At 55.6% G+C, this 70,377-nt stretch overlaps 1 protein-coding gene across 8 annotated transcripts; it reads right to left on the bottom strand.

Annotated features, from left to right (window-relative positions):
• Window positions 1–11,224: 11,224 nt before the first annotated feature.
• On the bottom strand, window positions 11,225–59,907 carry LOC120499183 (protocadherin gamma-A4-like). 8 transcript variants are annotated; one of them, XM_039702717.1, is made up of 6 exons: window positions 58,751–59,907; window positions 55,480–55,487; window positions 52,468–53,735; window positions 32,173–32,231; window positions 18,319–18,407; window positions 11,225–13,616 (listed from the first exon to the last, which is right to left on the bottom strand). In XM_039702717.1, the coding sequence occupies exons 1-6, from the start codon at window positions 59,905–59,907 to the stop codon at window positions 13,390–13,392; spliced, it is 2,808 nt and encodes a 935-aa protein (XP_039558651.1). In that variant the 3' UTR covers window positions 11,225–13,389. The 8 variants fall into 8 exon arrangements, with proteins under 8 accessions (XP_039558651.1, XP_039558645.1, XP_039558649.1 ...); XM_039702711.1 differs by lacking the exons at window positions 52,468–53,735; window positions 55,480–55,487; window positions 58,751–59,907 and adding an exon at window positions 46,638–51,098; XM_039702715.1 differs by lacking the exons at window positions 52,468–53,735; window positions 55,480–55,487; window positions 58,751–59,907 and adding an exon at window positions 49,026–49,287.
• Window positions 59,908–70,377: the final 10,470 nt, after the last annotated feature.

The raw sequence follows: 70,377 nt of genomic DNA on the forward strand, positions 1-70,377 counted from the left end.
GAGAGCCTGGGGCAGCAAACTCGGCACAGCGCCGGCCTGAACCGGGCAGGCACAGCGAATGCACGGGATGAACGGGGGAGGCACAGGGAATGCACGGGAGAGGATTGTCAGGGATGCTCCAGTGATGCCTTGGGAAGGCTGGCCTGGAACAGAGGCTGGACAGAGCTAAAGAATAAAGCAGGGATTTATTAGGAGGGCACAAGAGATCCACCCTGGGCAGCACAAGAGCCCAGCCAGGGCTGCACCCAAGGTGAACCCAAAATGGTCACAAAATGGACAATGGGTCACAGGATCTCACACTTTGATCAGTTCTGGTCCATTTGTGCATAGGAAATGCACAGGGGAGGCACAGAAAATGCATGGGGAATGCACAGAGAATGAACGGGAGGCATAGGGAATGCATGGGATGCGCCGGGAATGCACGGGAGACATAGGGAATGCACAGGGGAGGCACAGAAAATGCATGGGGAATGCACAGAGAATGAACGGGAGACATAGGGAATGCACAGGGGATGCACAGGGGATGCACGGGAGGCACGGTCTGCTAAGGAGGTTTTCTGGAGCTCTGCAGTCCCGTTTGGGTCACAGTGCTGCCCATCGAGAGCTCTGGGCCTCTCTGGGATTGGGGTGTGTCCTGGTTTAGGGTGGATTTGGGAGAGAACCTCCAAAGGGGTTCCTCTGGAAAGCAGATTCAAGTGGCCCCTGCCCCAGCCAGTTCAGGAAAGTATTTCCTTGGAGAAAAGTGGGAAAAAACCCTGTTTATTTAACAGTCAAAGCACTCACCGGCACAAAAAATGAACAAAATAAACAATAAAACCTCTGGCCACTCCAAAAGAGATTACAAACTCAAAGTTTTTTTCCGTGAGCTGCAGCTCAGCTCACTCAGTCTCTTATCAGTCCCTCTGGCCCAGGCCCGGCCCAGTGGCCAAGGTGGAGCTGCCGGTGCTCCTCTGGGTGTTTAGTGGTTTCTCTGGGTCTGGATTGAAGGCACTTGAGACAGTAGCTCATGTTTGGAAACCCTGTGCCCTCCATCCACAACACACTAAAAATCCCAGAACCTAGATTTCTCACCAAGTGACACACCCACACTATTCTCTATAATCCATTTCACACTTTTGTGGATTCCAGTCTGTCTTGAAGTGTAGGAAACTTTCTCTGTGAATGAGGGTCAGAATCACTGCTTCCCTGGGGGTCAGGGCACCCCAGAGCAGACAGAGAAATATTCCCTGTGCCCTGGGTTTCCACAGGTGATCAGTCCAGAGCAGGTTTAAACAGTTTCAAGAAAAAGAAAAAACCACAGTCCTGGGAAATCCTCTGCCTCAGCGAGGTCAGACTAACTAAAAGCCAAGGAGAGCTCTGTCCCACAGTCTGTCCATCCACAGACAGCACAGTCCAGGAGCAGGAATGTGGAGGAGTGAGTGCAGTGTCTGATAACAAACTGTGGCTTCTTCTTCCCCCCTGCACTCTCAGACTAGCCTTAAAGGTGCAAAACTTATTTCTGGGCTAAACAGCCCAATGGGGGTACGAGCATCATAAATTCAGCCCAGGACGGGTGAAAGAGGGGCTGCCTGAGCCCTGAACGTGGGGCACTGACCCCGGGGGCAATGTCTGCACTGCCCGTGTCCCCAGGCCTGGTGGCCCCTGGGGAAGGTCTGTGCCAGGGCTGGTCTGGACAGCTCCTTCCCCTGTTTTTACCTTCACCTTGCTTTCAGAGCCAGCAAAGCCACTGAGGTGACCAGAAATGGAGCATCCCTGAGAGCGCCAGCTGCTCCAGGAAAAATTGATCCTGGAAAAGGCAGAAAGCTGCTGGCAAAAAGGCAGAAATCTGCTGGACCCAAACGAGCCTTCAGCAAGTAAAATAAAGGTTCATTCTGGGACCTGGGCATGGCTGTGAAGGGTAGCTAGTTCTCCCTCTGGCTCCTGGGGCTGTTTGTGGCAGGGTTTGTGATGTTTTAGCTCTCCTGTCCCATTGGGGTCTGTCCCTGCTGACAGTGAAGGGTCAAAGGGGAGGAACATCATCGGAGCTCCTGCTGGTGGAGCAGGCTGGGCACAAAGGCAGGGACAGAGCAAAGCCACAGCCATCCCTGCACATCGCTCTGAGCTGGGGTCCACCCCAAGTTTGGTCCTGCAGGGTTCTGGCTCCTGGCGGAGTTACCAGTGGGAACAGCTCTGCCCCACCTTGTGCCTTACGTGTTTTGAGTTCTTTTCTTGTTCTAATTTAACATATTTATAGCATTGAGGAAATGGAGGGATCCAGAACAGCCCAGCACCATCTGGGGCTGGCACAGAGCTTGGCTGCTGTCACATCCCTGCAGGAGGCAGCAGGCTGATCCCAGCCCGGGTAAGAGCTGGGCTCTTGGGAAGGTGGAGAAGGAAATAGGGCGACAGGAATGCCCATGGGGAGAAGGCATTGGCACCCTCTGCTCTGGGAGAGCCCCCCAGGGGGGCTGAGCCAGCACAGGGGTGGCAGCAGGGTCTGGAGACGTGGCTGGGGTCACCATTCCTGCAGGAACCTCTGCACACCAGAGCGCTGCTGGGAGCACTGGGCCCTCCTGGGGTCACACAGAACCTTTGAAGTTTTAATTTTAATGCACTTCTCATAGAATCACAGAAAGGTTTGGGCTGGGGGGGACCTCACAGCTCCCTTTGTCCCAACTCCACCACGGGCAGGGACACTTCCACTGGAGCAGATTGCTCCGAGCTTGAGTAAGAGCTCCACAGCAATAATAATTCAATTTTTCCATAGCATTTGGGGCATTCCCGGGGCTCGCTATCACACCGCGGGTCGGAAGCTCTAACAAAAAGCCGAGCGAGCCGAGGACAGCGTGTCCCGTGCCAGGGCAGCCCGCGGCCCCTGCCGGCAGGTGGCAGGGCCAGCGGTCCCCTCCCGGTCCCCTCCGGGTCCCCTCCCGCTGGATCTCTGTGCGGGGCACAGCGCACACTGCCCGCCCCCGCTCCGCGGTCCCTGCATCCCAGAGGGAAAAACACGGCCACCCTCCCTGGTGGAGCATGTACAAAGTTTAATACAGGACAAGAGGGACAAGGACCACAGGGCAAAGGTTGTTACAGCCGGGTGCATCTTAGCACTCAGCCAAGTCACCTTCGGGGATAGCCCTTAAATGCCATTTAATTAGATCAGCCATTTGCATGTTCATAGACCCTTATGCATAGTAAACTTTACATCACACACATAAAATCCATTGTAATGTTTGCAAAAAGCCAATATTATATGTATCTACACCAGGAGCTGAGGATCCAGCAGAGCATGAAGGAGGATGGGCCCTCGGGAGGAGGTGGGGGCATTCCTGCACAGGAGCTCTGTGCTGGAAAGGGGAAAGGGAGAGAAATGCTGGGTTTGGAGGGCAGGATTTGCTCTGGCTCAGCCTCTGGCCACAGCCCAGGGACTCCCCACTCAAACGTGGGTGAAGCCCAGCTCCCCTGGTGCTGCAGGGGTGTGGGATGGAGCCCTGGACACAGGGTCTGACCCCTGCCCATCCCTTCAGGAAGGGTGAGGGACTCAAGAAGGGTGGGTAGGACAATTGAGGCACTCGTCCTGTGTAGGAAATGAGTTTGTAGAAAATTCTCGAAGCTTGACAGAAAGTTTATGTGCACTGATTGTTATAATAACAATGTTAGTGATAGTGCCTTGTGTACTTCACTGTACTCAACAATCGATGGAAAAAGCCATCAAAGAAGTTTTTTTCTGTTCAAGAGAGGGGGGAAATGTGGGAAATAAATTTGTAGAAAATTCTGAAAGCTTGACATAATGTGTATCTGTATGCAAACCTTGAGATAAGAAATGCTGACTTAGAAATGCCATGGAATAGGACAGACATTGTTGAGAGAGAAATGGAACTAGAAACAAGTTTCAAAAGGTGGCCTTGCAAATAAGACTGGATATTTTAGAGAAATAGAATTATGAAAGATACACTGCAATAGGACCAAAAAGAGGTAATTTTAGATTGGGTTTAAGGCATTTATAATATGGTGTAGCTAAAGCTGATAGGCCAAGAAATGTTTACAATATATTGTAATTAGGATATAGTTAACTTCTGATTGTAATGGCATAATTATAACATCTGTATTGTTTCATCCTTCACATGAGACTAAAACCAGAAGTTTTTTAAATGCCTCTCAGTTGCCCCATCTCTAAGTCAAAAAAGAGCTTAACCCAACAGTCCTTCCCAGCACCTGGGCTGTGAGAGGGCTCCTTGTGGGCCAGGAGCTGTGCCACCCTCCTGCCAGGGTGCCAGGGACAGAAGTTTTTTAAATTCCTCTCAGTTGCTCCATCTCTAAGTCAAAAAAGAGCTTAACCCAACAGTCCTTCCCAGCACCTGGGCTGTGAGAGGGCTCCTTGTGGGCCAGGAGCTGTGCCACCCTCCTGCCAGGGTGCCAGGGCAGCCAGGAGCTGCCAAATGCCCTGGCAAGCTTCAAAATGAGAGAGAAACTGGGGCATGTGAGCTGAATCCAGGCCAGCCTGGAGCCCTGCCTGGGAGTTTGTATTTCCTTGTACCAGCTCCCTTTTTTCCATGGCTTTGCAGCTGTGGGAAAGGGATGCTCTGAGAGCACGGTGTTATCATGACAGCTTTTCTGTACAAAAAATGGAGCAAAAAACATGATTTTTGGTACAAAAATGTGATTTTTGTCTCCACGGTGCAGAGCTGAAGCCAGAGCCTGGTGGCACTGAGCTGCAGGGAGCTCATCCAAGCTGGAGGGGGCAGCTGAGGAGCTGGAGCAGCATCACAGCTGTGTGGCTGGGCAGTGCCACCACATCCCTGGAGAAGCTGGAAATCCTGTTCCCTGCCCCCAAAATCCACCTTGGCACACCAGGGGTGGTGTCTCAGAGCCCAGACACAGGCTCTGGGGGATTGTCCCCTGTCCAAATGTCCCCAGGGCTGAAGGCCAGGTGGGTGGGAGGTGGGGAGGACAGGAGCCAGGCTCCCTGTCCAGCCACTTGTCACAATGGATACCCCCAGGGACAAGCCAGCCCTGGTCACTCCACTGGAGCCTTTTTGTCCCCGAGGGTGTGCACACCCGTGTGACAGCCCTGTGACAGCAGTGTCCCTCCTGGTGATCCCAGAGGGTCCCCCTGCCCCTGCAGCCACACGAGGAGCCCCAGCCCAGGCACCAGCTGAGTTTAGAGGGCAAAGCAGCCAGAACTGGGCCAGGCTGCAGCTCCCTGCTGCCCTGCTGGCAACAAGGACACCTTCTCCCAGATGGCCACTTGGGCAGGACAAATGTTCCCCCACGTGGCCCTGCCTTGGTGGCACGGGGGTTTGTCCTTGGAGCCCAGGGCAGCACAGGGACCCCCAGCCCGGCTGAGCTCCTGCCCTGGCTGAGCTCCTCCCTGCTTTGCTGTCCCCGTGGGTGCTCCAAGGGGGGCCCAGTCCCTCCTTGGGGTCAACCCTGCTGGAGCTCTGGATGCTGAGAATTTCAGACTTTCTGTGCTGACACACTCTGACCCCCAAGAGAACACCACATTTGACCTGAGGCCGTGGAAAAAGCCTCCAAAACTGATTAACAGCACTGGGATTGTGGGTGTGAGTTTGATCAGAAGTGTGTGATGCCACAAGGTAGAAAACCAACACAACCCAACCCCTCCCACCCAGGCAGGGCTCCTTCACCCCCTGCCCGAGGTGGGGAGCAGCCCTGTCCCCCCCCCGGCCACCAGGGCGGCCACCAGCGTGGTCTGTGTCCCAAAATGTCCCTGCCTGTTCCCCAGCCCCCTCTGCCACCCTGCTGCTGCAGAGGTGTGAGGGGGAGCCTGGCTCCACGAGGCTTTCAGGAGCGGGTCCCCACAGGCATGGACTGCTGGGATAATTTAAAATCCAGGACAGAGACCTCATTATTGCCCTAGTTTGCATCAAATCTCAGTTTGGGTTTTTTTAGCAGCCCTTTGATGAGCTTGTCAATGACAAGTTGCTAATTGAGGAGTGGGAGGCCCACAGTGTCCTGTGAAAACGGGGGAGAAAAAAAGCCAGGATAAAAAAAAAAAAACAAACTGTTTAAAGTTGGCACTGGGCCTGACTGCAGAGACCAGGGGGATGGAGGGAAGCCAGGCTGGGAGAGACCACGGGGGTCCTGCTCCCTCAGGGCTGGGGACACCCAAATCTCTGCCGGGGCTGGGAGAGCTCCAGCAGGGACATGCCCCATCACCCCAGGGTGCTGCAGCGGGGAGGACTCTGGTCTCTCACAACATCAGCCCCCTCCAGTGCTGAGTAGAGCTCCAGGCTCCACATCTTTTTATTCCACACCCCCCTCAATATATTCATTGATTTATAAATTCCCTACACGTACTGCTGGGCTAACAAGTACACTTTAAAGCACAAGCTAAAACACGAGGTAAAAAAGGATGGGGGAGAGATGAAAAAAAACCACTGGTTTAAAATATTTTTGAACTTATTAATGGTACAAAACACATTTTCTTCCTGCACCCCTGTGGATTGTCTCTTGCACCCCACTGTGGGGACGGTGGGGTTGTCTGGCACCCATTCCCCTCTTTCCCTGCACAAAGCAGCTTTGTCTCCCTCTTCCTGTCCCTCTGCTCCTGCCTGGCCGTCCCTCCCTGGCGCCCGTCCCATCTCTGTCACCCTGCAGCACCAGGACCCTGCTCCTCCCGTTTTCTGGGGGAGCCCCAGCCCCCCGTGCAGCTCTCAGGGCCCCCAGTCTGGAGGTGGTGGGGAGGCTGGCAGGGTGCCCACCCCGGCAGCCCCCACACGCTGGGAGCAGCAGTGCAGGTGGCACTGAGCGAGGGTGGGCACTGCCCCCCAAAGCCCTCCGCAGCTGGGGGGTCCCGGGGGGCTCTTCTCCTCCTGCACCCCCTGCCTTAGGCAGCTGCTGTCCCTTCCCTGGAGCTCACCCAGGAGGGTCAAACCCCAAATCCAGCCCCGCTGTCTGAGCCCTGTGGGGGCCCAGGACGTGTCTCTGCTCCCGAAGCTTGGCCAGCAGGGTGTGCTGGGCTCTGTGTCACCCACATCTGTCCCCGCGGGAGGAACACACCCCAGCACGGCTGGATCTGTTCCCTTTCCTGCTCCCAGAGGCCCCAGGAAAGTTTGGGGTGGTTTGGCTCAGCATTCATGGGGAGAGGGGGCCCAAAACCCCCTCCCCAGACTGGGCCTGGCTGTTTGTGCCAAAGGAGAAGGGGCAGGCAGGCAGCACTGGGCACAGGCAGCCCCTGCACCGTGCCAGAGGAGCATTTTGGCTTTTCTTGGCCTTTTTTTGGGTGGGGGTTTTGCAAAGCTCTGCCTTTGCCCCACTCCCTGTGGCTAACGGGGGCTGCAGGTGTCCCTGGGGGAATGAACACAGCCTGGCTCGCTGCTCCCAGGGATGGCTGGGGGGCAGCCCTGCGTTCTGGGGAGCAGAGGGATGTTCCTGCCTGCAGGGGCAGCAGCAGACCCTGGGACCAGGCACAAGGGCTGGCTCTGCCACCAGCAGCTCGGTGACACGGGCAAGTCCCACCCACAGCGAGCTCCAGCAGGGTCGGGGGGCTCGGGAGAGGGGACACACACAGGGACATCCCCTTGGAGCTGAGCCCTGCCAGCCACTCTGTGTGCTGACAGCAGCGCCCAGAACCCTTGTCTGCTTTGCCCTCATCCCTCTCGGCGCTGCTCTCCTGCCCTCCCTGCTCCATGACCTCAGGCTCTGGCTGCTGCCCTGGGGCTGATCTCCTCGGGCACGGCTGGGACAAGGGCTCTGTCCCACAGGGAGGACAGACAGACAGAGTGTTCTCCCAGCAGCCCGTGGAGAGGCCACCCCAAGGTCACACAGGCTGCAAAGGAGCAAAATCCCACCACATCCAACTTTCTCCGGAGCGGGGCTGAGGGCTGCTCCTGCTCCTGCACGTGATGGATGAGCCTTTGGCAGCCCCCGAGCCCCAAAGGGGGCGGCCAGGGGCCAGCAGGGCCCTCCCTCCGCCCTCTCCTTCCCCGCGGTCACAAGGCTTCAGGCAGCAAAAGGAAAATTTTATTCCATCTACGCACGCTTTATTATTGTTATAAATAATAATAAATCACGGCGGCGGGAAGGGGATGTAGGGAGCAGGAGGGGATGTGGAGGATGGTGAAACACCTCTCACTTCGCCCCCCGGGGATGTGGGGTGCGAGAGGAGCCAGCTGTGTCAGGGGAAATAAAACCCCAGGGAATGTCCTGGGGGGCTGGGGGGGCTTTCCCACCACACCCCCTGCTATGGATATCCCCTCTCCTCACCTGGCCTTTTGCACCCACCGCCTCATGGATCCCTTTCGGATGTTTTTTATCCCAAATACTTGGATTTCCAAGTGCTTTTGGATGGCATTGGCTGCCCTCCTTCTGAGGCATTCATGGGAGGAGAAGCCCCTGCTGCCACCAGCTCCCGGGGGTGTCTTCTGCTCTGAGCAGGCTCCAGCCCCCAGTGTCAGTGTCACACCCAGAGTGACGTCCCCAGGGCCTTTGGGGACCCCAAAGGAAGGGGTGAGAGAAAGCTGCATGAAAACTCGGCTTTTTTGGTGAATTCCACCCCCCCCTGCTTTGCTGGGTGAAGTCATGACTGGAGGAGCTGCTGATGGGACTCAGCCCATGACCACAGCCTGATGGAGAGTCCAGCTCCACGCCCAGCCCTCCCTGGGGCCGAGTGACAGCTCAGCTCAGATCCAGTGGAAAACTGCCTCTTTTCTTTTCTTTTTTAATTTTTAATTTTCTGTTGTGTTTCGGTTTCAAGGTCAGTCGGAAAAATAAAACCAAAAAACACAAAACAAAACAAAACTGGTGCAAACAAGGGTTTGGTGACATGGGACCAGCACTACCTGTGGCACTGAGAGCTCCAGCTCTGCCAGGAGCAGGGGGTGAGCTGGGCACAGTCCCCAGAGGGGAACAAAGGGGTCTCCACCACTGTGTGACCTGTTCCTGCACCACCGAGAGCTCCCAGCCCTGCTGCCTGCGGGGTGTGGAGGTTCCCTGGTCCCACGCCATGGCTGTACCTGGGACAGTGACAGGGAGGGGAGGGACAGTGCTGAGCTAATCCCAGTGGTGGGGAAAGGAGATGGAGAAGGGGGAGAAGCAGCAGCGGGAGGGCTGGAAGGAAGGTGAGGTGCCTGCAGCAGGGTGGAGGAAGATCTGAGCCCCTCCCGGCAGTGGAAGGATGCTCAGGGCAGCCCAGCATGGATACCCCGGCACAGGGTCCCATCTGCAACTCGCTGGTGAGCCCCCCTGGTCTGAGGGGACACAGCCACTCCCCCCCACAGCCAGCAGCGGGCTCCGAGGCTGTGACCCCCAGCCCCACCCCGGCATGGCTGCAGTGAAACACCTCCCGCACCCAGGAGCCCCTTCCCCAGGCCCAGCCGCCCTTCCCGGGAGCAGTGCCACGGTCCCCGCGGTGTCCCTGGTCCCGGGCTCCTCCCGGGGGCTCTGTCTTGCCTCGCTCGTTGTGTCCCTTTGTCAGGCTGTGACTCCAGCTCTGTTTCTGTCGCCTCCCCCGTGCCACCGCCTGCGCTCGGGAGTTCCCCCGGCTCGCCACGCTGCGCTGAGCACGCTCCTGCCTGTCCCCGGTAATTAGCGCGGCTGACCGGCTTTCCTTCATCAGCGCTAATTGGCCAGGTCTGTGTTTGCGGCTCCCCCTCCCTGGCTCTCGCCGTGCCCTGCGGTGATTCCAGCGAGAGAGAAGAGAAATAAAATGGAATTCGAGGTGCCCCTCAGCGCACACATCCTGACCCCGAGACCCCAGCGGGGACACGGGGACACCACGGGGCTCCGGGCACCGAGGGGGCTCCTCAAGCCAAACCCAGCCCTGGAGCTCTGCAAATCTTTGCTCCCCGTGGGTGGCTGTCACCCAGCTGGGGCCCCGCTGGACCGTCCCCTCTCCCCTCACCACCGGCCCTCAGCACTCAGCTCCGGGCACCGGCGGCACCCGCAGCCGAGCGGGCAGCGGTGCCTGGTCCCTGGCACGAAGCCACCCGGCTGGGACAGGTGCTGGGGACAGCCCGCGGGTGGCACCTGGAGGTGCTCAGCCCTGCTCCCCGTGAGCTGCAGGTCCATGGGATTGATGTCCCCGGAGCTGTGCCCGATGCAGCCCAGGTGACCCAGCACGGAGGGACGGACAGCAGCTCGGGGCTGGGGGCAGAGCACACGGTGTCACAGGAGCCCCAGCGCAGCAAATCCTACCCTGGCACTGCCCTGGCCCCGTGGCCTCCCCTGCGGTCTGGGACCGCCTGTCCCAAAGGAGGACACCCCTCATGTGTGTGACCAGGGCTGTCCCCGCGGCACGGGGGAGCCAGGAGAGCTGGATCTGTGGGTGCAGGGGAATTTGGGGAGAGGGGTGTCCCTCTGAGAGCTGCATGGGGATTCTCAGGGGTCTGTGTGCAGCTGGATGGGGGTTTGGTGTCTCTGTGGGGCACTGGGGGAGCTCGCTGTGGGAAAGGCCAGAACTGGGGGGATTCGGGGGGCAGAGCCTGGAGGCCACAGGACAGACACAGACAGAGACACAGGGTGGGGACGGATGGGAATACAGGGATGGGGACTGTGTCCTGCACACCTGGAGCCTCCTGTTAGCGCTGCTAACAGGGGACCAACAAACCAACCCCCAATCCTGGGCTCTGTCTGTCTGTCTGTCTCCTGGGACTGCTCTGCCCCCGCTTCCTCCACCCTCCCCCTCACATCTGGCCAGCAGCAGCTTATTTTTTCCTCCAGGGTTGCGACATCCTGAGCCACGGGATGTTTTTCCTGAGCCTGTGCTGGCCCGCAGGGGGAGGGTGGGAGGATTGTCTTGGCCAGGGAGCTCCGGTGACAATATCTGAATGCCCTCCCACCCACTGCCCCGAAGGGCAGAGAGGGGGGATCAGGACAGCAAATCAGAGCAGGGCTGGAGAAGGGAGAGTGGATTCCTGCTGGTGATGGGGAAGGGTGATGGAATCCCAGCTGGGCCTGGTTCTCCAGATCCTCCAGGACTGGGCAACAGTGACCAGATGCCTGCCAGTGATGGAGAGGGGCAGCTGGAGCCTCTTGGGGCTGTAGCTACCGACCCCATCGTGTCCTCAGCCACAATCCATGGCCAGGCCACCCTCCACTCACAGGCCTGGGTGACCAGAGGATGGGGGTGCCACCAGAACAGGCCTGGGGGCACAAGACTGGGGGTACCCCTAGAGCATCCCCACTGCTGGAGCCAGGCAGGGGCTGAACCACCCCCTGTCAGCAGCACTGGGATGGCCAGACCCCACCTGTGCCTCCCTTTTCCCACCACAATAAATACCATTCATTCAGAAGAAACCATTTTATTATTTTTTTTTCCCAAAGAAAAAAAGCAATATAAATATTAGAGTATAAAACTTGCGTGTAACACATCGACATTGGTCTATATGGGTATAAGAAGGATATAAGCATATATATAATATATAAGTATAATTCAATATTAGACACATTGAAAGGGCAAACGTGTTTCATTTCACGCACACTCGGAGCACAGACCACGTGGAAAGAAGATACAGAGAAAATTGAAAATACTGATGTCCACAAGTTAGTTACTGCAATTAAAAATAACACGCCACTAAATACACGACACTCACTACGCTACCTCAGATTGCAGATTAAAAAGAAAATATAAAGACTACAATTCAGCTACAGCATTTTTGGGGAGGGGAGGGGCAGGTGGCAGCTGCAGGGGACAGGGTGGGAGCCGCTCCCAGTGCAGCCAGCAACGGAGGTGGCTGGATCCCGATGAAACACGAGGGATGCTCCTGCTGCCCTGGTGTGGGGAGGGGGCAGGGGTGGGGAGAGCCTGGCTGAAAGGGCTGGATCTGCTCGGGTGAGTTACGTGTTAGTGATTAAAAAAGGAAAAAAACAACACACACCCCCCTGGGAAACTCGGTGTGTCCCCTCCCGGGCCACCCCACAGCTCCTCTCCTGGCTCTGGCTACACAAAGCCCCCACCTGCCTCTCCCGGGGGCTCAGAGCTGCTTTGCTATGGGAAGCTGGCCTGGTGCTTTGGTGATGGGCACATGGAGAAACTCTAATCCTCATCCTTCCATTCTCCCCGCAGGGTACAAAGCCCAAAGCCAGCGGGAGCATCGCCTCCCCCTCCGGGCTGGCCCCGTGTGTCACGCCCCCAATCACCGCCCCCCATTTCGCAGCGTCACCCCCTGCTCTTGGGTCCCTTGTCTGGATCTGGTCCCCCAACGCCACCGAAACAACCATCACTTACTCAGCCACCAACTCTGCACCAAAGCCATGCAGCGGCAGCCCCGCGGATCCACCTTTGGGCGAGACCCCCGGAACCGCCCGACCACCCCAAACAACCTTTGGGGCCCGAACTAGAAGCAATAATGAGTTTCCCCAGCCCGCCTGAGCCATCCCACCCCCTCCCACCCCTCCCAGGGCAGCCCGGGCGGCTGCCGGCGTGCCCACCCCACGCGGGCATGCGGGGCTGTGCGGGTCCGTGGGGCTGCTGGCCAGTGCAGCTGTGAGGTGAGGGACGTGCATGCAGACACCGTGTGCAGACAGTGAAGTTGTCCCCGTGTCACCCGGCCAGGCCTGGCCGCGGGGAGCGAGGCTCTCTTAGCCTTAATTCCATAAGAACATCGACTGTACATATAAATATTTACTGCAAAGAAGGACTGAGATGTGTCTGCTCTTCGGAGACCCCTAGAACTGCCGGGGCAGCTGCCGCACACCTCGGCGTGCTCCTCATGGAATTCCCTGACTCTCACACAGCTGGAGGGCTTTTTCCTTATCATATTTCAGGCCATTAGTGGTTACACTTAAAAAAAATAATTAAAAATGCTTAGGATGCAGCTTTGCCATATTCCCTTTGACTCATGCAATATAAACACTTTTTTTTTGTTTTGTTTTTTCAGATGACAGGTAAGCAGGAACTGAAGCACTCCCTACCAACTTCCAAATTCCAAAATCCATCGCTATCATTGGCTGGGGGTGAATTTTACGAATGGAAAATTTAACAGCAAAGAACTGGAGCATGGGCTCTAAGCTAAGAACTTCCTTTTCCTTTCCAAAAAACAGCCGAAGGGCTATAAATTAAAAGATCCACATTAAAATTATTTACACTGGGCGAAGCCGAGCACAAGCCTTGTGCCTTTCTTGGACTACCTGCGAGCAAATTGGATCCAAAGACATGGCAAAAGACCTTCTGCCCTTGCATATTCGAATACCCGAGGGATTGTACAAAACATTATTCACAGGGCACTTGTTTGCGTTCGGTTTAGATTCCGGATTGGTTTTCATCACGAGACCTGAGAGCAGCGAGCCCCTGCTCTCAGCTCTGATGATGACGAGATACATTCGCAGCATTTCCTGCTTTTGCACCACAAAAAAAATAAATTCACATTCGTCCTCCGGCCTGGGCTGTGGTTTTGGGGGAGTGCTGGAGCCGGCTGCCCTGTAGCTCTAAGGTCTCCTTTTTCTTCTTCACTACTTCTTCTCCTTCTTCCCGGATTTCTTCTTGTTGCCCCCGGCGGGGGCGGCGCTCTTGGCGTCGCGCTTGCCGGCGGCGTTGGTGAGGGTGGCATTGCTGCCCGGGATGTAGACGTTCTGCCGGTAGTCGGGGACGTGCTGCAGGGTGAACTGGGGGCCGTAGCGAGCGCTCAGCCCCATCGTGCCATTGCCGCCGCCCAGGGTCGAGTTACCATCGGCACCTTCTGTGGGGAACGCCGGGGAAGGGGGGAAAGAGAAGGGCAGGATGTTAAAGCCAGCTGGAGACCCCCACCCCAAGCCCCAGCAGCCCCACAGGGTGTCAGACCCAAAACAACATCACCCTTCAGCTCCCCACAGGGCGACCTGGCACAGGACTCCCCCCGAAACTGCCCATTACAAACACATTGTGCAGTCACACCATTAGGGGTGCATTAAAGGAAATTCAATATTTATTTATTTTTCCGCCGCATTTAAAACCCTGCCCGCGGTATTTTTCTCCAGCCAGGTTTATTCAGGGAGCAGGACACGGGAGATGAGAAAGAAAACCCCTCCCCTGCAATACCACAAAATGGCTCTAGGAAGCCGAGCACGAAGGAAATCAATGCCAGAGCGTGTCTGATGGTCCAGATCCGGGAGCAGGGGGAGGGGAAGGCGAATTCATTCCTGTCGCTATGCAAAGCTCCAGCACGGAGCGAGGAGTGGGGAGGGGCGCAGGGCCCCCCGGGATGCTGGAGACCAGATGGAGATGGGGGATGCACGGAGGCAGGGGGAGAACGGGCAGGGGGGATGGCAGGGCTCGAGTGATGCTGTTGCCATGAGCTGCTGCACGATCTGCTCCAGTGCAGCTGCCTGTGCACGGCTCAGGGGGCGATCCTTGCACAGCCAGGCTCAGAAATGGTCTGCTGAAATTCAGCCTTTGTCTGAGACACTGTGTCTCCCATCTTTAGCGCCTCATGCCCATGGCTGGGGCCAGGCTCGCCTGAAGGGTGGAGACACCCAGCAAGGGCACCCAGAGAGCCCAAGGCAGAGCCCAGGGGTGCTGCTCCCTCCTTCCAGAGGCAGAGAGATTGTGGGAACAAAGAAAAATAACAGGCAGAGGTGGTGGGCTGGGTCCCCTCGTGTTTCTCCTCACTCCAGACCAGCTCTGTGCACGCCTCTGTGCTGCCTTTGCTTTCCCCTAAGCAGATGGAGGTGGCTAAGGCAGCCAGAAAGCTGGACAAAAAGCTGGATCGCATCCCACCATCCCCTGAAATATGGCTGTGTACACATTCCCTTTGCAGGGGTCGGAAGGATGAAGCAACTGCAGTTTGAGAAGTTGCAGCTGCTCGGCTGGAGCGGGCAGGGAGGAAAACACAGCGAGGCTGAAAACAAGCATGATATTGTGTCCCAGGGCAGGGCTGTGGGGTGCAAACAGGGAAATGCCTTTCACTTCCTGCTCTGGAAGCATTCCCTGCAGGAGAATTCTTCCAAAGTCCCCAGGAAACGGGTTCCAGACCCAACAGGGCTTACAGGACCTTGTGCTGGGGAGATGTGTCTGTAATTAGTGATATTTATTGCTAAGGCTCACTCGCCTGAGCAGCAGCTCATTTCATTAGTGACCAACTCAAGGCCACACCCAGGGAGGTGTCAGAAATGACCCCCATGGGATGGGATGACTGGAGATGTGCAGGGACCATCTCACAGGTGGACTACTGTGGAAGAGGTTTCACAGCAACTTCTGTGGGCCAGAGAGAAGTCTGATAAGAGGATCCATGTTTACCCCTGAAAGAATTTTCTACCAAGGTCATTGACATAGAAACCAAGAAAGAAAGAAGGAGAAATAAGAGAAACCTGCAACTGCCTGTTCCAATGAGCACTTTGTCCGTCTCTTGTGACCAATGAGTAAAGTGTAAGCTTATGAGGTTTGTAAGAATGTATAAAAAGCATGCAGGCTATTTAAAAAAAAAATGTTTTGAAGCCTTCTGAAAAAGGAGTGTGTTGCTTTGTATTGTCTCCGTCTCAACTATGACAGATTACAGCCTCCAGGCAGGGTTCCAATGAGCACTTTGTCCGTCTCTTGTGACCAATGAGTAAAGTGTAAACTTAGGAGGTTTGTAAGAATGTATAAAAAGCATGCAGGCTATATTAAAAAAAAATGTTTTGAAGCCTTCTGAAAAAGGAGTGTGTTGCTTTGTATTGTCTCCGTCTCAACTATGACAGATTACAGCCTCCAGGCAGGGGAGAATTAATTATTTTTTCTGGCCTGTCCCAGCCGGAGTCAGCCCAGCGAGAGGCTGGGTGGACTCGGGCACCTTCCCTTCCCTTCCCCGGGTACTGCTGCCCTGTGTCCCCCGGGGCACCCCAGGGCTCTGAGCAGTGAAGGGCTGCGGGTGCCAGCACCACCCAAGTCCCCATGAGTTAATTTGCAGTCTCAGCACAGCTTCCAGCAGGGAGAACGGGCACTGTGAAGTTCCCAGCCTGCCAGGCGGTCCCGGGTAAGGGCGACCGGCTGTTTCTAGGTAACACTGACATTAAGGCTGAAAAGAAGAGAGAACAGCAACAACAGGGGGTTATAAATGGGCACCGAGGTGCTCTTGCCAAGCAAAGCACTTGAGCTCTTGTCGCTGGAAAGGTCACACTCAGCCTCTACCAGCAGCCTGTGATTATCCCAAACCGTCCTGAGGAGGAAAACAAGAATGTGGGCTCTGGCAAAAATAACCAGCGAGCGGCTCCATCACCCCCGCGGGCAGAGGAGGCAGCCCCAGAGCAGGTGTCGCTGCAGCTGCTGGTGGGGCTTTCAGGGCACCCAATATAGCGTGTCTGCCCCTGCCCGGGGGGACAAGGACCTGCCCGGGCTGCCTGTCCGTCTGCTCTCCCACCATCCATGGCACCTCTCTAAATTCTCCCTGGAGCCAGAGTATTTTAAGGACAGGATGTCTGTGCTTGAGGGTCTGGTGTCCTGGAGCATCTGTGCTCCTTGGGCTGTCCCGGCAGCTGCCTCTGCCCATCCAGATTGCTCCAAACACTGGTTTTTCATATTGTTCCCAGCTGCAAGGCAGGAAGATCCAGAGGAAGGACGGCTGGGAAGGGAGGCAGAACCCTACAGCAAGGTCACAGCCCTGGGGGAAATCAGGTCCCCAGATACTCTGCCTTGTGATGGTAATGGAACCATTGGGGAAGGGATTTAATCCTCAAAGGACTGGATAGTGCACCTTGGCCTGCCAGAGCTGCCTCCTGCTGAAGCCAAGGAAAACCCCTGGCCCAGGGTAAGGATGCATCCAAGGCATTGCTGTGAGCCGCTCGTCACCCCGGAGCTCAAACACAGCTCAGCGGGTGACACTGAAAGATAAGGATTATTTAAATGGCCAGGAAATCACACCCAGGGATGGGTAGCACAAAGCTTAATGGGCAATTAGCGCTGCCCCTAATCAAAGCCCACTCCAATCAACACTATTGGCTTAAAGAGAGAGCAGAGAAGGGGACAGAGAGCAAGGGGGACACGAACACACTGTGCTGGAGGGAAAAACTGCTGCTGGGTCCCCATCCACACACCCAGCACAGAAAGAGCCCGAGCAGGACGGATCAGGGAAGGCCATTATCTGCAGCAGGGATTTGATGGCACCAACCCCCGGAGCCGGGGGAGAGGCTGGGACAGTTCGAGCCTTGTGGATTGGGGGAGATTTGCTGCAATAGGGCCCGGGGCTCCACCAAAGTCGCTGCTTAACCTGGAAGGGACCCGCTTAGCTCTGATCCGGGGGATTGCTGGAGCAGCAGCCAGAAAAACAGCTTTATTTACCAGCACGGAGACCGGATCTGGAGACACCGGGTGATGGTAACCACATGCAACCCCAAGGGCTGTTTTTCCATGGTCGTTTTTCAGAGCAAAGACACATTTTCACATGGTTTCTTTCTCTTGAGTGTAAACAACTCCCTTGCCCCAGACCTTGTCCCCCTCCCCAGCCAGGGCAGCTGTCTCCTGGTGTCTGCAGGGCAGCAGAGTTCAGCTGCAGCAGCTTTCCAAGAAAGCAACACTAAAGCCATTCCTCCTCCCTCAGATTCCTTCCCTCCGAACAGCTCAAAGGAAACATCCTAAGCATTTTGCACAGGGTTTTATGGCTGTGCTTCTATTTTTAAATCAAGGGGGGAAAGACTTGAAGGTATTTATAAATAAAGGCTCTATGAAAACCAGGCTCTTTATCCATAGTGCTGCACAGAATGATAATTGTCCTCGTTTCACACAAAGCCATGGAGACTGTGGGAACATCCCTCCCTGCCCCAGGCTTCTGCACAGCCATAAACCAGAACAAACCAACCCAAAACGACTCCAAACCACCCCCCTGTACATACAACTGCAAGGAGGCAGCAGCAGCCAGTGGGGGAAACCTTGGTGAGCCCATGGCTCAGCAGAGGGGCTCGGGGAGCCTTGTGCACACAAGGTTTGTTGGGAATACTGAGTCAGGCATTCACTGGTTCCCTTGGTCCAGCCACACACAACTCCCAGCCTTCCTTCCCCCTCACCTCACAGCAAGATTAATTTACTGCGACTTTCTGGAACCAAGTAGTCCATAAAACATCAACTCCAGACTGGCTCTTCCATGTAGCACAACCCCAGCACAGCCAGGTGGAGTTGTTTCAGTACAAAGCAGAGTTTGGGTGGAAGAAGTGTCCCTGTCTACAGGAACCAGGTATCTCCTCTACCTGGATCCCTCCTGACCCCTCTCTCTGCAGGGACAGCAGTCATTTATTTCCCCCCTGGATCCTCCTGACCCCTCTCTCTGCAGGGACAACAGGGCTTTTCCACCAGCTTTGGGATCTGTTGAGGCAGATCCTTTGCAGCCAGCCCAGCTAACCCAGATAAATCAGTCCCACAGCATCTTATCTGTCAGCATGAACCCGGGGGCCCCCCAGAGCAGGAGTCAGGGTTTTCCCATGCTGATGGACACCAACCATTGGCTGAAGCCAGGATCATGGCTTGGAGCACCTCCGTGTCAAACTGGTTGTTGGGCCAGGCTCCAGCTTCCTCTCCATTCTGGGAGCTGTGGGAAAAGAAAACAAACAATAAGTTACTCCACTTCAGTCAGGAGGAGTGGGCTGGAGCAGTGCATGCTTTAAATCCTCATAAACAGCACTCAGGGGCCAAGACCCTTTCAGAGGTGGCCATCCCTATGCAGGCTCTTGAAGAATAACCACCAAAAGCACTTGGGAGCTCGATGGTGCATCCAGCAACACCTCCCTGACTCCTGCTGCCTTCAGAGGCCACAGCCAAGCATCTTCTCTCCCCAAAACCCCACCAATATGGAATCACAGAACGGTTTGGGTCAGAAGAGAATGTGAAGATGATCTATTTCCAACACCCTGCCATGGGATATAATGTCATCCACTGCCAAAATTACAGTGTCATGTCACAAAAACTGCAGTCCTAAAGCCCCAGAGGTGCATATCCACCCTTGCATGCCCAGGGCCTCTGCCCTTCTGCAGGCTGTGAGTGGATGCACCTCTCAAGCTCTTTCAGGTTACAACTCCATCCTGCAGCTTCATTCATGTGAGGGAGGGAGAGAAAACCCCACAGTGTGGTGGGAATTTGGGTCATCACAGAGCAGCTGCCTGGCACCACAGAATCTGCTCTGAAAAGAGTCCAAGCTCAGTCCTGGGGGGGCTGGAGCTGCAGGGGGAGGAGAGCAGGCAGCATCTGGGCCTTGTTCCCCTTGGCTGCTGGGGGTGCTGAGCGCCACAGATCAGCCTGGCAGAACTCAGGGGGTGATGACAGACTTTGGCTGAGGAGGTTTTGTGGCCAAGGCTACAATCAGCACTCTGTGTGCAGGCTAACAAGCCGGGCTTTCATGTCTGCCAGGTGTCAGCTGTGCTCAGGCACCGCTCACTGCTCAGGGCTGTGCTCCCAGAGCCCCTCCAGAGCCTCCACACTTCCTAAGCACCTCACCAGCTTCCTGGGGTCCCCTCTGCTCTGTCCCTAAACGACCCCACCACTCGGATCACCACTGTCTCCTCTCCCAGTCCCTGCTCTGACCACCCACAGCCCTTTCCATCTGTTGGAATTCCAGGATTTACCCCTTGGCTCCCTTGGGAGCTCTGCTGAAGTGAGGTAGGGGAGGATGTGGGGTTGGAAAGCCCTTGCCATGAAAGAACCTTACTCCATTTCCCAGGAAAATGTTCAAACAATCAGGCTACAAGGCATGGAGGCTCCCCCAGCACTGTGGTCCCAGCTCAGGAGCTGCCAGACCCCAGCACTGCTCAGACCCCAACACTGCTCAGATCCTGAAGCCCTGCTGAGATCTCAGCATCCTGCTCAGCCACCAGATTCCTGCTCCGGCCCTGAATTCCTGCCCAGCCCCTGAATTCCTGCCCAGCCATGCTCCGGGGTGTCCCCCGGCAGCCCCAGGCCTGAGCACTCAGCACCCTGCAGGGCCGGTGCCAGCTCAGTGCCACGTGCTGGGCACCAGATGGGCTCCTCACGCCCTGCTGAGCATCCCCCTGCCTGAGTGCCCCCTCCACACACGGAGCAGGCTCAGAATGGGCATTCTGGAATTGGGACGGACCCGCAGGCGCTGTTCTTGAAGGTTGTACCTGCCACAGTGACCTCGTAGCTGCATCCAAGCTCTGCAAGGAGAGAAGCCTTGAAAGCACGTGAGCTTTCAGCATCCCTGTGAAATCCTGCCCCATGCACAGGGTGCCCAGAGAAGCTGGGGCTGCTCCTGGATCCCTGGCAGTGCCCAGGGCCAGGCTGGACAGGGCTTGGAGCAGCCTGGGACAGTGGGAGGTGCCCCTGCCATGGCAGGGGTGGGATGGGATGGTCTGTGAGGTCCTTTCCAACCCAAACCATTCTGGAATTCTGAATATTGGCTCCAACTACCTTAGAAACACAGTATCTGTCTGCAAGGATGCTGTGCAGACACTCCCAGGTGCTCTGCACAAAATCCAGTCTTAAGCAACTTGTCCAAAGATGTGCAGGACCCGAGCCAGGACCACAGGACCATCCCTCCCCTTCCATACCCCGTGCCTGAGCCATCCCCAGCCGGGCACAGGGCGCTGCTCCCACACCACTTAATCTTTAGGGGATGCAAATAAGCACCAGTGGGGCAGAGGCTGCCCCTGCACGACCCCGCAGCATCCTGAAATCCCTGCTGCCTGCCCTCCCGGGGCACCCGGGCACGATCCACAGCCCTGCTGCACGCCCTGGCTGGTGGCACGGTTCCAAAAGCCAGACGCGAGGCGTGCTCCCCTCCCAGGTGATTCCTCCGTGGTGAGATCCTCGGTCCCCTGCCCCCCGAGCGCCGTGCCGGGACAAGGTGGGGACAGCCCCGGGGCTGCAGTGACCTGCTAATGTCACAAACAGGGCTGGGAATAGAGCCCCGGGCGAGATCCAATAAAGGACTTAGGAACCTGAGCTCCACTGCAAACCACAGCCCATCCAGCCACCCGTTAACCCCAGCAGCTCCTGCCCCAACCCCAGCGGGAATATGAGATTCCCAGGGTTTTCAGGGCTTCAGGAAAGCTGCTCAGAAACATCCCTGAGCCTCCCAGGCGCTGATCCTGTCTCTGGGAGCTGCCTTGACATGATGGTGGCACCCAGAGATGGGGGAGAGAAAGCACAAGGAAGTATCACATGCATTTTGTTTGGTTGGGTTTTTTTTTTGTTGTTGGTGGTGTTTTGTTGTTTTTTTTTTTTTGTTTGGGTGGGTTTTTTTTGTTTGTTTGGTTGGTTTTGGGTATTTTTTTTTGTTTGTTTGTTTGATTTTTTTTTTGTTTTGGTTTTTTTTTTTTTTTTTTTTCCTCTTTAATTCAAAAGTATTGACAACATTTCAAGCATTTTATCTCCTAGTTCAGCTCAAGTCAAATCAAAACCAGAATATTTATCATGTGTTTAATCACTCTTTTTTTTTTTTTTTTTTTTTTTTTGTTTTTTTTTTTTTTGGTTTTTTTTTTTTTTTTTTTTTCTCCTTTAAATGTAATACTCCGGTGGTTTGAACTCTGCTGTGAAATCAGAGGCTCAGGTTCAACTCCCTCTTTGATGTGGCAGTGCCAGCATCACATTTTCCACCTCCCAAAAGACTCTTCCCTCCTCTTCCACCCCTCCTTCAGGCAACTCCTTCAGGTTCCCCTGTGCAGACATTCCTCCTGTCTCCTGTCAAAGCCTCTGTCCTACAGCAGTGGGAATGCACGGAAGGAAAGGCTCACCTGTGGTCAGGATTCCTGACCCCACTGAGCTGCCCAGCCCATGCCCTTGGCCCCAGGGCTGCACGAAGGCACAGGCAGCAGAGCTGGCACCGCTGGCACCAGACCTGGCCAGGAATGGGTTGCAAAGGGAGGGATGAGGGGCCTGGGTAGTCCCTGCAGCCTGGGAGGGGTCTGAGTGGCACAGCCCAACCCTCCCAAGGGGGGTGGCTCTACCAAGAAACGTGGAAAGGCACAGGCAGCAGGGCTGGCACCCCTGGGCACCAGACCTGGCCAGGAATGGGTTGGAAAGGGAGGGATGAGGGGTCTGGGTAGTCCCTGCAGTCTGAGTGGCACAGCCCAACCCTCCCAAGGGGGGTGGCTCTACCAAGAAACGTGGCTCTTGCCCAGACTGTTCTGAGCTCTTGGGTTAGAGCTGTGTGTCCCAGGGAAGGACTGAGCTCAGCATGGGCAGCACTTCAGAGCCTTTTCCTGCCTTGTGCTCTTAGTGAGGGAAACACGTGAACTCCTGGCATCAGCCTCACCAGCCCCTCCACTCTGGGGGACACCCAAAGCCCCACCTCCCCTTAACTCCCTGTGGGATCACAAAATCAGACTGGAAGAGGGGCACAAATCCTAGAACCCTGCCATGGTTTGGGTTGGCAGGGTCCCTAAGGATCCTGCAGTGCTCCAAGGTGCCACCTTCCAAGCAGAAGGAGCTCTCCCAGCCTCTCACCCTGCCCCGGGCTCCAGTGCTCAGATCACTTTGGTGGCTCTCATGTGGCCCTGCTTTTGTTGCAGTGAGGAGCCCAAAATTTGGCACAGTGCTCCAGGTGTGGGAATTGAGGGCAACTTCTTGTCCTGCTGGCTACAACCTCACCAGTAAAACCAGTCTCCACCACAGCAAAGGTGCACGGGGGATTCATGTTCAACCTGACAACCCATGTCCCTTTTTTCACCCTTACTGCACCCAGTGTTCCTGAATTTTGCACAAAGAGCCCCAAAGCTGTGTGCCTGCTCCGCATGACGCCACGTAGAAAAGCTATTTTAGAAATGCCTTAACATTGCAAAAAAAAAAAAAAAAAAAAAAAAAAAAAGGAATGAACTGCTGGCTACAACCTCACCAGTAAAACCAGTCTCCACCACAGCAAAGGTGCACGGGGGATTCATGTTCAACCTGACAACCCATGTCCCTTTTTTCACCCTTACTGCACCCAGTGTTCCTGAATTTTGCACAAAGAGCCCCAAAGCTGTGTGCCTGCTCCGCATGACGCCACGTAGAAAAGCTATTTTAGAAATGCCTTAACATTGCAAAAAAAAAAAAAAAAAAAAAAAAAAAAGGCATTGAACTCACTTCTCTAAGCAGGAAATTCAAGTGTCTCAATTACTTGCAGCGCAATCATCCAGAATTCAGAGGCACAGAAAAAAAACCCAAGGGCTGTAATCTAAAAACATCCAAAAATAACTTCTCACAGAGGAGAATGCACACAGCTGATGGCCAGAGCTGGCTGCCTTCCACGGCCATAGGATGGGGCTGTGAGTCACAGCTGTGAATCACTGACTCAACAATGAGCAGCCCTCCCTGCCCTGCTGCCCTGCCCGGGCTGGGCACACCCCAGAGCCCCCCTGCCACTGCCCCCCACCCCTCCACAGCTTTGGGTGCTGCTGCAGGGAGCCTGCCCGGAATGGGAGGCCTGGTTCCTATGGAAATAGTCCAGGACTGGCTGGTTTTAATACAAATGCTGTTGATTCAATAGGGTGTTTTTCTAAAAACCCATCCCCCATAGGATAGATTTTTTTTTTCCTCTCTGTTCAGTTCTACTCCACACTTCAAAGCTCAGAAAAGAGCTGGCTTTTATTTTCAGGAATGCTTCCAGCGGAGCTAGAACTGAGAGAAGGAATCAAAGCCACATTTGAGACAAGCCCGGGGGTGCAGCATCGACAGGGGCTCAGGGCATGGTGGACACAGACCACAGGCCAGGTGCTGTGTCAGGAGAGGCAGGTACAGCCTCTGCACGCCCTGGAGCTGCCTTCAATAAACCTGGCTCCGTGGAATCATGGAATAACCAGACAAAAGGCTTTTCTGGCAGCCCTGCCAAACCCCACTGCATCCATCTGCATCCCAACAGTGCCCCACCACCCAGAGCTTGCACAGGCACCCGCACCAGGGGGGCACTTGGGTGCTTTGCTCATCAGCTCATCTGCAGCACCCTCAGCCATCAGGTCCCTTTTTATCTTCCACTTCCAGCACAAAATTATTCCACTTCGAGCACAGAATTATTCATTTCCTTGCGGGGTTGCCATGGAGCTCATCGCTATGGCAGCCAAAGGCCTCGCAAACATTTATTTGCACAATCGCCCGATGGATTCCTGAAAAATTGTTTTCCTTGCTCTGCAGCTGGAAACACGAGTCCCAGCAGCGCCACAACAAACTGGGAGAGTTTATTCGTGCCAGAGCGGTGCTGTCAGAGCCCCAGGGATGGAGAGGGCAGCTCAGTGCCCCAGGGCACCACGAGATGCCTGGCAGGGCTGTGGGCAGGGCAAGGGCTGGGGATTTTCCCGGAATACCCTCACCATCCTCTCTCCTCTCTTTTTGGGGCTTTCTGGCTCCTGGGGCAGTGCCCTCTCCCAGCCCGTGCTCCTGGCTGTGCCCAGGCAAGGAGTTGTGACTGGGATTTACTTCTCCTCTCGCTCCCATTTACACGGCAGCCCCGGGTGCTGCTCCCCCTTCCCCTCGGGCAGCACCCGGCAGTTCCCCTTCCCCTCGCAGCTCCCGGAGCCAGGCTATCTCCATTCCTATTCCCGTTCCTCCATTCCCATTCCCGAGCATCCCCTGCTCGCTGCGGGCTGTCCCCCTGCCCCATCCCCCTGCCCTTCTCTTCCCTCTCTCCCAGCTTCCTCCCCATCCCCCTGTCCTTCTCTCCCTCTCTCCCAGCTTCCTCCCCATCCCCCGCTGCCTCCCACACGCGGCTCCAGCCGGAGGCAGCAGCGGCAGGAAAATCTCAGCCCGAACCTTCCCCGGCTGGCGAAGTGACAAGTGAGAGGGAGCAGAGCCGTCCCTGCCGGGGCTGAGCCTCCGCTGGGCTGCAGGCGTGTGGGGACACTGCCCGAGCTGGGGACACAGCCCCGAACCTGGGGACACTGCCCGAGCCTGGGGACACTGCCCGAACCTGGGGACACTCCCCGAGCCTGGGGACACTCCCCGAGCCTGGGGACACTCCCCGAGCCTGGGGACACAGCCCGAGCCTGGGGACACTGCCTGTGACTGGGGACACTGCCCGAGCCTGGGGACACTGCCCGAGCCTGGGGACACTCACCGAGCCTGGGGACACTGCCCGAGCCTGGGGACACTCCCCGAGCCTGGGGACACTGCCCAGGGCGAGCATCCCTCTGTCCTACTCCCCAGGCCGGCACCCCGCGCCCCCCGCCCTCCCCAGCCCCCGGAACGCCGGGAGCAGCTCCAGAAGTGCCACCATTCCCTGTCGCGGGCAGGGGACGCTGCCGGCCCTTCCCCAGCCCCCGGCTCATTCCCGGCCACTTCTGTCACGCAGCTCCAAGGCCTGGCTGGAGCCCGGCTTTGAGACCATGACTTGGCAAAGATGAAAATGTTAGCAAGGATCTGTGAGCGGGGGGAGCGTTTCCAGCTCCCAAAGGCTGGGGAGCCTTTACTCCCAGCCCGTGGAGCTGCTGGGGTGCTGCTCTGCTGGATGAAGGCGGAACAAAAGCCCTCAATGTTCCTAAAATGGGGCCAGGGCAGCATCCCCTCTCCCTGGAACTCTTCTAACCCTCCTGAAGGAGACCAGTAATTATTTCCCCCAGGCCATCCTGCCACCATCCATGTCCCAGACATGCCAGGAAGGATATTTTGGGAAATTCTTTGGAAAGGTGTTGTGCCTGTTTTTCAGAGCCATCTCTGCAGCCGGCCATGGCATGTGCTCAGCTGTGCAGGAAGCAGATGGAGGGAGAAAAATTAAACTAATGCACGTAGCACCTGTTAAATTACCTAAAATAGCTTTTCTATACATAAAACTGGTGATGAAACCCCTGATATTCTGGGGTGAGAAACATATCCCATCAGCTGGATAGTTCCTTTCCTCTACAAAAGACTTTGCAGCTTTTGTCCCACTTGGCAAGATCTGGAAAGTTCAGACTTCAAGGGCCATGATAAATGCAGATAAAGGGATTTTTGGCCCAGAATGGTCCATAAGGGAAGGAAATACTCAGTTTAAAAGGGCTCCATGATGTAGAAAGAAGCCCAAATACTGAATCTGCTGAGATTTGGGCTGTTGGTAGCCAAAAGGGTGGCCTCAGCAAGCAGGAGTGCTCACAGGTGACAGAGAGGACAGCTCTGTGGTCTCCTGACTCTGGAAGGGGAGGTGGGGTGGGACAGGACACATCTCTACAAAAACCTTCAGCTTCCAATCCCAAAATCAGATCAGCTCTGCAGGAAGAGGGGGAGGGAGAGGAGTTATCCAGGGAAAAGTCCTGCTCCCAATATCAAAACAACTCCTGTCTGCCCAGCAACCCAAATCCTCTCCAAAATTGCACCCAAGGCTGCAGCCCACGCCCAGAGCAAAGCCAGGCTCTGAGCAGCCTCAGAGTCCTTTAAAAGCAGTGCCCTGTCTGTAGGGTTGATAGGAAACCCCAGTAGTTAAATCACAGCATTGCTAGGATGGAGAAGTCCTCTGAGATCATTGGGTCCAACCATGAACCCAGCACTGACAATTCCAGCACTAACCCAAGCCCCAGGTGCCACATCTGCACAACTTTCAAATCCCCTCAGGCATAGAGACTCCACCACTGCCCTGGTCTCTGCTCCTACTCCTGACCATCCTTTCAGAGAAGAAATTTTCCCAATATCCAATCTTAACCTGCCCTGGTGCAAATTGAGGCCTTTTCCTCCTCCTGTCCCTGTTCCCTGGACCCCAGCCTGCCCCCCCCGGCTGTCCCCTCCTGTCAGGGAGTTGTGCAGAGCCACAAGGGCCCCCCTGAGCCTCCTTTTCTCCAGGCTGAGCCCCTTCCCAGCTCCCTGAATTTTCCCAATATCCAATCTTAACTTGCCCTGGTGCAAATTGAGGCCTTTTCCTTCTCCTGTCCCTGTTCCCTGGAGCACAGCCTGACCCCCCGGCTGTCCCCTCCTGTCAGGGAGTTGTGCAGAGCCACAAGGGCCCCCCTGAGCCTCCTTTTCTCCAGGCTGAGCCCCTTCCCAGCTCCCTCAGCCTCTCCTGGGGCTCCAGCCCCTTCCCAGCTCCATTCCCTGCCCTGGACACGCTCCAGCCCATGAGGCTCTCATTTGTCATCAATCTTTTCTGTTCCACAGCCCACCAGGTCAAACCTGGCAGATAAAACAGTCTGGCCCCTCATGGACTTCTGTGGTTCCATCTGAGGTGTTTGCTGAGTGAAAGCCACACAAACAGGCTGGGGACTGGTGTGGGCTTCAGCACTGGACACAAACTACCACCCCAAATACTCCCCAAAAAGACAACTTCTCTGCCAGGTTCCCCAGGATGTGGCAGAAGCTGGTGATTTGAGCAGTTCAGCCCCAAGGATCTGGCAGGGGGAAATCCCCTTCAGAGCAGAGCTCCTTCACTGGCACAACTCCTCTTGCACTCAGAGTCCCTGCACGCAGAGTCACAGCCAGCTCTCACTCTTGGGAGAACACTGTCACTTAGATTATGGCTGTTCCTTCAAAGCAATGCCCTCAAATAGTATTCCAGGGGCTGCTGTGACTTTTCAGGCTGCAGGGCTCCACTCACACCTTCCCCAGGCCTTGGGGAGGCAGCTGAGAGCAGCTCCACACTCCACACGCTGCAGGAGCTGTGGAGCAATCACTACTGAACACTGAACAGGCACACAAATACAACCCAGGCAGAAGAAGCAGGAATTTTAGCCCAGACACTGTTACAACTTCATCATTCACCCAGAATGTGTGGAAGCACACCTGGCAAAGCAAATACCACTGCTGGCTTAACCCTGGGGTGTGTTTGGGATGGCAATGTGAGGATTGTAATTATGTCCTAAACTTGCCACAGGGGCACTTCCCTCTGCTGCTCCTCTTGCTCCTGTCAGTGAGAAGCTGCAGCCTGTCCAGCAGCCTGCCTGGAATGTGCCCTTCCACGTTTTCCATGGATGAGCAGAAGGCAAATCCATCAGTGTTTATCTGCACAGCCCCACTGGTGCCCTGTGCTGTGCAGCACCTGCTGCTGGATCCACTACAACACAACACAAACTCACAGCGTAAATTCCTCGGTGTTTGCAACAGCCCCAGACACCCCAGACACCCCTGGGTCTGCCTTTATTTATTTTTAGGAAGGATGTGGGCAAAGCCTGCAGCTGTGGCCAGTTGTCCTTCTGCTGGGTAAGCCCAGGAATGTCTGTGGTTCCCTCTCTGCCCCAGCTGCTCCGGGATGTTCCCCCAGACACACACATGGGGTCAGTGTCCTGGTACGCTGTCATGCACCCTAAAAACACACCACAAGCCCCACCTTGGCAATACCTGCATGCTTTGAGCCACAAGAACTCCCCTGAGAGCTTAAAGGACTATTCTTTATTCCTCTCCCCAGCACACACAGGCAGCCTGTTGATAGTCCTGCAAGCCCAACTCTCGAAGTTCTTGCATGAAAACAAAACAAAGAATGAAAACCAAAAAAAAATGTCTCTCTTTTCCTTCCTGGCTCTCTCTTGCTGCAGCATGTCCACTGTGAGCCCCAAGCCCCTCGTTTGGGGGTGGGGGATGATGGCTGGGCCAGGCAGGGCAGCTGTGATGCTGTCTGATAAACAAGTGAAGCGAAGTGAACATCACCATTGGCTGTGCTCAGCCGGGGAGGGGAAGCCTGGCTAGCAACAGCTTTGGGAAGCATTAACAAAGGGGGATTTAGGATTGGAGAGAACAAATGGAAGGGGGCTGTGAAATGGCAACCCTGCATCTTCTCTACACGCTGTGCTCCTCCCTCCCCTGAGTTGCCATGGATTCTCACACTGCTTCCCAGCCCTCTGTGAGTCCCCTGGTGCTGTCTCTGGGGTGTCTCCTGCCTGCCATCCCCTCCCAGCCTGCCCACACAGCCCAGAGCTGTCCTCAGCCCTGCCACAGGATGCCTCCCAGGCCTGTCTCACCCTCTCATGTCCACCTGTGAGCAACACAGAGCCCTCCCCTTCCTTCAGGAAGGAAATCCTGCCTCCAGCCAGGTGTTTTCCTGAACAAATCATCACATAGACCATAAAACAAAGAGCAGCCAGGGTCAGGCAGCACCATGAACATGCAGGGCACAACAATGAAAACAAACCAAAACAACAAGATGGGTCCTTTGTACCAGCCCCACTCTCCCCCCATACACCAGCAGCCTCCTCCCACAGGGAAACCCCACAGTGATGATCCCACAGGGATACCCTGAGATGCTGCTGGACCATTCATTTACTGCACTTTGGCCAATTCATCACTGTAATCTCTGCTAGAGCCACTGATCTGATTTATCCAGGAATGGCATCTGCTGCTTGGAATCAGTCTGGATTCATCTCCATTTGCCCAGCGACAGCATGGGTGTGGTTTTTTTTAAGAAAAACAAACCACAAACATCATTAAATTAATCATCCTATCCTCCTATTTCTCCTAAACAAGATTAATTCTGTTTTGCTCAGGTCTGCCTCGCTACCACATTTTCAGAGCATATTGTCTGAGCTCCTCTCTCCTGAGCATGTGCACCAGAGCTCTCCTGTGCTTCAGAACAAAGAGCAGATTCCCTTTGTTGTCCTGGAGCAGCAGTGATGTAGCAGATCAAGAGCTGGTCCCTGCCTCACTGAGCTTCCCTGCTCTGCCTGGTTCCAGGTGCCCAGAGACATGTGGGATTTGTTGTGATGGGCAGGGCTATGTGGAGAAAAGACAGGATTGTTTCTTCCCCAGCTCCCATGGAGACAGCAAGGCAGAAATCCCAACACGGGTTTGAGCTTGTTTCTGGCTTAGGGTCAGTGCCAGGCTCCCCCCGTGATCCATCCAAACCCGTGGCCTAAGCTGCTGTGTCTTTATTGTTAATTAATTTGGGTCAAATAGAGTTAAGAGCACATCCCTTTTTTTGATTTTCAGCTGAAAGGCAGGCTGTGCTCCCCTAGCACCAAGCAGAGCCCTGCACTTCAGAGAGCTCGTGGTGCTACAGAGCTTCACCTGTCAGCAGGAGACACATTTTACAGGGTTTAACAGCAGAGAAACAGCAAGCCGGGCTCAGGCAGCTGCACTTGCCCCCTCTTTAATGCCTGTACTACCCAGCAGTGCCTGGGGAATTCACACACCAGGCATCAAAACTCTGGGAAGAGCACGGGAACAGCACAATGGGGAGTGGGCTGCTTTCCAGGATCTGCCTGTTTGATTGCCAGGGAGATGTCAGGGCTGGGCACTGAACATATGAGAGCACTTTCTATTTCCATCCTTTAATAGTGTTACACAGGTTTGGATTAAAAACATCCCCCTTCATTTAACTTAAAACAGGATGAAAGAAACAGGGGGGGGTTAAATCAGCAAGAGGAGTTTTGTTGCAAATGTGGACACAGGCAAGTGGGGAAAACCAGCAGGAATTAAAATCCACTGAGTTTTTCCAGTTATTTCAGCAGCAGCCTGTGCTTCAGCAAAATCTCTTTCCAAAGCCAGGGTTCAGCCCGTGCTGTGGGACCCCCTGCCACAACATGGGGCTCAGAGCAATCTGGTCCAGAGGAAAGTGTCCCTACCCACGGCAGGGGGTGGAAAAATATGAGCTTGAAGGTCCCTTCCAACCCAAACCATTGTGTGATTGAAGAGCAGCTGTTCCAGGGGCTGTCCTGGGCACCCAGGTCACAGATCCTCAGCAGTGACACCGTGCCTCATGCACCAGAACCAACATTTCCCACTCGTTCAGCTCCCCACACACACTCTGAGCTGCCTTTCCTCTTGCCCTCTCTCTTCCCACACCACAGTTGCTGCTCTCTCTTAGGCACTGGGAAGGGGATGGAGCTGGTGAACAGATCCAGGCAGGGGCTGGGAGCTGAGCTGAGTGTCACTGTCCCATGAGCTGAGGAAAGCCCCTGTCACTGAGCTGAGGGGGCCTGGGCTGCACCAGCTCTGTGCCCTGAGGAGCCCCAGCACGATGCTAGAAGAGGGAGAGCAGAGCCTGCTCTGATGGGGCTCATTTACTGCCTTCTCACAGCAAAACAATTACAGCAGCTGTGCTGCACTTCTGCATTAACAGGGCTTTGTTAATTGTCATTTGAACTAGAGCAGAAATGCTTAGAAAGATTTTCCTTGATTAAAATGTTGTCAGTGATGGGGAGCTCAACAGACCTCTGAGAAAACCATTCCAGCTATAGCTTCACTTTAAAGTCCAAGGCCAGCTTCTACTATGAACACTTAATCTAATTACATCAAACACTCACTCCATTTTAGCTTTATCAGCTGGAATAGCAAAGTTTAATCACTTCAACAAGTTGGCTATAGCAATCTCTTAATTTTCTGATAACATTATTATTGAGCCAGACCCAGGGAAAGAGTCAGGCACAAGCAGCTGTTTAATTGCAGATGTTTAACTGCAAGCTCTGACACCAAAATCCAGCACCCACTACTCCCATGTCACCACTTTAAACTCCACAGGAGCTGCTCAAGTGGCCACCAGGAATGGCAGAGCACAGAGCCTGAGCCAGCCAGATGAGCAAGCACATCACCCAGATTCACTCCTGATTATTCAGAGAGTATAACCCTCAGGTATGCCTCAAAAGATATAATCTTTCCACATATAAATTATCCTGGAGCCAGTCTCCTCACACACAGTAACCTCTGGCTGGGGTATTCACAGAGAAAGGTGGAACTCAGTTAAAGTTCTCTCTTTCAAGGGAGTGCACCCTCTGAAGGGGATCCCTGCTTATGAACTAGGAGAGAAGATGGGAGAGGCAAAGAACAACATTTTGTTGCCAGTGGTCTCTCGCTGTGCACCAAGACAAGCAAAGCTTGGTGGGCCAGAGGGGAGAGAGCCCCAGGCAGGAGCAGGGTGCTCACCTGGGAGGCCTCTGCTCTGCTCTGGGGCCTCTCTGCTGACCTCACACACGCCCCACAGAGAGGTGGTGGAATCTCCCTCGCTGGGGATCTTCCAGAACTCTGCTGTGTGCTCTGGGATGACCCTGCTGAGCAGGAGGTGGGACCAGGTGAAGCTCTGTGGCTCCCTCCTCCTGACCCATCCTGGGGCTCTGTGAGCACACCTCAGCAGCACAGAGCTCAAGGCTCCATGACTGGTAAAGGGAGTGATTTCCAGTGGCTTCCATGAAGGGAGAGGAATTAAGATTTTTGACTCAGGAAGGAATTTACATGCTCAGAATCTACTTTAGCAAAGAGGCCTTTCTCTGTGAAACCCCCTGTCCATTCCTCCAACCATCTCCTGACTTCACCTGGAGTTCCTTCCAGTTCCTGAGGTGCAGACACCAAACCCAGACACACCACTGCCACCAGCAGCTGTCACACCCCCACCAAGCACAGCTGACACAGGAGCAGCCCTATTTCTGACTCCATCAATGACAGGGACACCCACTCTCAGAGCTGCCACTCATGGACTTTCCAGCACTGAAAGTGGCACACCAAGAAAAGAAACCTCCATCCCACAGATAAATGAAGAAAGAGCCACTTACCCACTTGTTCCAGGTCTCTGGGTCTGAGAGAAGCGCCAATCTGTGTTAGGCTGAGCTTGCTGCAAAGAAAAAGAAGAGTTTTAATACCTCCATTCTTGCCTTTGAAAATGAAAGGGAACTGATCCTGGATTATTTCAGTCTGGAATATCAGCATGTTCTGTCCAAGTGAAGCAAATCAATTAGAACAAAGAGAAAGCTCCCCCTCCCCCTTTCTTGAGTATTTCTGAAGCAGCATGAATACCAAAAAGCATGACAAAAACTGTTCAGAGAATAATCTTCCAAAGCAGCTCAGGAAACCAGGCTGTGAAAGAAATGAAGCATGAAATAAACTGATAAGGGCATGAATTCAGCAGGAGCAGTGGTACCACAGTAATGAGCTTGGAGGAGGAAGGGGGTGTGAGGGGGTGGCAGAGTTAATTGATACTGAGAAAGATGCTCTTAATACTCTAAGGTAAAATGGTAACAGACCTTCCCAATCTCTCCTTTTTCTGTCTTTAAAAAGGCCTGCCTGAGATCTTGCTTTCATGCATGGTATTTGAATGACTTTTCCTAGCTGTTGTGGCCTTGGAGCACTACAATATTTTTCTGTCCACAGAAAAAAGAATAAACTTCCGACAGCAAGAGGAAAAAGCCTTATTTGTTTAGGAGACACAATAACCTTCAGACACAGCAGCACACTTTGTAACCTCATTAATAAGCCCCCATATCACTCTCTGCCAGTGTTATTTTACAACCAGACAATGAACATTTTGTAAATAAGGAAGGACATGGAGCAAGCTTGTATATTCCTGTTTGAATCATGCCTTTGTAGAAAGCACTAAATAGCACAACTGTTTCTGTCAGGAAAACACACACACTTCCGAAAATCATGATCATCTTAATGAACTCCAGGGTGATGACATACTACCTGGAAAGGACAATGCTTCCCTCAGCTATTTTAGGAAGGAGCAGTTCATAGTCCATACATAGTGAAACATCAGTTTTATAGGATTATTCTGCTTGTACATGCAATTACTAAGGAAAAGTGAAGACGAGTAGAGCTGACCTAGATTTTTATTTAGTAGATGTGCTCTCACTAATTTCTCTGCAGCTTTGATGATACTCATGAAAGAAGATATTAGAATAAATTACTCCCCTAAAATAGATGCCCCACTGGTCCCCATGCTGCATGCAAATGAAGCTGTTGAAAGACTTGCCCTCCAGATTTCAGATATGCATTTTTGCACACACTGACACACAATACTGCACTAGATAAGCCCTTCCCAATATTTTGAATAGCCCTTCCATATTTTGAATTCCTGTTGTAATTACCATTTTCAAATTTAGGGCAGGCATTTGTGACACAAAATTGCTTTACTTTTTATATCCCGAAGTTATAAAAGCTCCAGCTAAACACAGTCACCTACATCTATATTTAGGCATCTGAGTACAAACAGCTCAAGTTTTCAAAGCTTGCCGCTCCTCAGCCTCTGCAAGCCCAAGGGCACATAAGGTCACCAGGATCTTTGTGAATAATGTCACTCCTGACATTTCAGTATTTTAGTGCTGAATACCGAATTCAGCTCCTCGCTCATCGTGAGCAAGCTGGAAAACAATCCCTTGCCAAGGCACAGTTAGTAATTAATAACACTTGGGGTTAAAGAAATGAGAAATTTCTACAAGGCATGTCTAAAACTGAGCAAAAGAAACACAGGCAGACTTTCCTTTCACATAACCTCCTCCGCACCACAGCTCATGTGCCATGTAGGAAAAATGGGTTAAACAGAACCAAGAAGTTAAACCCCCAGAAAACCTGTTCCTGACCACGCTAAGAATCACTTTAAATAGAAACAAGTATGAGCAGGGCCAAGGGGAAACTCTCCACTGCTACAAGCACAGAGTCTTTGATTCTATAACACTGCTCAGCCCCTTCCCCCACCTCCACCAAGCCAAGCCAAAACTTTCACCTGCCACCTCCCAGGAGATGACAGTGACACATGTTCCCTAAGGCCACTGTCTCAGGAGGAAGGACGGACAGAGAACAGCCAAGTGGCCTGGATATGCCAAACTGTTGCACTCAGCAGAGAGGACAGTAAGAAACAGCCATCTCTTACCCCATCGCAGGGACTCGCTAAGGTGCTGGTCACCTGCTCATAGGCAGCCACGGTCTCCGCAGTGCTAGAATGGCTGAAGGGCTTTACAAAGAGGAAATCGCTCTGCTCAGACATGGGCGAGAAACAAGAGGTGTAATTCTGTGCCTGCGAGGTCAAGCCCGCTCCTCCCACGTCCAGGTACTTGATGAAGCCATCTGGCTTCATCTGCCCTCGGAAATGGGAGGCGGGCTTGCGGCCAGCCCCGCGGCAGCAGCCTGCAAAGGTCCAGCTGGCACTGCCAGCTTTGAGACACCGGGCAGCCGCCAGCCCGAACATCACGCAGGACACGAGGGAGATGGACACCAAGGAGATGATGAGGTAAAGAGTTAGGTTGGTATCCTCGGAAGAAGGCTGGGGGAGGTCCAAGGACTTGGAGAAGTCCTGCACACTGTTTTCCTCCGGAGAAATGACTATTACCACGGAGGCCGAGAGGGACGGCGTGCCATTGTCCCTCACTTCGACCACCAGCCTGTGGGAATCTTCTGACTCCCTGAGAGCCTGTGCAACCCTTATCTCTCCAGAGCGGCGTTCCACTTGGAAAGGCAAAGCCTCAGCAGACTCCTGCAGCTGGTAGGACAGCCAGGCATTATGGCCACTGTCAGCATCAACTGCTACAATTTTAGTTACCAGATAGCCGGGCTCTGCCAAGGCCGGGATGGCTTGGTGGAAGGCAGAGCCCTTGGGGACAGACGGGTAGACAATGCTGGGAGCATTGTCATTCTCGTCCAGGACAAACACATGGACCACAGCAGTGCTGCTCAGAGCAGGAGACCCAGCATCCTTCACCTCCACAGGCACCTGGAACACCTTGTCCTGCTCGTAATCCAGAGCTCGCACGGTGTAGATGGTGCCATTGTCCTGATCGATTCGGAAGTAGGTTGAGATAGGAGCATCCTGCATCCCATTGTCCAGGATGGAGTAAGACAGCTTGGCATTGCTACCCTCATCAGGATCTGATGCTGACACTGAAAAGACAGAAGTTCCAGGGAGGGAGTTTTCCTGAACATGAGCTGTATCAAAAGGGCTGGAGAAATTCGGTGCGTTATCATTCACGTCAGCAATGCGGAGATAAAAGGTTTTTTGTGTGGCCCTCTGGGGGGACCCTGAATCCACAGCCCTCACTGTGATGTTGTATCCACTGGCCTTCTCCCGATCAAGGGGACCACTGGTGACCAGCGAGAAATGCTCTTTAAAAGATGACACTAGTTTAAAAGGGAGCTCTTTTGCTATCTGCAGACGGACCTGCCCGTTGTCACCCGAATCGCTGTCCTTCACACCAATGAGGGCAATCACCGTGCCTGGGGCTGCATCCTCCTGCACCGGGCTGGAGACGGAGGTCAGCACGATCTCCGGGCTGTTATCGTTGATATCAATTAATTCCACTCGCAGGTGACAGTGGCCTTCCATGGCTGGGGATCCCTTGTCCCTGGCTCGAACAGCAATCTCGTAAGCACTGGATTCCTCATAATCCAGAGGGGCTTTGGTTCTGATCTCCCCTGTCCGGGCATCTAAGGAGAACAGTTTGGTGAATTTACCAGGTGCATTATTGCTGGTTTTGAAAGAATATTCCACATCCCCGTTGGGACCTTCATCCAGGTCGGTGACATTCAGCTTGGTGACCAGAGTGCCCACTGGTACATTCTCCTCCAGAAGCACCTTGGATATGGGTGGGTCACAGACAGGAGGGTTGTCATTTGCATCCAAGACATGGATGGTAACCCTGGCAGTGCCAGATTTCACGGGATTCCCTCCATCCAGGGCTGTCAGTGTTAGATGATGAACAGGCACTTTCTCTCTATCCAGTGCTTTTTCAAGTACGATCTCGGGCATTTTAACACCATCTCCTCTCACGTTGATGCTCAGGGCAAAATGCTTGCTGGGGCTGAGCTCGTAGGTGGAGATGGAGTTGGAGCCCATGTCTGGGTCTTCTGCTACTTCCAAGGGGAGCCGAGTCCCAGGGTTGGCTACCTCAGTGATCTCCAACACCACCTCTGGCTTGGGGAACTGGGGCGCGTTGTCGTTCACGTCGAGGACGTCCACCTCAACACGGTGGAGCTGGAGGGGATTCTCCATGACGAGCTGGAGGTGCAGAGAGCACGTGGGGCTCTGCCCGCACAGTGCCTCCCGGTCCAGCCTGCTGTCCAGGAGCAGCACACCTGCCGCCAGGTCCACCTGGAAGTGCCGCTGCCCACCCTCGCTCACCAGGCGCAGGTTGCGGGCGGCCAGGCTCCGCACCTCCACCCCTAAGTCCTTGGCCAGGTCGCCCACAGAGAAGCCCGGCTCGCGATCCTCGGGCACGGAGTAGTGGAGCTGGGCGCAGCTGGGAGCCGGCAGGCAGGAGAGGACTGCGAGCAGCAGCGGGAGCTGCCATGGCAAACTCTGTCCCGCGAGCATCCCGTGCCGGGTGTGCGGACGGAGCAGCGCGGAGAGGAGCGGCGGCGGCTCCGCGCAGCCTCCTCCTCCTCCCCGCCCCCGCAGCCGGCCCCGGCAGCCGGAACCCCTGCGCCCCGGGGGGGTCCGAGCGGGTTGTGCAGGGAGGAAGCCGCCGCCGGAGCCGCCGGAGCCGGACGGGGAGGGATGGAGGAGGCGGGGGAGGGGGCGAGCGCAGCCCGGCCGGCTGAACCGCTTCTCGATACGCAAAGACACACAAAGTCGGCGAGCGGAGGGGATGGACCGAGTGACAGTTTTACGTCTCTCCACAGCCCCCTCCTCCTCCGCCTCCTCCTTTTTCTCTCCCTCCTCCTCCCCTTCTCCATCTCACCGCCTTCCCCAAAATACGCACGGCGTAGCCCTCCCCTTCCCCCGCTGCCGCCACTCCGCCCCCGCAGCGCCGGGAGGGCGCCGGGGACTCCCGGCAGCGGGGAACCCGCTCCGCCCCGCCCGGCTGCTGGCACCGGGCACCGGCGGACACCCCCCGCCCCCCCAAAGCCGGGCGGTTCGGTGCCGAGCCCCGCGAACACCGGGGCTGTGTTCAGGCTGCAGACCACACCCCCGAGCTCACCTCGCCGCACAGGGTGGGATCCGCGGAGGGTTTCACAAACATGAACTCGCTGATATCCGAGACCGGCGAAAAGCAGGAGCGGTAACGAGGGGCGGGGGGTGCCGTTGCTGTCACCTGCACGCCCATCACAGTGTCCCCTTTCTTAGGCTCATAGTGCAAGTGCCCAAAGATGTGGCTGGGAGGAGGCTGAAGCGTGTTCACGCTCTCCACGCAGCAGCCCTGGTTGGCAGGTGCAGAGCCCCGCCGGAGGCACCGAATGCCCAGCGCTGCCAGTGCCACCAGCGAGACGGTGGAGATGAGCACCAGGGACACAATCAGATAAAGCGTAATAGTGGGCAAGCCCCCACCATCAGCGGCCTGAGCCTCGGAGCCCTGCAGGGCCTCTGGACCCTTCTCCTCCACCAGCACCACCAGTGTGACAGCTGTGGAGAGCGGGGGCTCCCCGGCATCCCGGACCACCACCAGCAGCTCGTGCTCGGAGGCGTCCGTCTCCTGCAGAGCCCGCATGATCCGGACCTCCCCGGAACGCAGGGCCACGCTGAAAAGCCCCAGGTCTGTGGCTTCCACGAGGTGGTAGGATAGCCAGGCATTGCGCCCCGAGTCCGCATCTATTGCCACCACCTTGGTGATGAGGGCAGGAGGGACGATGGAGGGGGAAATTCGTAACTGAGTAGCAGAGTCCTCCCCAGCCCTGGGGAAATGCACCCGTGGGGCGTTGTCGTTCTGGTCCATTACAAAAACATGAACCAGTGTTCTGTTCCTCAGGGCCGGGGAGCCACCATCAGAGACCTCCACGTGGAACTGGAGATAGGTGGTTTGCTCATAGTCAAAAGGGAATTTGGCGGTGACCTGCCCATTCGTGGGATGTATCGAGAGGTAGCGAGTAGGATCCAGGCCTGGATCTGTCCCACCAGCTCGCAGAATGGAGTAGGACAGGCGGGAATTCTGCTCCGAGTCAGGGTCAGCAGCAGACACCGTAACCAGCACACTGCCCACTGGATTGTTTTCTGCCACCAGCACTTCATAGGATGCTTGCTCAAACTGGGGAGCGTTGTCATTGACATCTATCAGGGTGATCGGCAAGATGGTGTGGCGGGAGAGGGGGGGATTGCCCAGGTCCGAGGCAGAGACGGTGACGTTGTAGTAGGCAACATGCTCCCTGTCCAGGCGGGTGCTGGTGAGCAGTGAGTACTGGTGCTCGTAGTCCTTACGCAGCTGGAAGGGAAGATCTGGAGACACGTGACACAGGACCTTGCCCTGCTCGCCAGAGTCCCTGTCTCTGACGTGTATCACGGCCACCACTGTGCCTGGCAGTGCATCCTCGCTCAGTGTGCTTGAGAAGGAGGTAAGAATGACCTCAGGGGCGTTGTCGTTGACATCCGTGATTTCCACCACCACGCTGCAGTGCTCCTCCATCGTGGGTGACCCCATGTCCTTGGCCTCTACTTCGATCTCATACACTGTCGCCTCCTCGAAGTCCAGGTTGCCCTGGACACGAATCTCCCCAGTTTGCTCATCGATGGCAAAGATCTGGCGTAAGGCAGCTGAGTTGTGGCTACTGAGGGAGTAGCGGATGTCTCCATTGGGCCCTTCGTCCACATCCGTGGCATTTAACTTCACCACAAGGGTGCCCAGCGGCGAGTTCTCCACCAAGCGCGCTCCGTATGATGGTCTGTCAAAGACCGGGTGGTTGTCGTTGGCATCCAGGACCTGAATAGTGATGCGTATCTTGCTGGACTGTGGGGGAGAGCCCCCATCTTCAGCAGTCAGGACCAGGTAGTGGAAAGCTCTGAATTCCCGGTCCAGGGCCCGCTCCAGCACCAGCTCAGGGAACTTCCCACCATCAGTGCGGGCCTTCACGTTGAGGTTGAAGTTGTCATTGGCACTCAGGTGATAGGTCTGCAAGGTGTTGGTGCCCACGTCAGGGTCCTGGGCGGGCTGGATGGGGAAGCGGGCACCCAGAGACGCCAGCTCGTAGATGCGCAAGGAAACCTCATCGCTGGGGAACTCCGGGGGGTTGTCATTGATGTCCAGGATCTCCACCTCAATACGGTAAAACTCCACCGGGTTCTCGATGGCAAGTTTCAAGTGGAGGAAGCAGCGTGGGTTCTGCCCGCAGAGCTGCTCCCGGTCTATCCTCTCGCTGACCATAATAACACCGGTATTCACATTGACAGAGAAGTACTGGGAATCCGAATCCGACAGTACCTGCAGATTAGCTGCCGCCAGTTTAGCCACATCTGTGCCCAGGTCCTTGGCGATATTGCCCACAAAGGCACCCCGTGTGAGCTCCTCCGGGATGCTGTATCGGATCTGAGCAGATGAGCTGTGCAAGAACAAACAGAAGGAGAAGACACGCGGCAGCCCCAGGGACCGGCGCGCCTGCCCTGCCCTCGGCATCCTTGCCGGGTGGCCGGCCGGGGAGCGATGCCCTCGGCGCCGGGGGCCGCGCTCAGCGCTCGCCGCTCCCATTCATTGTTTGGGGCGGACGCGGCTCGACGGGGCGGGGGGAGCGCGGCCGCGCAGCCGCCCCGCCATTGGCTGCGGGCGCGGCGGCGCCGCTCCAATCGCCGCGCTCCTTCGGACCGCGCCGTCGGAGCGCCCGGCAGCGCCGGACCCGCCCCGGCAGCGCCGCTCACCTGGCCGCGGTCCCGCAGCGTGCCGGCGGCGGGCAGGAAAGCCCCGCTCTCCCTCGGCAGCGTGGCGGGGGTTGGGCAGGGCCGCAGGAAGGTGAAGTCGCTCCGCTCGGAGCCGGGGGAGAAGCAGGTGCTGTAGCACTGGGACGGGGAGTCGGTGGGTCGCAGCGTGACCTCCATGTACTTAAGGGTGCCGTCGGAGCTGAGCTGGAGCTTGGGGCTGGGGTGCTTGCAGAAGTCCCGGGAGGGCGACTCGCTGAGCCAGCAGCAGCAGTAGGGTGAGACGGCGGCACGGCCCCTGCGCCGGAGGCACCGGGCAGCTAGGAGGGTGACGGTGGCCAGTGCCACTGTGCTGATTGCTGCCAGAGCGATGATCAGGTAGAAGGTCAGGTCCGGCTTCTCCTTGGCCCCAGCCAGGAAATCCTGAGGCTTGAAGCTCTCTTCCAGGACTGCTTCCTCCAGGGCCACAGTGATGGTGGCAGTGGTGGAGAGCGGAGGGTCACCGTTGTCTGTCACCAGGACAACGAGCTGCTGCACCGCCATGTCGCTGTCCTGGAAGGCCCGCGCCGTCCGCACCTCCCCGGTGTACAGCGACACATGGAACAAGGAGGGGTCGGTGGACTGCGGCAACAGTCGGTACGAGAGCCAGGCATTGTGCCCAGCATCTGCATCCACTGCTGTCACCTTGGCCACCAGGTAGCCCGGCGGGGCAGACAGTGGGACCCTCTGGGGTGCCGGCACATCGCTGTCACTGGCAGGGTGCAGGATGGTGGGGGGGTGGTCATTCTGGTCCAGCACAAAGATGTAGACGGTAACATTGGCATAGAGAGGGGGGGACCCCGAGTCCCTCACGACCACAGACACTGGCAGAACTTGCAGCAGCTCGAAGTCAAAGGTGCGCTGAGCATAGAGGTTTCCATTGTCAGGGTTGATGTGGACAAAGGAAGAGATGGGGGCATCCTGCACTTGGCCACTCTCTATGGAGTAAACAAGCCGGGAATTAACCCCATCGTCAGGATCTGTGGCAGAGACGGTGCACAGCAGGGAGCCAGGCGGGTTGTTCTCCTGGAGAAAGGCATCGTAGGAGGGCTGTGAGAAGCGTGGGGGGTTGTCATTCACATCAGATATATTGAGGAGCAGCGTGAGTGTGGTGGTGAGGGCAGGAGAACCACCATCCTGAGCAATCAGCTCCACTGCGTACTGTGAGGTAGACTCTCGGTCCAGGCTCTTCTGGGTGACCAGGGAGAAGTGGTTCTGAAGGGACCTGATGGCAAAAGGCACATCGGGGGAGATCTCCAAACTCACATCCCCATTGGCCCCCGAGTCTCGGTCCCGCACATTGAAGAGCCCCACAACAGTCTCCGGTGGGGTGTCTTCTGGCACCGGATTCAACAGGGAGGTGAGCAGCACTTCCGGGGGATTGTCATTGGCATCCTCCACTTGTACCTGCAGCACACAATTGCCCTCCATCTCCGGGACCCCTCCGTCGTGGGCTCGCACATAGATCTCATAGAAACGTGATTCCTCAAAGTCCAGGGCCCCGCTCACCCGGACCTCGCCGGAGCGGGGATCCAGGGCGAAGAGCCTCCGCACGGAGTCGGAGGTGTGAACCCCGAAGGAGTACTGTGTCTCCCCATTGGGACCCTCATCGGGGTCAGACGCATTGACCCGCAGGAGCACAGCCCCCACAGGTGTGTTCTCCGGGACTTTCACCCTGTATGTGGTGCGGTCAAAGATGGGTGCATTGTCATTGACATCCAGGACCTGGACCGTTATCTGTGCCGTGCCCGAGCGTGCTGGGCTTCCCCCGTCCACGGCCGTCAGCACCAGCTGCACCTCCGGCTGCTCTTCCCGGTCCAGGGCACGCTCCAGCACTAGCTCCGGGAAGAGTTTGCCATCCGGCTGCTGCTTGACATCCAGGGAGAAGTGGGAGTTGGGGCTCAGCCGGTAGGAGCTCACAGCATTGGTGCCCACGTCGGGGTCCTGCGCGCTCTCCAGGGGGAAGCGCGCAGCCACCGTGGCAGACTCGGCGATGCGCAGGGTGCGGTGAGCGGTGGGGAAGCTCGGGGAGTTGTCATTCAGATCCAGGATCTCCACTTCCAGGCGGAAGAGCTGCAGGGGGTTCTCTGTCACCACCTGCACCGACAGCACGCAGCTGGCAGCTGCTCCGCACAGACGCTCGCGGTCCAGCCGCTGGCTCACCACCAGCGCGCCGCTGTCCAGGCGCACGGCGAAGTAGCGCAAGCTCTCCTCTGAGCCCAGGCGCAGCCTGCGACCTGGCAGCTCCTCCACCTTCAAGCCCAGGTCCCGGGCCACGTTCCCCACCACGGTTCCCAACTCTGACTCCTCAACTACCGAGTAGTGGATCTGCCCGGAGACCCAGCCCCAGCCGCAGAGCAAAAACAAACTCAGTACTTGCCATTTCCAGGCGGGTCGCTGGAGGCTGGCACTCTCCATGTCCGTGCGCATCCGGCCCGGGACACAGCAGGCACTGAGGAACTGCGAATAAATCCCTGAGTCTCTCTTGCACGGCTTAGAAAACAGCTCCGGGGCTCCGGCAGGCTGCGGCTCCAACTGTCAGCCTCCAAGCAGAGGGGGTGGGCTGGGGGAGGGGAACTGAATCACAGCCCCAGCGCGGAGGTGGGAGGGGGGGGTGGGGGAGAAGCAGATTTCCCCCCCTCGCTTCAGATCAGCGCCCAATTGGCCGAGAGCTCCATCCCCTCTCGGCCAGCAGTGGCTCCGGAGGTGCGGGAAGCAGGGGCCTGAGCCGGCAACAGCGGGGCTGCCACCCCCGGCCTCCCCTCTGCCAGCCTGACTCACTTGCTCCGACAGCTCGCTTTGCGTTCACAGGGAAACTGCACGTCCTGGCAGCCTGGAAGCAAGGTACAAGCCCTCCCTGTGTGCTCCCCCTCCACAATGGTGGCTTCACATCATGCCCACAGACAAAGGGCAGCTGTCATGAACGCAGGCCAAAGGACTTTTCATGCCCGATGAAAAGGTGCTTGTTAGAGCCCTGAGGTGCCAGGGGCTCTTCTCTCACCCCTCTTCTCCCCCTCAGCTACTGCTTTGGCTGCTGCCTGCACCCCATGATTGCCTCTCTGAGTGAGGCATCACTGCCACCGGTACCACCACTGGCCAGCAGACCTTGCACTGGGATGGGGACACCCACCCCTGCCAGCCCACCGTGGCAGTGACTGGCTCAAGGTGCAAAAGCAAAGGCAGGTGAGCCATTCAAAGCCAAAATACAATTGCTCCCAATGCACACCTGACTGGAAGCTACTTCCTCACCCTGGGGCAAGGAAGGGGTTAGCCTTCAGAGTACCCAAATCAGTGCAAACACACAGGGCCAGACAATAAAGCCACTAGATCACCACAGGATCACAACACCAGGTCAGGATCTCAGACTGGGAAGGAAGCCCAAGCCTCCCACCTGGCAGACACACACACTGAATACTCTGTGGCAGGTACAGCTTTGCAGTCTCCCGAGGGCAGAAGCAGGGGTCTTAGCCTCCCCAGGGGAGAGCACAGTAATTTCCTGCTCTCTCTGTCACAGATAATACTGGCAAGCTGCAGACTTTCAGCTCAGTTCACATCCCTGCAGAAGCCTTGTGCAGTCAGAGTCACAGAATAGCCCAGGTTGGAAGGGACCTTATAAATAATCTCATTCTGACCTCCTGCCGTGGGCAGGGACACCTTGCACTAGACCAGATTGCTCAGAGTTCAATCCAGCCCAGCCTTGGTCATTCTGACCTCCTGCCATGGGCAGGGACACCTTGCACTAGACCAGATTGCTCAGAGTTCAATCCAGCCCAGCCTTGAACACCTCCAGGGATGCGGCAGCCACAGCTTCTCTAGGCAGCCTGTACCAGTGCCTCACCACCCTCACAGCGAGGAATTTTTATACCTGTTATCTAATCTAAACCTTCTGTCAGTTTAAAACCATTCCCCCTTGTCCTGTCACTCCATGCTTGTGCAAGAAGTCCCTGTGTGCCTTCTGTCCTTGGTGCACTGAAGGCCACCCTGCCCGTCCCTGGGGTGCACACAGACCCTGGGGCTGGGGTCTGCAGCGGTGCGGCAGACAGGGATCAGAGCCTGCCTGGGATCCTGCCTGTCCCCACCACCCGGGCACCAGAGGGACCTGGGGAATAGGTGGGAGAGGCTCAGGGCCCGGCACGGGGGACGGCGATGGGGACAGCATCCCTCTGCCGCGAGCAGGGACGGTGAAGGTGCTGCAGTCCAGCGTCCTCCCTCCCGTCTGCAGCACCTCCCTGCCTATTCTAGGAGCCGTGAGGCGGGACCGCCCTGCTGCCAGTCAGGGAGAGACACCGGGAGGAACCCTGTGAATGGTGAGAACACTGCCCGGTCCCTCCTACCGCCGGCTCCAGAGGAGGGGGGAGGCGTCCTTAAAGAGACAATGCAGAAAAACACCGGACAAGGGATTCGCCAGCACACAGAGAAAAAAATTCCTTCTGGCACATACTCATTCCCCCACGGCTCCTGACGGTGCCACCAGCAGGAAGCCGTCACAGTAACCTTGGCTCTGGAATGTGCCCTGTCCCCATCCCAGGCTGAGCCCCAGACAGTACAGCTGGGTGACAGGGCATTCCACTGGCAGTACAGGGTGCTGCACCCCTGGGAAGGGGTTTGGTGCTGCTGCAGTGCCTCAGCAGAAGCCCCTGCAAAGCCCCCAAAGCCTGGGAGAAACCACTCAGTGCTCTGAGATGGCTCGGGCACCAAGGACCTGGAACAAGGGCTTTACACAGGGATCCTGCTGCTGTTTGGGCCTGTTAAAGCTTGGGATGGGGACATGGGACAAGGCAGGAAGGGTATGGGATGTCTAGGATGGAGAAGATGTTCCTTATTCCACAGGGTCAGAGCTCACTCTGTGGAAAGGCACCAAGGCAGACAGCCCAGGGATCATTGGAGACCCTGCAGGGCAGGATCCCTCATGGCAGGACACACCACCTGCTAGGGACTGGCCCAGCACCCTTCCCCCTGCATCCCTTTTGGAGGCTGGCTGTGTCCTGCAGAGCAAGGAGGTGTAAAGCATTTGCAGGCTTGACACAGTCCATTGTCACCACAAAGACTGCAAATTCAGGGCCCAGAGCCAGCCCAGCTGATTTCTCATTGCCAGTGCCTGTCCAGTGCAGTACTGGGGGGCAGGAGGGAGTCATGGCTGGGGCTCAGGCTTGCTGCCCTCCTTCCACCCCCACTCTCAAATCATTTATTGTCCTCACCCCCAAAGGCATCTTGTCAGGACATTTAGGTGGAGGGGACATCCCTGTCCCCAGCCACAGCACAGCCCACACAATGCAGAGGAGCACTTGCTCCTGCAGCTGCTGCAGCCATTCTCACCTGCCACAAATCAGAAGTGCTGAGTCTGAGCAGTGACGCAAGCAGGGGAAAAAATAAAAAGGCATAAAATAATTCTGAAAGGTTTCTGCCTCCATCTGTGATTTGGCCACACTGAGCAGGCAGCACACGCAGCCTCACACCCATGAACAGCTTCCGCTGCACCTCACTTCCTTCTGCTCTGAGGAACCAGTCACTCCTGCCCACTGCATCCCAGGAAGGACAAATTGCTAGCACCAACGACCTTGGAAATCCACCAGATCCACACTCCCCCTCCACTGGATCCAATACCTGGCCTCACCTCTGAAGATTTAAGTGTTCCTGTAATTGAAAGCTTTCAAATTAAGCAGCACAATTCTCATCGGGGGAGAAGCACAGAAGCTGCTGCCATGCACAAACGCCTTCCAGCCTGCAGTCAGGACATCAGGCATCACCCAGAGACAGCATATTACGAATCATGCAGAGCTTCTAATAGGGTTTTTGAACAACATCTGAGTGGAGGACTCACCACCCTGCTCAAAGTCCAGCTCAGCAGAACCCTGCAAGCAACGGAGGCAGTCTGCAATCCCACCCCCTGCCCCAAAGTGAACATCAGCACAGAACTTCCATGGAAATAAAACCGGAACCATTCACGAGACAAACATGAGGAACGGCACTGATGGGAAGGACTGCTCTGTGACCACAGTCTGTCAGAGGAACCATCCTCATCCTTCAGCTTTGCATGCTGCACTGTGAGAGGTGACACGCCGATCCCCAGCTCCCAACCCCATCTGCTCCCCAGCTCCCAGCCCCACCAAGTCACGACGCACAGAGATTACGTTCCCCCGCAGTACAAGTGCTCCCCTTGGCTCTCCTTTTGCACGACACGCCGATCCCCAGCTCCCAGCCCTATCTGCTCCCCAGCTCTCCAGCCCCACCAAGTCACGACGCACAGAGATTACGTTCCCCTGCAGTGCAAGTGCTCCCCTTGGCTCTCCTTTTGCAGAGGGAAGGAAATACCATTAACAACAAACTTCGTGCCAAGGATTAACAAGTGGTTTCAAGCTGACCTCAGCCTCCACCGGTTAGTCATGCAAGGCGTACCCAAAACTGCGTCAAAAAGACGTATGATTGCCAACATGAGCAAACTGACTCACTTGATCCTGCTCATCCTGCAAAAGTCATCAGCCCTCAGGATGGCTCATTTGACTCCAAAGAACACCTGTTCAGCTGTAGCTGAACTCTTTAGGGGCGTGGCACGACTGGATGTCCCTCCCAAGCCCAACACGCAACCACACGCGCACAGCACAAACGAACCATGGCTCTGCCCAGCGCTGGGACACGCCAAGGAGGGAGCTACATTACCTCGGCAGGTGTGGGCAGCCGGCTGGCAGTGCCCACAATCTGGTGGTACAGCCCTGGCTCACCATTCCTTATGGTGCCCTGGCGGCTCCCCAGGGGGCTGGAAGTGAAGGGCTTTTTACACAGGAGATCACTCTGGCGAGAGTCTGTGGTGAGATAGACCTGGTGGTAGAAGCTGGGTGGTGTGAAGCCACCCCTCACGGCATCAATGTGGTGGAAGGGCCCTGGTGTCCTGTACGTGGTACTCCTGGAGCTGTTGTACAGCTCCCTCGACTGCCTCCACTTGTAGCACTTGAAGATGCCCACGGACAACATGGTAATGAAGAAGGCTGCCGACACCAAAATCACAGCCAGGATGAGATAGAAAGTCACATGTCTCCTGGGATCATTGGCAGGTGCCACATCAGTGAGGTCAGTGAGCACCTCCTTGACCATCTCAGCCACAGAGATGGAGATGGTGGCACTGGTGGACAGCACAGGCTCCCCATGGTCTTTCAGCAGGATGACTAAGGTGTGCTCGGGAGCGTCATCCTCGCGGAGCTGGCGGGCCGTGAAGATCTCCCCGTTGTGCAGCCCAACCGAGAAGAGGCTGGGGTCAGTGGCCTGCAACAGGGTGTAGGAGATCCAGGCATTGTACCCTGCATCCGCATCCACCGCCACCACCTTGGTGACCATGTGGCCAGCGGGAGTGCCTGGTGCCACCACATCGGTGTAGGTGGCGGTGGTGTTGGGCTGAGGGTACAGCACCATTGGGGCATTGTCATTGAGGTCAGTGACAAACACACTGACCGAGACATTAGTGGCCAGGGGTGGAAAGCCGCCGTCCTGGATCTGCACCATCATGTTGAACTCCACCTGGTCCTCGTGGTCCAGGGAGGTGAGCAGGTAGAGGGTGCCATTCTCCCGGTTGATGGAGAAGAGGTGGCCAAAAGTGGTGTCACCCTGCAAAAGGGTATAGGAGAGGTGGGCATTGCGCCCGAGGTCCGGATCCGTGGCACTCACGTTAAGGATGGGGATGCCAGGCATGTTGTTCTCCAGAACATAGACATCATAGGAGTCCTGGGACGACCTGGGAGCGTTGTCATTGACATCTGACACCTGCACCAGGATGTGTTTTACTGCAGACAAGGGTGGTGAGCCCGAGTCCTTGGCTGTGACAGTGATGTTGTACTCTGCTGCCTTTTCCCGGTCCAGAGCTCCTTCTGTTTTCAATGTGTAGTAATTTTTGAGGGAGGAGCTGAGCATGAACGGGATCCCAGGGGAAATAAAACAGTTCACCAGGCCATTGTCATGGGAGTCCAAGTCTGTTACACTCAGCAGAGCTACGACCGTCCCTGGGGCTGCATCTTCAGGCACAGGGCTGTACACAGAAGTCACTGTCACCTCTGGAGCATTGTCATTCACGTCCACGACTTCCACCAGCACTTTGCAATGAGCCACACCAGGAACGGCTCCCTTGTCTTTAGCCTGTAAGTAAATCTCATACAACTTTGTTTCCTCATAGTCCAGCTGTCCCTTGACCCTCAACTCCCCTGTGGCTGAGTCCAGAGCAAAAAGTTCTCGTACCTTGGCAGGGGTGTGGCTGCTGAAGGTGTAGATGATGTCTCCATTGGGCCCATCATCCAGGTCGTATGCACTGATCCTGGCGACCAGGGTACCGCTGGGCGTGTTCTCCCTCACACTCGCCTTATAGGTGGACTGGTTGAAGACCGGGGCATTATCGTTGGCATCTACAACGTCAATGTGGATCTGCACCTGGGCCGACCGTGGCGGGCTGCCTCCATCCAGCGCAGTCAAGACCAAATTCAGCTCCCTTTGCTCCTCCCTGTCCAGCTCCTTCTCTAACACCAGTTCCGCGTACTTGCTGCCATCCACCCTCGTCTGCACATCGAGCGCAAAGTTCGGGTTGGCGCTGAGCTGGTAGGTCTGCAAAGAGTTAATTCCCACATCGGGATCTTGCGCGCTCTCTAGCGGGAAGCGCGCTCCGGCAGCCACGGACTCACTGATTTCCAGCCGCGCCTGGCTGCTGGGAAAAACCGGGTCGTTGTCATTGATGTCCTGGATCTCTACGGTGCCGCTGTACAGCTCGAGCGGGTTTTCCACCACGATCTCAAAGCCGAGGGAGCAGGGAGAGAGCGCGCCGCAAAGCTCCTCCCGGTCTATCCTCTCGTTCACCAGCAGCGCCCCGCTCGTCAGATCCACCCCGAAGTACTTCTTGTTGCCGCCGGACACCACCCGCAACCGGCGCCCCGGCAGCCGCCCGAGGTCCAGCGCCAGGTCGGCTACCACGTTCCCCACCGCGGAGCCCCTCCGCGCCTCCTCGGGGATCGCATAGCGAATGGCGGCGGAAACCCAGTCGGAAACGCCGAACAAAAGCAAGAGGCTCAGTACCTGCCCCGTCGTCACCCCGCGGCTCCTCACAGCAACGCCGTTCATCGCACAGGACGGCCGCGCTCTCCGCCTCGCCCCCCGCCCCGGCTAGAAACTCTCAGCTCGCCCCGTCATGCCGCTGCCCAGCGGCCCCGGGAAGCGGCGGCGGGGAGCCGGGCATTGCTCGGCGGGCTCGGCCGTGACTCACTCGCAGAGTCTCTCTGAGACCGTCTGCGCCTCATCCCGGCTCCGAGCGGGGCCGGGCCGCCAGTTCCCCCCCGCTCCATCATTGGCCGACAGCGGCGCTCAGAGTCCCGGCCAATAACTGCACAGAGCGCCCGAGCCGCAGCGAGCGCGCCCACCCCGGCCCGGGGACAGCGGGGCTCGAGCGGGCAGGGCCCGCAGGGAGAGCACAGCCCTGCGAGAAACCCCGCTGCAGAAACAGCCGGGCGGGGGCAGCGCCGGCAGAGGCAGGGTAGATCCGGCACAGGGACTGCGTGTGCGGGAAAAGTCGGCAGAGTGACGCCAAAAGGGGAGATACGGAGACGTGGGGTGTTTGGGGTGTGTGAGTCCCGGGAACACCTCGCTGGAATGAGGCAGCGGGAGTAAGAAAGGGAGGTGGAGAGGGCGGGAGGATGAGTGGGGAGGGTCCTGCGGGATACGCAGGGTGCCAGGGAGAGCCGGGACCGGCACGATGCGCCAGCTCCCAGTGTTTCTCAGGACCTTCAGGATGCCGATCCTCCCACCCAAAAGCTTGGCCAGCCCCTTTACGGGGAGGAAGCCCCTTTCAAGGCGTCTGCACGTCGCTGCTCAGTACGCCACCAAAGCAGCGTGGCCGGCAAAGCGACACTGATTTCGTGCTGCCGTGTTATGAGCAGCTCCTCCGGCCGCAACACAAGCTCTCGCCGCGGGGCGGCTCCCGCCGCTGCATTTTCAGAAGCATCACCCCTCCTGCGGGATCCCCACTGCCACCACCATCCCAGCAGGCGTCTATCCCCGACAAACCGCAGAAATCTCGGTTTAATATGCTCTCCTGCTCTGGCCGGTACTTTGCTCCCCCAGCCACACTCAGGGCAATGAAGCTCTGCGACCTGTGGTGCAGGCTCAGCGGAGTGAGAACGGATCCCGTTCCCACGCACCAACAGCCTGGCAGGTCACAGCACCGGCAGTGCCTGGTCCAAAACCTGCCTTTGGGCTGTTGTTGCTGTCATCAACAACTCGTGCTACGTCGGGTTTTCCGACTTTTCCGAATTTTTACGAACATATAAGGATAAAATTACCGAAATTCCGGCATTTGTTGTCTGTAGCCTGCAGAACCACTCAGCTGCCACGGGGTAATGAAAAGGGGACGAGGATGCTTGGTAAGGGAGAGTCGGGAACCCTGTGGAAACCCAGCTGTGACACAGCTCCCAGGTGCCATCCCACAACCGACACTGACATGGAAGGCAAAAACCGGACTGGAAATCGGCGCCCATGCGTTCATTCACTTACGGAGGCTCCCAAAGCCTTGCAGAACTGGCTCGGAAACTTGCGGCGGGTTGTTAACCCGCTAATTGTGGGGGGGCTGAGCTCCTAGGGGCTGCAAGCCACCCGCACCAGCGCTGGACAGAGACATTCGCCAGAGCGAGAGGGATCTCGACTCTGCCTGTCCTGCCCCGCACAATCCTAAAAGCTGCCGTGAGCACAGGGGATCCACCCAGAGACGCGGTAGTTCGGCGCTTGCATGAACAGTCAGCACTATCAAAGAGTCGGCGCAATCTGTCCTATCTACATGCTCAGCTATTTCCTTTTCTCCTGATTAATCGCTGCCAAAAGATAAAGTTTATCAGCGCTATTTATCATTCTTATCACCTGTCCACAGAACGTGATAAAAGTTCACATAGCGTTCACATGTGATAGGGTTTCACACAAATAAAATAAAATGAGTCATCTAACGTTCACAAAGCACTTATTTTCTCTTAGAAAACCAAATCCCAATTTTCTTTCTTTTTTACATATAATCTAAAACCAAGAAAATCCACAGCTCTCTTCTATCTAAATCTTGAGATAGTCTTCAGCGACTTATTTCCCTGAAATAAACTCTGATTCCTTTTCCCAACACTCTAAGTTCTGAATCCTTTTTCCAATCACTGCCCATTTTAGGTTTTTCCTACACGAGATTTCTCAACGTGGGGACCACAGTTCTCAAGTAATTTCCCTCCCTACGTATGACTGCACACACCACCCGTACCAGAGTACCTTCTCCGTTTAATCCCAGCAGCAGTGGGATGGCCAAGCAGCGGAGAGATGAGTAGAAAAGAGATTTTAGGAAAGGCATGAAAGACAGAACATTTCCATCTACCGTATACCGATTAATCTGCAGACACTACATCTCCTCCACCTTGATGGGAAGCCTGAATATTGCAGACGACGCTTCAGAGCTCCTGAAAGCGCCGCTTTGAGGGAGAGAAATGAAAAAGTACAACAGCCAAGGGAGAAGACTCCTTCCCCTGCACCAGGAATTCCTCCAGGGACGGGTTCAAGCCACCTCCCAGCCTGAGCTGCTCACATCGGCATTTTCCCCGACTCCACTCCAGGGAAGCCGGTGGCAGCGGGGAACAAAAAAGCTCCTTCTACTCGATGCCAGGCTTGGAGCTGCCCTGAAGCATCAGCTCCGACTCTACAGAAGGAGGGGAAAAGTTGAGTTACGGGTGCACACAACACCTTCTGTCAAAGGGGTTCTGCGCTTAAGAACCGAGCTTGCCAGAAAAGGAGAGAACGCCAGCGTAGCAGCCCCCACTGAGTAAACACTCCGCGATGGATCACACATCCTTATCACATGAAAGGGTCAAATGCGGCTGAGACAATTAGTGGTCACTAGACCCAGGCGAAAAGGTTGTCTCAGCTCCAGGCTCCACGGCACTTTTACGCTCACGCTCCACCCCGAGTCCACCTCACCACTCCAGTTCGGTAAAACTGGCAGCTGTCTGTCCTTCTCCAGGACAGACAGAAGTACTGACAACATTTGCATCGCTCCTCGCAGAAAACCAGCAATTTGAGAATAAGACTTGGCAGGTCAAAAGAATGAGCCAAGATCTCAAGTACAGCCCCACTCACTTACACTCGCACGCCCCTGAGCTAGTGAGCAGTGCAGATCTGCCAGTTCCCCACTGACCACCCACAGCAGAGCAGAGGAAAACAAGATTCACAAAAATTCACAGAGAAGGACCGCAGGACAGAAGCTCACCTGTTGCATCGCTCCTCGCAGAAAATCAGCAATTTGCGAATAAGACTTGGCAGGTCAAAAGGATGAGCCAAGATCTCACGTACACCCCCACGCACTCACATCCGCACGCCCCTGAGCTAGTGAGCAGTGCGCAGGCACGTTCAGATCTGCCGGTTCCCCACTGACCACCCACAGCAGAGCAGAGAAAAACAAGATTCACAAAAATTCACAGAGAAGGACCTCAGGACAGAAGCTCACCTGCGCCGAGCTCCCAGGGCTAGGAGGGTCCTTCCCAGAACGAGTGCCTGAGCCGGGATCAGCGGACAGGACACCAGCAGACAAGGCTGCCGCCCCGGGTCTCAGGAACGTGAAGTCCTTCTGCCCCGACTCGGAGGCTAAACACACCTCGTAGGAATAGGGCAAGGGCAGCGTGCTGCTGCAGTAGTTGTACGGTGCTTTTGAGCCCAATGTGGAATATAGTTCCTTATCAGAAGTTATAAATATTGGAGGGCTCCTCGACTGTCGACATTTAAAGAAAAAAACAAAAATCACCGTGGAAACGAATACTAAGGACACGACTGAGAGCGACACAACAAGAATAAGGTTCAGATCAGACGTCAGGTGGGACACAGCGTCTCTGTCGCTGAGCTCCGGCAGCGCCTCCTGCAAGCTCTCGGCCAGCACCACGTGCAGCGTGGCCGTGGCCGACAGCGCCGGCTGCCCGTGGTCCTTCACCACGGCCACCACACGCTGCTTGGCCGCGTCCCGCTCGGACACGGCGCGCGCCGTGCGCACCTCGCCGCTGTGCAGCCCCACGCGGAACAGCGCCGGCTCCGACGCCTGCACCAGCTCGTACGACAGCCACGCGTTGCGCCCCGCGTCCGCGTCCACCGCCACCACCTTGGCCACCAGGTAGCCGGCCTCGGCCGAACGCGGCACCACCTCGAAAGGCGTCGCCGCCCCTCCCGCCGCCTCTCCCGCCGCCGCCGCCGCCGCCGGCCACAGCACCCTGGGCGCGTTGTCGTTGCGGTCCAGCACGAAGACGCGCACCGTGGCCGTGGAGCTGCGCGCCGGCGAGCCGCCGTCCTGCGCCCGCACGGCCACCGTGAACTCGCGGCACTGCTCGTAGTCCAGGGAGCGCTGCGCGTACAGCGCGCCGCTCCGCGCCTCCACCGACACGAGCGGCGCCGCGCCCGCCGCGCCCGCGCTGCCGCCCGCCAGCCAGTAGCTCACGCGCCCGTTGGCGCCCGCGTCCGCGTCCCGCGCCTGCACGCGCAGCACCAGCGCGCCCGCCGCGTTGTTCTCCGCCACGTACGCGCTGTACGCCGCCTCCTCGAACACCGGCGCGTTGTCGTTCACGTCCGACACCTCCAGCACCAGCTCCCTGCTGCTCCACAGCGCCGGCTTGCCCCGGTCCCGGGCCACCACCGTCACGCCATGCTCCGACGCCTGCTCCCGGTCCAGCGCGCCCGTCGTCACCACCTTGTACGAGCCGCCCGACGACGCCACGATCGACAGCGGCGCCTCTCCCGACAGCTCGCACCACACCTGCCCGTTCTCACCCGAGTCCGGATCGTTTACATTCAGCAGGGCCACCACGGTGCCAGCTGGCGAGTCTTCAGGCACCGGGCTCGAGAGTGACAGAATGGTGATTTCGGGCACGTTGTCATTCACGTCCTGCACCTCCACCTCCACCTTACAGTGCGCCACCAAACCCCCACCGTCCCTCGCCTCCACCAGCAACATGTAGCCTCGCGTGTCCTCAAAATCCAGCTCCTCCTGCAGCGTGATCGTCCCGCTCTCTGCATCCACCACGAACTTCTGCAGAACCTTGGCCGGCGTTTTCCCGAAGCCGTAAGTGATGTGGGCATTCGTGCCGGCATCAGCATCCGAGGCAGACACGTTCAGCACCGTCGATCCCGGAGGCGTGTCCTCGCGCAGGCTGACGCGGTACCGATCCTGCGCGAACACGGGTGGGTTGTCATTGGCGTCGGTGACGTTGATCCAGAGCTGGGCGGTGCCAGTCCGGGGCGGGTCTCCGCCGTCCAGAGCCGTCAGCAGCAGACGCAGACTATTCTCGCTCTCTCGATCCAGCGCGCGGCGCAGCACCAGCTCCGCGAACTTGCTGCCGTCCTGGCTCTCCTTCACCTCCACCGCGAAGAACCCGTTGGCTTCCAGCTGATAGCCCTGCAGCGAGTTACTGCCCACGTCCGCGTCCTCGGCCACACCCACAGCAAATCGGGCGCCCGGAGGTGTTGACTCAATGATTTCGAAGTGGATATTTTCCTTAAGAAAGCGCGGCGCGTTGTCGTTCACGTCCACGTCTACAAAATACTTGGGAAGAGAAGCCTTTGCAGAAAAGAAGTACCAGAATCAGCATCCTCTTTCTGGAGATTCTTGTTTATATTCCTTTTATTTTATGTCCCTCTCACAGTAACTGTGACTGGGGGGAAATGGCAAGTCTTATTCTCTAGAACAGCATTATCCTTTGATGTTCCCAATTTACAAATCATGGAAATTACCACAATTTCTTATCCTAGAACTGGGAAGAATGAGCTGGTAAAGCATTTTTCTTCAAAAAACTTTTTCAGTGAACGGCTTAAGTAGATCTAAGAACGGGGACCGACTGAAAAATTTATCCATGCTCCCAGGATACTTCTGTTAGCAGCGTGCTGAATTTTTTACTCTGAGAATTGTAAAAATGAGGGTTAATACTCCTCTTTAGTAATACTTGAAGCATACGTGACATGTCAGCTACCTTTCCCAGGACAGAGACTTCGAGATAAAAAGACAACAACAAAAAAAAAAGTCAGAAGAAGGAATCTCAGAAGGGCACAACTAGAGAAGGCAGTTTGCCACGGCTCAAACACCCTGACATGTCCTTTGTCATGACAAAAGACTGAACTCTCCCGGAGTGGGATGGTCTCAAAACAGAAATGATAAAACACTCTTGAGAGCAATGCCTATGAAAGAAACACTTGATCCACCTCGGTGCCTGTTTGTGCTGACACCACATCTCTGCAACAACCGAAGGAAATCACGAAATACAAAACTCTCCAAAAGCTAACAGCTCTTGTTCCATGACCTTGTAGAAAGCAGGGCACGTTATGATCAGCTGAACCATTCCAAGCGCTACCCAAACCAGGTTTTGGGAAACTACAGGTACAGCAAGTTCTACCAACACTCCTATTGCTCAATAAATAACTCCATGAGTTCTTACTGTGCTCATTCACAATGTCCTGGTGATAACTCAGTTCTCAGTTATGCCACTCTTGCCACTGTCTCAGAAGAAACAAAGATAGAAACTACAAGACTCAGTTTTTGTCTCTTCTTCTGCTGTAGCAGCTATTAGGAAATGATCACTCGCCTCAGCATTGCTGTGAGAACAGGCTCTTCCTCTGCAACAAGAAGCAGCCACACTCTGCCTTCAGAAAAAGAATACTGAGAAAGTATTTTAAGTAGAATCTCACCCTTCCTCACCCTTTGTTGTATTACATAAATTAGACACTGCTTTCAAGCTTTCAAATAATTAGCATTAACTGAACACGGTGTTGTACGACAACTGCAATAAATACAAAACAGATGACTGAATTTTGGAAAAACCTTCAACCAATAAAGAATTCACAATGAAAATACCTGTGCATGTCTAAGAGTCAAAACGTGTGAGTAGTGCTGTGATCAAGAACTGAGCATTGGCAAATGAACTTTGGCACATTAGAACCTACTGTCGCTGCACCCTCGGCTACAGCACCATGTCTCTGAAAAAGGCACAATGGAGAAGAGCAAAATAGACAAAAAATTGCCCATAGAACAGCAACAATCCTTCAGAAATCAATTTTGGTTTTGCAAAAGAGGCTTCTCATGAACAATCAGGTAATTCTCACAAAATCATTCCAGGTGCAGTAACTCTGCACAGAACGCAAAAACAACATTTATAACCAGTGATGCATTAACAATACACATAACACTCTTCCTCCTACATTGCATCGATTTTAAACACTTGGCATGGAAAGGTCGAGTGCTGCTACACGAGAGAGATCAACACAAAAGAAGAGTTAAGGCCATGTAAAAAGCACAAACGAACAACCCTTCACACAAGCGAATCTCGACTTTCCTTGCAGTGCCGTGCCGCCTGTAACACATCTCAGCAGAAATCTCGACAATACACTCTAATTTCTAGATACTACCCGTAGTTTGAAGGCATAGCAAGAGATTTATGATCTCTAATCTGAACCTTCTGTCTGGGAACATCCAGTTCTTCAACTCCATCTTTGCAGGAGCACAGTGATGATGGACCACCAAGGTGAAAAGCCAGTGCTAACATATATAATTTAGATTTACAATATTACCTAAAAGCAATTGTGCTACTCTTCCACCATCTCTACTCAATCCCGAGCATGAAACTCACTTTTTACTCAACCAAAGAAATTGCCTCAAGCAAACTCAAAAAATGCCTGGGAATGGGCTCCTGGAAAAAACAGAATGCTACAAGAAGTTGACATTGCTGCAACTACTGGATGAGGAACACTCAATGAGGCCCTTTCAAAAGTCAGAAATGTAACAAAGCCAAAACAAAACACAAAACATGGGTCCACGTTCAATTTCAAACAGTGGCTTACATTTGCCATAAATACTATTAACAGCAAACGAATATGGAGAGAGTGATAATTAAATATACCAAACACAGACTAGAGAAAAGTGCTGCTGTTAAAAATCAATAATACAGTGTAGTTCATACTCTGTTTTAAATTATAATAAATAATTTTAAAATATAAGACAGGAGAGTATTATATCCACGAGCAAACAATGATGCGGAGGAGTTGGGAAGAAAGAAAATTTTAAAAAAGATTGCATACAAAAAACCAAAACTATCGTGAACTTAAAATTTCTAGACGGGAACAAAATGTTCTCTCATACCACCTCTATCACATGTGCTGTCGAGAATACAGTTGATAGTGACACCAATGCTAACTTCCACTTCTTTACCATGCAATAAAAGAGAAGAGCAGACCGAATACTGGCGAGATGACGGGAATTAAACAGCCTGCACTCACAAAACATAAGATCCCAACCACAGAATCACCAGCAGAGAAGAGCTGGAATTCATCTAAAAACCTCATTAAGTGTAACACTGAAATCCGACTCCTAAGTCCAGCACATCGCAGCAAGAAGCACAAGAACATCTCCCACCGGGGCTATGCCTTAATTCACTGAATATTTCCCTACTCAGGCCAGAGACACCAGGGGGGTAAGAGGAGACAGAAGCAGCAGGAGGAAGCGTCGCGGGGAAAATGTGGAGAGAGAAGCCATCCAGCGAGCAGCGAACCTCGCCGTTCGCCCCGGAGTCTCCGTCCCTCACGTGCAGCAGGGCTACAACAGTTCCCGATGGTGCATCTTCCGGGATCTCTGTCAAGGCCGACCGCATCGAAATCTCTGGCACATTGTCGTTCACGTCTGTCACAATGACGATGACTTTTGTCCTGTCAAAGAGAGCACCCCCATCATGTGCCTGCACTTCTAGTTCATAGGAATTGCTTTCTTCGAAGTTCAGGTTTTGTAACAGGGTAATCGCTCCCGTGTCGCCGTCCAGCTGAAAAATCTGCGAGGCTCTATCAGTAATTTTCTGAATCGAATATTTCACGTGCCCGTTCGGCCCCTCGTCGGCGTCCGTAGCCATGACAGTCACGAGTACGGAGCCCACGGGCACGTCCTCGGGCACTCGCACCGTGTACTCCGCCTGGCTGAACACGGGCGCGTTGTCGTTCGCGTCCAGCACGGTCACGCGGATCCGAGCCGTGCCCGTCCGTGCCGGATCGCCGCCGTCCATCGCCCTCAGCACCAGCTCGTGAAACGCCGCCTCCTCCCGGTCCAGCGCCTTGGCCAGCACCAGCTCGGGACGCTGATCGCCGCCGGGGCCCGCCTGCACGGCCAGCGAGAAGTGCTCGTCGCCGCTCAGCTCGTAGCTCTGCAGGGAATTCCGGCCCGAGTCCGGGTCGTGAGCCTCGGCCAGGGGAAACCGCGACCCCGGGGCTGTCGTCTCGCTCACTCTCAATTCTTTGTCTGCCTCTCTGAAGCTCGGCGCATTGTCATTAATGTCCGTGATTTCCACTTCTATTTCGTAAAACTGCATCTGTCCCTCCACTATCAGTTCACAGCGCAGTACGCATTGCTGCACACGCTCGCACAGCTGCTCTCTGTCGATCCTCTCCACTGTCACTAAATGTCCCGTCTTCCCGTGCAGAGCGAAATACTGCGTCCTTTCCTCAAGAAAATCTTACAGCTAAATCAGAACGTGTCACGAACTAAAATGAGCTTCAAAACTGCTGAACGGTACGAACCTCCAACTGAGCTTGCCATTCTTACAGCAGATGAGGCGGCAATTACCGGATAGCAAAACATGATACAAAAAGAAAACCCGAAAAGGAGTTATTTCACGGGGTCATGGAACTACTAAGAGACTAAGGGAAGGAAAAAACCACAAGAGCTCCGTGCCACCAGCACGCCGTTACTTAAAGTCGCAGAAGGAAGGAATTTGCTTTACAGAGAGCACCGCACGGCACCGTTCGATCCCGAGTCCCGGTCCTGCACGTGCAGTAGGGCGACTGTCGTCCCCGAAGGGGCATCCTCAGAAATCTCACTTATTGCGGACCTCACCAAAATCTCCGGCGCATTATCGTTTTTATCTGTTATAGTGATTGTGATCTTGACCGTGTCGGACAGGCCTCCCCCGTCCCGTGCCTGCACCTCCAGCTCATAGTAGTCGCCTTCCTCAAAGTCCAGGCTCCGCAGCAGAGTGATCTCTCCACTCTCAGAGTCCAGATGGAAGATGTTCGATGCCACGTCGGATACTTTTTTCAAAGAGTATTTCACCTGTCCATTCAGCCCCTCATCAGCGTCTGTGGCGTTTACAGCAACAAGTGTAGAGCCCACGGGCACGTCCTCGGGCACTCGCACCGTGTACTCCGCCTGGCTGAACACGGGCGCGTTGTCGTTCGCGTCCACCACGGTCACGCGGATCCGAGCCGTGCCCGTCCGTGCCGGATCGCCGCCGTCCATCGCCCTCAGCACCAGCTCGTGAAACGCCGCCTCCTCCCGGTCCAGCGCCTTGGCCAGCACCAGCTCGGGACGCTGATCGCCGCCGGGGCCCGCCTGCACGGCCAGCGAGAAGTGCTCGTCGCCGCTCAGCTCGTAGCTCTGCAGGGAATTACGGCCCGAGTCCGCGTCGTGAGCCTCGGCCAGGCGAAACCGCGACCCCGGCGCTGTCATCTCACTTATTCTTTCTTCCAGCTCAATTTCCTTGAAGCTGGGTGTGTTGTCATTAATGTCCGTGATTTCCACTTCTATTCGGTAAATCTGCATCTGTCCCTCCACTATCAGCTCACAGCGCAGCACGCATTTCTCCACCAGCCGGCACAGCTGCTCTCTGTCGATCCTCTCCGCCGTCACTAAATGTCCCGTCTTCTCCTGCAAAGCGAAGTACTGTATCCTACTGTCGGAGACAACACGGACGGCATTATCGCGGATCTCCGTCAGCTGCAGCCCCAGGTCCTTGGCCACGTCGCCCACGAACGAGCCCTTGGGCATCTCCTCGGGCACCGAGTAGCGCAGCTGCCCCCACGCCGCCTGCCACGCCGCCAGCAGGACGGACCCGAGCAGAGCTCGCTGCCGCCGGCCCCAGCGCCTCCCCGCCGTGCACATCTCCGCAGCGGCACCGCGGTAAGCACCCGGACGCCGCCATCGCTGATCTCCGGCCTCACTCTGAGGACTTAGTACTTGGGTATTAAGTATTGGCATCATCGAGATGATGATGGCTCTAAGGTCAGGCACAGAGTTCGGGGACTTAGCAGGTAATGAATACAGAGGTGGCGCCACACACAGAGAACTTTTTTGAAATCCTAAATTAACCTGACTCAATAGTGTAAGCATTCCTACAGCACCCTTCCCTCAAAAGAAGGGGTTTGTTCCACCTATGAGAAAGTCCAAACACACATGCTTTGACAAATAGCTATTGGGAAGGAAAACTCTCGACACCAAGTCCGTAATGTACATCTCATTCTACACAATAAAAATCCGCCTCCTTCGTTAATAACTTGAAAAAATTAAGAAAACAAAATTTTCTTAAAGAAAACCTTACAGCTAAATCACAATGAGTCACGAATTAAAATGAGCTTCAAAACTGCTGAACGGTAAGAACCTCCAACTGAGCTTGCCATTCTCACAGCAGATGAGGCAGCAATTCCCGGATCGCAACACATGATGCAAAAAGAAACACGCGAAGGAGTTATTTCACGGGGTGATGGAACTACTAACAGCCAAAGGGAAGAAAAAACCACAAGAGCTCCCTGCCACCAGCACGCCGTTATTTAAAGGCGCAGAAGGAAGGAATTCGCTTTACAGACCTGAGCGGCGTCCGGCTCGGCGGGCGGCTCTCCCGTCACGGCGTTACTACTCAGGCTCGGCTTCTCGCAGGAATCGCCGCCCAGCAGCTCCTCCGCCGACAGGACGGGCACCGGCGGCGGCGGCCAAGCGGCCTCGGGCACGGCGCGGGCCGGCGCCGCCACGCACAGGTTGTAGGAGTAGGGCAAGGTGCCCTCGCAGAAGTCGGCCGGGAAGGCGGCGCCGGCCAGCGAGAAGCGCTGCGCGCCCAGGCAGCGCAGCACGGCGGGCGGCCCGGCCCGGCGCAGCCGCGCCAGCACGGCCAGCGCCACGCTCAGCACCAAGAGCGCCGACAGCAGCGCCAGCGCCAGCACCAGGTAGAACTGCAGCTCGGCCGCCGCCGCCGCCTCCTCCTCGGCGCCCGCCGGCCGCTCGCTCAGCTCCGGCAGCGCCTCCTGCAAGCTCTCGGCCAGCACCACGTGCAGCGTGGCCGTGGCCGACAGCGCCGGCTGCCCGTGGTCCTTCACCACGGCCACCACACGCTGCTTGGCCGCGTCCCGCTCGGACACGGCGCGCGCCGTGCGCACCTCGCCGCTGTGCAGCCCCACGCGGAACAGCGCCGGCTCCGACGCCTGCACCAGCTCGTACGACAGCCACGCGTTGCGCCCCGCGTCCGCGTCCACCGCCACCACCTTGGCCACCAGGTAGCCGGCCTCGGCCGAACGCGGCACCACCTCGAAAGGCGTCGCCGCCCCTCCCGCCGCCTCTCCCGCCGCCGCCGCCGCCGCCGGCCACAGCACCCTGGGCGCGTTGTCGTTGCGGTCCAGCACGAAGACGCGCACCGTGGCCGTGGAGCTGCGCGCCGGCGAGCCGCCGTCCTGCGCCCGCACGGCCACCGTGAACTCGCGGCACTGCTCGTAGTCCAGGGAGCGCTGCGCGTACAGCGCGCCGCTCCGCGCCTCCACCGACACGAGCGGCGCCGCGCCCGCCGCGCCCGCGCTGCCGCCCGCCAGCCAGTAGCTCACGCGCCCGTTGGCGCCCGCGTCCGCGTCCCGCGCCTGCACGCGCAGCACCAGCGCGCCCGCCGCGTTGTTCTCCGCCACGTACGCGCTGTACGCCGCCTCCTCGAACACCGGCGCGTTGTCGTTCACGTCCGACACCTCCAGCACCAGCTCCCTGCTGCTCCACAGCGCCGGCCTGCCCCGGTCCCGGGCCACCACCGTCACGCCATGCTCCGACGCCTGCTCCCGGTCCAGCGCGCCCGTCGTCACCACCTTGTACGAGCCGCCCGACGACGCCACGATCGACAGCGGCGCCTCTCCCGACAGCTCGCACGACACCTGACCGTTCTCGCCGGAGTCTCGGTCGCGAACTTTCAGCAGGGCCACCACGGTGCCCACCGGTGCGTCCTCGGGCACGGGACTCGACACTGACAGAATCGTTAATTCTGGCCCATTGTCATTCTCGTCCGTGATGTCTATTTGAACTTCGCAGTGATCAGTGAGCCCGCCACCATCCCTTGCCTCCAGGCGGAAGCTGTATTTACTCTGTCCCTCGAAATCGAGTGGACCCGCCGTCCTGACCTCGCCACTCTCACTGTCAATAGTGAACAACGTGCGGATGCTTTTCGGGACGTTGCCGAAGGAGTAAAAGACTCGCCCGTTAGTGCCCACGTCCGCATCCGTGGCCTGCACCCGCAGCACCAGCGACCCCACCGGCAGATTCTCCGCCACTTGCACCTCGTAGACACTTCTGCTGAACACGGGAGGGTTGTCATTTAAATCCGTTACGTTGATGCGAACCTGGACAGTCCCAGACTTCACAAGTTCCCCGCTGTCCACTGCTGTCAATACCAGATCAAAGGAGCTCTGCTTCTCTCGGTCCAACTCTCTCTCCAGGACCAATTCTGGCTGGTTTTTTCCACCAGGGCTCTCCTTCAGGGCCAAAGTGAAGTACGGGTTGCTAGTTATCTGGTAAATCAATTGCGAGTTTCTGCCCACATCCATATCGCGGGCCATTTCCAAAGGAAAACGAGCACCGGGAAGAGTCCATTCACCAATCTCGAGGTCCAGAACGGATTTGCTGAAGGTCGGGGCGTTGTCATTCACGTCCTCGATCGCCACCTCGACGTGGAAAATGTTCAGCGGGTTGTGCACCAGCGCCTCGAAGCTGACGGAGCAGGTCGCCGACTCGCCGCACATCTCCTCCCGGTCCAGCCTCTCATTCACGTACAGGTTCCCGTTCTCCTCATTCACCGTGAAGTATTGCTTCTCGTCGCTCAGCCGCAGCTTGCGCGCCGGCAGCTCGTCCGCGCTGAGCCCCAGGTCCCGCGCCAGCGGCCCCACGAGCGAGCCTCTGCCCAGCTCCTCGGGGATGGCGTAGCGGACCCGCTCGGCCGCCGCCCGGCCACACACGCACAGCAGCACCGCGGCCCGCAGCGCTCGCCCGCCTCCCGGGCCAAGCCTCTGTCGCCTAGAAGAAATCGCTGTTGCCGGTCGGAGGACGGGCTGAGTCGAGCGGTTCCTGCTTTTCTCTCTGCTCTGCGCAGTGCGGTGCAGCGGTACGCGGGCGCAGGGGAGGAGTGGACGGCTGAGCAACATCTCCGCCTTGGCCAACAGTGACACCCTGAGTCCGTGCCTGAGAACCGCAGCGTCCAAGAAAAAGAACAGCCTCAAGGTCCTGCCCTGCATTCTCTTGCATCGGGAGGGATTGGAAAATATAGATATTGTCAGCAGCGAGAAACAGAAAGTCTGTCAGTACTGAAACTGTGCATGTAGGAATTCCTTTTGTCTGAATTGCTCGCACTTGCAAGTCTTCTTTCGGACAGATCCTCTCCCTTTTCTTGAGGGATGTGGGGTAGGATCTTGGTCTCTGCACCACTGTCAGCTTACTGATCTCTATGGTGGGGTGCTCGGTGTCCCCGCTGCCATCGTGCTGCTTCCGTGAGGGAAAAGGCAAGGCAGATCGAACACTGAAACACTGCTTTGGGTAGTGGGTTTATTTACGATAGCTGAGACATCCCCAGCTAACACTAAACTTTCCAGCTTTGAACAGCGGTCGTTGATGCACAAGCAAAGCCAGTAATCCCAAGGCTCTAAGAACACCACAGCGGTCACATCACACCTGATCCCACATCTTTCGACATTCAAAGCTCAGCATCATCTTATCAGTACCCATATAACCCAACCCCGAATTACTTCTGTGTGTGTATCCCGCAAACCACTCCCTGATATCCTAAACAAACAGATGCTGTAGCTGTTGTCAGGCGTTAAAGAACATTTCCTGGGAAATGTTGGCGGCAGCTGTGGTTGTTTGAACAACCAAGAGTAAACAGATCCCTTGTGAAAAGCCGTTTTATCTTACTTGTAAATTAGATCCCAGTCTCTTTTACAGTAAAGAAAAAATCGCCAAACCCACAAAAAAAACCACCAAAAAAAACAAAAAAAAAACCAAAACCCCAAACTAAAACAAAACAGAACAAAAAAAAAAACCCACAGGTCGGAGGACGGGCTGAGTCGAGCGGTTCCTGCTTTTCTCTCTGCTCTGCGCAGTGCGGTGCAGCGGTACGCGGGCGCAGGGGAGGAGTGGACGGCTGAGCAACATCTCCGCCTTGGCCAACAGTGACACCCTGAGTCCGTGCCTGAGAACCGCAGCGTCCAAGAAAAAGAACAGCCTCAAGGTCCTGCCCTGCATTCTCTTGCATCGGGAGGGATTGGAAAATATAGATATTGTCAGCAGCGAGAAACAGAAAGTCTGTCAGTACTGAAACTGTGCATGTAGGAATTCCTTTTGTCTGAATTGCTCGCACTTGCAAGTCTTCTTTCGGACAGATCCTCTCCCTTTTCTTGAGGGATGTGGGGTAGGATCTTGGTCTCTGCACCACTGTCAGCTTACTGATCTCTATGGTGGGGTGCTCGGTGTCCCCGCTGCCATCGTGCTGCTTCCGTGAGGGAAAAGGCAAGGCAGATCGAACACTGAAACACTGCTTTGGGTAGTGGGTTTATTTACGATAGCTGAGACATCCCCAGCTAACACTAAACTTTCCAGCTTTGAACAGCGGTCGTTGATGCACAAGCAAAGCCAGTAATCCCAAGGCTCTAAGAACACCACAGCGGTCACATCACACCTGATCCCACATCTTTCGACATTCAAAGCTCAGCATCATCTTATCAGTACCCATATAACCCAACCCCGAATTACTTCTGTGTGTGTATCCCGCAAACCACTCCCTGATATCCTAAACAAACAGATGCTGTAGCTGTTGTCAGGCGTTAAAGAACATTTCCTGGGAAATGTTGGCGGCAGCTGTGGTTGTTTGAACAACCAAGAGTAAACAGATCCCTTGTGAAAAGCCGTTTTATCTTACCTGTAAATTAGATCCCAGTCTCTTTTACAGTAAATAAAAAATCGCCAAACCCACCAAAAAAAAAACAAACCCAAACCGAAACAAAAAAGAAAAAAAAAAACCCAATCCCCCCCCCCCCAAAAAAAACCCACCAAAAAAAGAAAAAAACCAACAAAAAACAAAAAAACAAACCAACAAAAAATCTTGAAGGAAGGCTGTGTATCATCACAACCCCTTATGCAGAAGACAAGGAGAGGTTAGAAAACTCTCCACACTATCTACTCGATGGAGTTGCTCTGGCACATTCACCTGCGTCTCTGAGGTGCCAATGTGAAGCTGTCCCTCCCCCGACCAGTAACGTCTCGTTAGAAAATGTCTTTTCCTGCTGGCTGTGGTAGTTCAGCTAGTGAAGGATGATTCCTTTCCACCCAGCTGAACCTGTACACAACTTCAGGTAACAAATTAACATTCTGTCAGAACAAGCCGTGGATTTGAAGTTGTAATGTTTCAGAAGCACACAAGACTGTGAGCATCTCCACAAGATATTGAGAGACAGATGTGGTTTTTAACATGGGGGCAGGGGAATTCTGTTGAAATATGTCACAGACAATTCACTGCCTCCTATATGGTGAGAATTGCCTATAATAACCCAGACACACTTTTTTATGCATCACACACTGTCCAGATCTGTGTTTTCAAGATTGGCTTGCATTCCAAAACTGGCTTTACTATGAATAGAAAGCAATAAATCACACTTTTCATTTAAGTATCTTTTCATCTATGTTCTAGTAAATATACTTTATTTCGATGACTATGCCTGCACAATAATCGACAATTTGTATAGAATCCAAAGGTTAAGTCACGAAACCCAGCTGTGGGGAAAAAAAATTCGATCAGAGGAATTCTTCATCAATTAAAAAGAGTCTCTCCAGCTGCCCTTAAGAAGGATTGAATAATTCGTTTGTTGAAGAGAGATATGGAAGAAATATTGGAGTTCAAAGTGTCGACTTTCAAGCTACAAGATCCCCGAATTCAACCAGAATTTGAGAACTGATACAGGGGATTATATCTAAATGCGGGGAACCGGGTCCTAGCAAGAATTTCAACAATTCTTGAGAGAAGACCAAGAGAATGAAATTTCCTTGTGAAGTTACGCATGCAAAAGAACCTTCCAGCCTTGGGGAAAGCTAGGAAAAAAGAGCTCTTGCAAGTGGTAAATACATGACATGTAAAACACACAAGGCAGACTCAACACACATTCGGGAGATGACATTCATTGCCAGGTGACTATCTTAAAAAATGGTTTCTAAGACTGTGAACCATCTGTAGGTAGCCTAAGAATCCTAAACACCGCGTCCACTAAATACAGTCATATAATTAACGTACCTGAAAAGCAACTTGCCCACCGCTTTCGGTAACTTGATCGCCTGAAGGGACGAGATCACTCGAAGCCTCATCTGATGGTCGGGCCGGGAGGGTGTCGCAGCAGCTGGCGGCCGAGAAGCGCAGCTGGCTCTTGCGCGAGTCGGCCGTGAGCGACACGTCGTGCGAGTAGGACTGCAGGAAGGCGCGCACGCCGTCGATGCCCACGAAGTGCGACACGGGCACGCCGCGCAGGGCGCCGCTGTCGGCCGGCAGCAGCTGCTGGCGGTGCCAGCGGCGCAGGCGCAGCGCCAGCAGCAGCAGCAGGAAGGCCACGAAGAGGCACGACACGGCGGCCACGGCCAGCACGAGCCAGCGCGTCAGGCTGGCGGCCGGCTCGCCCGGCGCCGCCGCCTCGTCGGCCGCGCTGCCCAGCTCGGCCAGCAGCTCGGCCACGCTCTCGGCCAGCACCACGCTCAGCGTGGCCGTGGCCGAGAGCGCCGGCCGCCCGTGGTCCCGCACCAGCACCACCAGGCTGTGGCGCGCCGCGTCGCGGGCCAGCGGCGAGCGCGCCGTGCGCACCTCGCCGCTGTGCAGCCCCACGCGGAACAGCCCCGGCTCCGTGGCCTTGGCCAGCTCGTAGGACAGCCACGCGTTCTGCCCCGCGTCCGCGTCCACCGCCACCACCTTGGCCACCAGCGCGCCGGCCTCCGACCGGCGCGGCGCCAGCTCCACGCCCGACCACGCCGCGCCCGAGCCCGCCGCTGCGCCCGCCGGCGGGGACAGCACCTGCGGCGCGTTGTCGTTCTCGTCCACGATCAGCAGCCGCACCGACACGTTGCTGCTCAGCGCCGGCGCGCCGCCGTCCTCCGCCCGCACCCACAGCTGCAGCTCGCGCACCTGCTCGTAGTCCAAGGAGCGCAGCGCGTACAGCGCGCCCGTCTCCGCCTGCACCGACACGTACGACGACAGCGGCGCGCCCCGCACCCGCCCCTCCGCCAGCCGGTAGCGCACGCGCGCGTTCTGCCCCCAGTCCGCGTCCGTGGCGCGCACCGTCAGCACCAGCGCGCCCGCCGCGTTGTTCTCCGCCAGCCGCGCGCTGTAGCGCTCCTCCAAGAACACCGGCGCGTTGTCGTTCACGTCCAGCACCCGCAGCGCCAGCACCGCGCTGCTCTGCAGCGACGGCGACCCGCCGTCCGCCGCCCGCACCGTCACGTTGTACTCCCACACCTGCTCCCGGTCCAGCAGTTCTGCAGTCACCACGCTGTAGTAATTATCGAATGACTTCTCCAGGCGGAACGGGTGGCTGTCGCTGATGCTGCACTGCACCTCTCCGTTCGCTCCAGAATCCCGGTCTTGCACGCTGAAAATTGCTATTACTGTCCCCAGCGGTGTATCTTCCGGAACCGGAGTGAACACGGACATAATGACAATCTCGGGAACGTGGTTGTTTACATCAACGACCTTGATAAGTACCTTGCTGTGGGAAGAGAGTCCGCCCGCATCCCGAGCTTGCACAACCAATTCGTAAAACTCGTGTTCTTCGAAATTCAAGTTCTCTGTTATGACAATTTCTCCACTTTCCGGATCTATCTTAAAAGTCTGGTCGAACTTCTCTGGGATCTGAAAGAACGAGTATTTTACCTCGGCATTTGGGCCTTCGTCTCTGTCAGTCGCTGTCACCTGTAACACCCGACTTCCTACAGCCACGTCTTCTCTCAAAGTCACCTTATATACAGACTGAGTAAATTCTGGAGCGTTGTCATTTCCATCTAACACAATTATTTGGACTGTTGTCGATCCTGATTTCACCGGATTCCCGTTGTCTGTGGCTGTCAGGATCAAATTATGATCAGCCTGCTCTTCCCGATCCAAAGATTTCACCAATAATAATTCCGGATATTTCACACCATCACCTCCAGTTTTCAAGTCCAAGGTGAAATAGCTGCTCTCGCTACATTCGTAATTCTGTAAAGAGTTCACTCCTGTGTCAGGATCATGAGCTCTCTCTAATGGGAAGCGTGCACCTGGTGCAGTATTCTCGCTGATTTCTAGGACAATTCTTTTTTCTGGGAAACTGGGAGGATTATCATTAATATCCAGTATTTCTACCTCCCCTTTGTAAATGTTCATTGGACGCTTTACAAGGATTTCAAAGTTTAGAACACATTTAGCAACAGCTGCGCATATCTCCTCTCTGTCCACCTGCTCCATCATAGATAAGTGGCCGTTCTGCAAGTCTAAAAAAAAGTACCGTGTCCTACCTGAGTCAAAAACGTGGGCGTCACGGTCTTTGAGTGCCGGCAGCTGCAGCCCCAGGTCCTTGGCCACGTCGCCCACGAACGAGCCCTTGGGCATCTCCTCGGGCACCGAGTAGCGCAGCTGCCCCCACGCCGCCTGCCACGCCGCCAGCAGGACGGCCCCGAGCAGAGCTCGCTGCCGCCGGCCCCAGCGCCTCCCCGCCGCGCACATCTCCGCAGCGGCACCGCAACACAGAGAGCAGTTCGCCCCGCCGACCTCTGATCTGCAACCCGCTCCGGCCCCCGCTTCTGCTCTAATTCCTTCTCCGGCTCACCGCTCGCTGCCGCTGGCCCCTCCGCCTCGCTGCAGCGCCGATCCGCACTGCAGGGAGATCCCAATCCGGCGCCTGCCGAGTCAAAGAGGGAGCGGGCAAGGGATCCTGTCCGCAGCGGGCGGGGCTGCAGCGCTCCGAGCTTCCTCCCGCTCCTCTCGGTCAACAGCGGCGCCCGCAGCCTCCGCCCCGCACTGCAGGCACCGAGCGCTGCGGTCCTGCCTTCCCACGGGCAGCTCGCGGGGACAACACAGCGCCACAGAGACATCGGGTCCAGAGGGGACCTCCTGCCTCTGCTCTCCTCCATCCCATCTCTTGTTTGAGAAGCTGATCAAAACCGGTAAGAAGGTAGAGGCGTCCTAGTGTTCTTTCTACCGCGCAGGAAAATGTTTTTGTGATGGTGATACAATATTGATAAAAGTTATTTTAATAAGCAGAGGTATTACTAGTCATAGCCCATTAGTTTACAACTACAATTTCCCCCCACTAATGGCCCAGCTTTTTCAGCAGTCATGGCTGGATGACCTTTTTAGTCTCCTCACCTTTTCTGCCAATATATCTTAATATTGGAATGCCATCAGCAACCTCAGATTTCCAAACCCATGTGCTAGCACAAGCTAGCAGCAGACTTTGCTATGTTCAAGTTCCTCAGGTGGTCTCAAACCTGATCTTCTCTTACAGTGGGAGGAACTTTCCCCCTGCCTTGAGCTCCATCTACTTGACAGGTGTGGGAAGAGACCTTGTCAGTGATGACTGAGACAAAGATATGGCTGAGTATCTCAGCCTTCTCGTGGTCTGTTTTTATCAGATTGTCAGTTGTGTTCATCAGGAGACATACAGGGATTTTTTTTTACCTTTTTCTTCAGTCTGACTCACCTGTAGAAGCCTTCTTTGCTGTTCTTTGCATTCCTTGTAGAGTTCAGCTCCATCCATGCTTTGGCTGACCTGACTATCCCAACAAAACCAGTCAGCATCCCTAAACTCTTCCCAGGACACCTGTCCCTTATCCCATTGCTGCTCATTTCTTTCTTACCCCTTATTTTGACCAGCAAGTCTTCCCTCAGACGTGCTGGTCTGTTCCCTTCTTTTCCTGTTTTCCTACACATGGGTTCAAGAGGTCATGAACTGTATGGAAAGCGTCCCTAAAGATCTGCCAGGTCTGTTCTGCTCCCTTGTCCTTCAGGGCACTTTCCTCTGAGGGGCTCCATTGATTAAATCCTTTAAGAGCTGGATGTTTGCTATCCTAAAATTCGTGGTCCTGACTTTAGTCTTTGCCTGATCCATATCCCTCAGGACTATGAACTTGACCAGTGAATGATCATGGCAGCCCAGGCTGCTTCCAGTCTTGGTATCTCTGATCAGCTCATCTGTGTTGGTGACCAACAAATCCAGAAAAACATTTATTCTGTTAAGGAGGGCTGGACCAAGGTCCTAATCCTTGTTAAAGGGCACCTCCAGTGAGCTTCTTGGGAGAACTCAGCAGTGTGCTCAGGCTGTTCAAGACAGGACACTG

The sequence above is a fragment of the Passer montanus genome, unplaced genomic scaffold (genome assembly GCF_014805655.1).
Source record: "Passer montanus isolate IOZ18808 unplaced genomic scaffold, ASM1480565v1 scaffold159, whole genome shotgun sequence".
NCBI classification, from domain to species: Eukaryota; Metazoa; Chordata; class Aves; order Passeriformes; family Passeridae; genus Passer; species Passer montanus.

Coding starts and splice junctions, on each gene's coding strand:
- LOC120499183 (XM_039702709.1), bottom strand. CDS start 39,777: ATGGGAGCGGCGAGCGCTGAGCGCGGCCCCCGGCGCCGAGGGCATCGC. Junction 32,232..37,305: donor ATCCCACCCTGTGCGGCGAG/GTGAGCTCGGGG, acceptor TTTTCTTTGCAG/CAAGCTCAGCCTAACACAGA. Junction 13,617..18,318: donor GATCCTGGCTTCAGCCAATG/GTTGGTGTCCAT, acceptor CGTTCCCCACAG/AAGGTGCCGATGGTAACTCG.